Below are 65,654 nucleotides of genomic sequence, written 5' to 3' on the forward strand. Positions count from 1 at the left end.
ACATTTAACAAACAAAACACACATGAAAGCTTGTAAGTACTCAATAAAAAGTTAAAGTTCTTTAATTAAAAATTTATGTAGGTCTTCTACCACCAAGTATAGTGTAAGTATTATCTTATAAAATTACCCTACTATTACAAACAACAAATAAAGAAACAACATTAAAGAAATTTAATTTGTCACTCAGTATAAAAACTGCTTAGTCACAAGATAAAAGCTTATAAGATGAATTCACTGAACTATTCTGACACAATGTAATATTAACAAAACAACTAATTCTCAATAATAAAAACTCAAGAAGAAACTGTTTTTATGATGAAAGTACAAAGATAGATAGAAATTCGTACAAAGATATTATTTTTATATAGTGAGTAGATTATTTAATTGACTTTTCATTTTGATTATTTTCTTTAAAACATTGAGCTTTAATACTCATAATATTTAAACATAATGAGGATATATAAAATGAATGCTGTAAAACCGCATTCTATTTAACAGACTTCTAAAGGGAGTATGCATTTACTAGTAAAATTTACACTCATTTCTTTGAATTGAGATAATAATTTGAGTATCACAGTTGTTTTCTACTTTATTGATATAAACAACACACTTTTATTAGTGTTTCTTGTATACAAAAATTTTGCACGAGTGAGTGTTTGCTTAAGGACAAAATTAGGAAAGGAAATTTATGATTCTATACGGCATTAAAGCTGTTCAAAGGACAACATCAGTTTTTTAAATGCCTCAGTGCTGCATTATTTTTTAGAAAATTAACTAAAAGTGTTTCCTTTTCCAAAGAAGTGCTTTTGGTCGAATAAGAGGGTAGAGAGATCTCTTGTAATGGCACTTTCGTACTAAATTGTGTGACCAGCATACTCCATCGCTTCTTTCACTGATTGATAAATAATTTTAAATGGACGTAGTAACAACTTATTCATTATATTAGATCATAGTAGCCATTTATCTGACACATAAGTATTGCAACTGCTTCTACTATACTTTGGAGTAAAGCCAAAAAAATTTAATTTTCAAGTCACATTCTTAGAATATTACAAGACCAAAAAATGTCACAATAAAAATTTATTTAAAAATAGCATAAATATAGAGGTTTTACACGTGAATTTTAATGCTTATGTGCTTTCAGAATGTGACCTAATTTAATTAAAATATAACAAATCAGCATTGCCAAGAAAATTATTATGCAAAGCAAGCATATATTAGGATCTTGATGAGTTTGCAATTAGGTTTTTAACCATATATTGACTGCACAAAATTGATAACAAATGTAACACACTAATTCTTTAGATTTCTCATTAAACATTACAAAAATGTGACAATTACTTCGTTACAGAAAATAAAATTGCTCCCTCTTAAAAATTTATAAAAATATTAAGTCTTCTTTTTCTTTTCAAGTAAATAAAAAAAAACTTCTAATGTTTCTTGCACATTAAATGTTACTAAGGAAACACTCCTCATCAATGGGCAAATTTTTATGTCCTGAAAATATTTATTTTAAAGTGATTTTATAGTAAGTATGGAGAGTTAACAACACCAATTATCAATAAAAATGTCATTTAAGTTAATAGCATTAGTTACATTAACAGAGTTACAATTTAATAAATTACCCTTTAAAGAAGCTTAAGTAAGCACAAAATAAATTTCATTACATGCGATGATGCAAGAAAATGGTAATGCAGTAAATTACAACCAATGTTAAAAGTAATCACAATTATTGCAATAATAATAATAATACAATTTTAAATTTATCACTCATTTAATAAACTCCCATATACAGCAATATTCAGGCTCTGAACAAAATTTTTTGTAGAGCATTTTAAAAGTAGGCCTCCTCTCTGGCATATATAACCAACACTGTTGTATTATACTTTTAATGCTGACTGGACAACTTTCAGGAATTTCAAGTCTATTATTAGCTTCTATTAGTTGAATAACCTAAAATATGACAGCATAAATTTAAATAAATATGCACTTCAAATACAACTTTCAATAAAATGTCATAAGAAATAAGCAGAGAATCAAAACAATCAACCAATAAGTATTTAGACACTTGTGACAGGAAAAAATATTATTCACATTGCTTAATTGGTAGAGCCTATTCAAAAAGCGGTTACACCTACATTAAGTTCTTGTATGACAGCTAGTTTTTTTCTTTCTCTGCTAAAAGAAGACTTCTAAGTTCCTTCAATGATATTAGATTTCTATTTAACTTCTTAATTACATGATCTAACTCATATCAGAAGATCTCCAGAGGGTTCAAGTCTGGGATCTGGACAGGCTGGTCCAATTGAGTAGCATAGGTGCAATCTGTAAAACTGCAGCAAAGTAGCAAATGCAGTGTTGTTCAAAATAGTGCCCAAGAAATTGCCATTCAGTTTATCATGAATTTGAACTAAGAGAACAAAGATCAAACCAGAAAGAACAGATCATAATTCTATCTCCCTTAAACTTTATAATAAAACAATTCATTGTGACAGACTTTCTCCAAACAGAAGCCAGGCCATGTCATCTCAATGGTAAAAGATCCATTTCCACTGATCTACAATTCACTATTAGCTTGCTTTGTATAAAATTAATCTGCCAATGTGCTTGGACTTTGTGATCAAAGGCTTATGAGTGGTAACATGACCATGAAAACCAAATAGATAAGCATTTTTACAGATGAAGATTATGGTTGAAATTCTTAGAGAGTAATAAGTATGGTGTGATTTTTCAAAACTTTTCTCAGTTTATGCTGACTTGGAGCACATATCAACAATCACCTTCCGCTTTTGAATTATTTATGCCACTGTCAATTTTTTTTCTCATAATTTTGTTTCCTAGATATGCATTTTAAGGTTCAGGATGTCTGTTATAACCATTGAATAAACTTTTCCAGAAATCAGATAACTCTGCCTCTAACATGCAATTAATACCAATGGTGTTTCCTACATAAAATTTAATGGAGCATGTGATATATATAAAGATATATTATACACTTGATTAAACATAAATGTTTCCAGAAATCAGATAGCTCTGCATATTACATGCAATTAATACCAATGGTGTTTCTCCACTAATTATTTAACGGAGGGTGTGACATATATGAGAACTGCAGACATCAACATTTGTATGTGTGTTCAAAGACTTAAGGGTGGATAAAATGTTTCACTCCAAAAACACAGTTTTTCCCTGACACCATGTTGCAACAGAAATATAGAAACTATATATAACTTATTAGTTTAAATTTTTAATTTATGCTGAGCTATTACACTTAATAAAAGTAATATTACTATGAATAATAAATTATTATTTAACTGGAAACAAACAGCAATCACTAATAACAATAGAAGGATTCAGCAGTTGACACCTATGTTTCTCCATTTTTGTAACCACAAAAGAAATTTTTTTTTTAAAGAAAAACAACTTCAATAAGAATTAATGACTAGTTTAAAAACATTTTTTTTTCTGAATTATAATAACAACATTAAATATTGTACAAAAATCTTAAGAGTCCTGGGAAAATTTGTACAACTTCCCAGACAATAACTGTTTTTCCTTGAATAATTTAAGAGAAAAATTGATGGCAATAAAGAGATGTGTTGCTTGATAAATTATTTTTATTTTTGAAAGAAAAGTGTTTCTTAATTAAAATAATAAAAATTGTTGTCTGCATTGAATCAATACAAAAGGGACACTAGGAACCAAACCTTGATTAAGCTAAAAAAATTTTTTGTCTTTTATAAGTAGGAAATATTTTATTTTCATAAAGTAAATGAATGACCAATCTTTTTACAAGTTTTCATCATCTTATTTTTCCAAAAACATAGTATTCCTAGCTTAAAAAAATGAAAACTGCAATAGTAGTTTCACCATGCATATTTTAGTAAATTAAAATCATAGATACTTCAATAACATTACATTTTAGTTTAGTTTTTAATATAATCAACCTTGCAGTTAGATTTACTTTGCTCAGACTTTTTCTTAATATGTCAAACAAATGATTATTATATAATCAAGATTACAACCTCAGTGCCAGTCATATCTCCATAAGGAGGCTCTCCTAAAGTAATTATTTCCCACAATGTGATGCCATAACTCCACATATCACTTGCGTGAGAAAAGGTACCATAGTTTATAGATTCAGGAGCATACCTAAATAAATAAAACTTGTTATTAGAGTATTTAAAACTTTTCTGATATAGTTTTGAATCATTTTAATAACTTCCATTGATCCACAATACAAGCTTACTTCCTTATGATCAGATTTTCATGCATAATTTCAATCATTCAAAGGATAAACTTTATTTACACTGATCATTTAGTGCATAAATTAAAATACAAATTAAAAAAAAGTACACAAACAACAACTTGTAGTTTAGTTTATCAATTCTAGTAAATCAACTTTAAATAGTTGATTTTTAAAGCCAGTGTTTTCACTATATTCAAGTAATAGTGTGATGATATAGACGGTCAATTTATGCAAGTAAGAAAACATTTCTTCGATCTCAAATATTTTTATGATAAATTTTCAACATCTGAAAGAACCAATTAAATACACTTCTAAAACACTAGTAGATAAAGTTTAAAAATACATAACAAAAGAAAACGTCTTAAAATTATTTGATAACATTCAAACAGCAATTATGAACAGTAATGAAAATTAATGGAGATTTTTGAATTTTGCATTCATTTTGACACTTTTAATAATTATTTAATATATTGAATACAAGGAATTTTTAATTTTAATGAACTGTTTAAAAATAAAATTAATTACAGAGAAATGAAATTATTAATAAAAAATTCTATATACAGCAGATTTTACCATTTTACAGGCCATCTTCCACCGGTACTGGCTCTGTAATATTCACTACCAGATCGCAGAGCCCTTGATAATCCAAAATCACTTATTTTAGCCTAATAAAGTGCAAAAAGTATGTAGTACAAATATAAAAATATATCAGTCAAAAAATGCTTGAAACTTAGAAAGAAAATAGCAGTTTGGCATAAAAAAGTTATCTCAATTCTTTATACTATTCAAATTTAGAGTAAGATTTTAGATTAAAATATTGTCTTCTTTTGAATTAAGTTAATTAAGCTAACTTTTTGAATTAAGCTAATTAAGCTTCAATTAAGCTAACTTTTTTATTTTGTATTATTGTGTATAACATTATAAAAAACAAATCTTTTATTCAAAAATCAATAGAAAATGTGTATGAATATAATTTTCTTCAAAATATTTACTGAATTATTTTGATTAGATTAAAACACCAATTAATTGATTCATTAAGAATTGAATGTTTTTTGCTTTGTCTGAAAAAATATGCACACCTCTGTAAAAGAATAACTACTTAAACTGAGAAAGTTTAAAAATTAAAACAAAAGCTCAATTGCTTTTAAAAGTAAAAAAACCTCAATTGCTCTTCTGCTGTAAATCATTTTCCCATACATTATGTTTTTGTTGTTGTGATAATTTATCATAAATAAATATATCATGTATTAAAACATACAAATTTTTTAAATAAAAATAACTCATTTTTTTCTGTAAATTTTGAGGGCTATTTGACAAAAAAAAAAAAACTTCTAACAAATCATTTTTTATTTTATTCATAATGGTAAATTACTTTTTGATATATATAAACAACTAAAAAGTTATTTCTGTATGAAAACATTGACCTTGATAATTTACCTATAAGTGTCACAGCAATTAATGAAAAATGTTATTAAGGCTGACCATTCAATTTTTAAATTCAAGACAAACTAAGTCTTAATTGAATAATTTTTATCCAAGAAAATTTTAAATTTGAGAGGCTATAAATTTAAATACTTATTTGGAAAAAGAAATTTGAAACATTTTAGAAAAAACTATCAAAGCCAACATATTTAAGCACAAAATAGCTGATCAGATCTTTTATGAGCGATTTACAGCTAAATATATCTTTAAATGCTATCTCTTACGTAATATTGAATAAGATCTATGTAGAATTAAAACACAATATAAAATTTAATATTAGATCATTTTTCATTTATATTAAAAGATTCCCCACCCCATTTAACAATCATAAGTACACTGGACAAAAAATTAGCAAACCATAGAGAAATCAATAAAAACATTTAATAATGTGTAACACCACCTGGATTCGGTTAGTAAGTGAGTTCACAAGGTTTTGCAGGTATGCCGAATCCAGTTTTAAGCTAATCGATGAAGATTTGATAGCGCAAATCCACCTAATTGCGAGAATGCTGATTTTTGCGTTTTACCCGTTGCTCCAACATGCACCACAATTTTTCAATGGGGGTCAAGTCAGGTAATTTTTCAGGCTAGTGGAGATTTAATTCAGTGTCTGAGTGTTCATAAAATCAGTCACATATTCTTCCAGCCCAATGAGCTTTGTGGTTGTCATCTTTAAAAATAGGGGTATTGACAGCATTACTCTTCACGAAGATGTTTACTGAAAGGCAACACTTGATCATCCAGAATGCTCAAATAAGCATGTTGGTTCATGTTAGTGGCCACCTCAGTGAGGAAGCGCAATCCATAATAAGAAAAACACCCCCAAAATATGACAGACCCACCTGCGGCTTGAACCTGACCTTACACACAATCAGTATGAAATTCTTCATCTGGTCTTTGGTGCACTTGACGACCTGCATCATTTGAATAAAGGCAAAAACGTGATTCGTTAAACCATATTACATTCCGCCAGTCAGCAACTGTCCATGTTCAGTGACTTCTAGCCCATTGAAGTTGTGCAGCTTTATGTGTCTGTTTGAGCAATGGCCTCTTACGAGGTGTTCGACTCCAAATGCTCATTGTATGCAGCTCCCGTTACAATGGTCTCTCACTAACAGGTTGGGATGGACCTTCATTTACTATCTAAAGCAATTCCAGTTGGGTTTGGAAGCGATTTTGATTGACAAGTCCCTTCGATGCTGGATTTTTTCCCCAACTATAATTTTGACGTCGTCTTTTGTGACCACATGTATTACACCACTGCTTGTAGACACGTTGAACAGTTCGCATTGAAATATCAACAAATCCAGCAACTTCATTCGCCATATGACCATGGGCACGGCCAAACACAATTGCCCCTTTTTGCCACTCTGTCACATCTTTACACTTACCCATATGTACACACAATTTCCGATTAAAATAAATAAAAATATCTCACAGATAGCTACTTGCCTTTGACCACGGTGAGGCAGTGCAAACGCAGTTGAGCACGTCACTTGACTGCATCATCATCTAACGAAACCTAATGATTTTTTGTCCAGTGAGCTTATTTTTATAGTTCAAAAATAAGCTCTACCATATTAAACATAATTTTTAAAAGCAAGTTAGTTTCTTAATTTATAAAGGAATTTAGCTATTTTCTTTCTTTGCAGTACATAAATATGATAAATACGCTTAAAACTAATTACATTTACATAAATGCAAATTGAGCATTAAAAAAGTAGCAACCTGAGTTTTGGAGGACAATAATATATTTCTTGCAGCTAAGTCTCGGTGAACAAAACGTTTACTTTCTAAATAAGTCATCCCCCAAGCAATTTGAGCAGACCATATCAGCATATCCTGTAAGTGGATCTCAGTAGAATGATCTAACACATAATCTAGAAGTGAACCCATTGGAACTAATTCTTGCACCTGTAGTATTAAAAATAAATAATAAAAGCACATACATAATACAAGGATTTTAAGATTAATTATCACATTCTTTTTGGTGCATGCATAATAAATATTTTCTAACACCAGCATTTATAAGCAAAGAATTTTTTTCATCTATTTTCAGTTTTAAAACACATTGCTTAAACAATTTAAAAATCATTTTTTTTTAGAATTGCTTTAATTTATGATAGTTAATATGAAAAATAATGTATTGATTAGCTAATTTGCTTTAATTATTTTGATAGCTATTAATTTGATTTGAACTCTTTAGAATATGAAATTTAAGAAAAAAGTTTTGTAGAAAATAGTGATGTCCAAAAATTTTTTGGTTCAGTTCAGCAATGCAAATTCACACAACTAGTTTCATATGGTTAAAATTCTAGATCTCTTTTTTACAAATACTTGTTTTGACATGCAAATGAAAAAAAAAAATTTGGTTTTCATTTTTATAGTTTTTATAATTAAAGAGAAAAATAAATTTTTTAAATATTTAAAATTAAAATTCTTTTTTATTTAATTTACAAAATCAAAATTGGGTATGCTTTTTACCAATTAACAAAAATCATTGCTAGAAATTTTTTTATAAAACTTATATTGCAGTATTAAGCAAATCATATAGTTCAATTGAGTTATTATACCATTAATTGAAATAAATATTTTATGTTTAATTGTACTTTTAACCAATTGATCAAAACACCTTAAATTTAATTTTAAAATGTAACTAAAAAGTTAACCTAAGAACATAATGATACATACCTTCATAGTGATCAATTTGCCAATGGGACTACATTTAATAAAAATTCCATTGTAACATGGATATATTTGTTCCACTCCCAATTCATAATAGATTTAATCTTAAGAACAATGGTTAAGAACTCAAGGAATGCTTATAACTTTCATTGATTTAAATTTCTTGAAGTACAACAAATAAATATAAAAATATTGTTTTTCTTTATCCACAAGCCAAACATTTTTAAATCACAATTTTTATTATTTCGATAGGAGCAATTATAAACTTTTTCCCCTTATAGTAAGGCCTTCAAAACTTGTGAGATAAAAAAAAGTTTTAAGGAGGGGGTAAAATAAAATTTGTCATTGAAGAACTTGTAGAAGAGTTACCAGACTATGTTTAAATTTAACTATTATGCACACAAATCTTGTTTCAGAAAAGCACAGTTTATACCCTGATATAAGCTAAAAGAGAAACACGTTATGAATAAAGAATATTATAAGTAGAAAGTTAAGTATCAAAGTATATTTTACAATAAATTAAATTTAATTTATATTATAAATTATAAACATATAATTTGAATTTTAACTAATGCTTACCATCATTAAAGGGGGTCCAAGGCAAACACCAAGCAGTTTAACAATGCAACAATGGTTTAACCCAACCATCACTTCAACTTCCCGTATAAATTCTTCCCTACAGCTCTGCATCTGTTCATCTCTTAATGTTTTTATAGCAACAGCAACCTATATTTTAAGAAAAAAAAATATTATTAACAAATCAATTTAAGTTATAAAATGAAATTGAAAATCTCACAAACTAGTCTATCATATCTGCCATTAAGATTCATAACACTTTGTAATTATGTAAAATGCTAAAAAATTATTTATTTTGCACTTTAAGAAATTGAATAAAAGTCTGAAAGTTACCTGTATCTCATTTTCTAAGTTAAACAAGCATAATCATCTTTTATGGGTCTCTTACAAGGTTGAAAGAATATTCTTAATGCGGAAGTAGAGCATTTTTTTTAAATCAAGTGTTAGAATCAAGTTAAATAGCTCTTGAGGAATGAAACCTTAAAAATATGACTGTTTTAAAGTTTCATTACTCAGAAACAATTAGGCTGACTTTGATAAAATTTTGAATTTCATTATTTAAAATAAAAAATTTTAAAATTTAAAAAAATTCAATTATAGTTAACTTTAATAATCAATAATTCTATGCCTTCCTAATGTAATTACCAAAAGAGAAGGTTATGCTTAATATTGATTCAGATTCTTACTTCAGTATTGTTTTGATTTATCCACGTTCCTTGCAAAACAGAACCAAATTCTCCTTCACCAACAGATAGACCTGAAATAAAGAAGTTTTGAGTTAGATTTTTAATCTATAGTATAGAATAGTATAGCATTTAGTATAGTACAGTATATAGTATAGTATAGCATTTAGTATAGTACAGTATATAGTATAGTATTTAGTATAGTATAGTATAATGTAGTATATAATATAGTATAGTATAATATAGTATAGTATATAATATAGTATATAATATAGTATAGTAAAGTATAGTATAGTATTAGTATAGTATAATATAGTACAGTATAGTATTTAGTATAGTACAGTACAGTATAGTATAGTATAATATTGTATAGTATTTAGTATCGTATAGTATTGTATTTAGTATCACCAGCAGACAGACCTGAAATAAAGAAGTTTTGAGTTAGATCAGTCATATTTTTAATCTATTTAAATAGTTTAAAAAAAGCAACTTTTTACTTAAATAAATTATTTAAATAAGAGAAGTTACATTAACAGTTTTACTAGGGAAATCTTACATTATAATTTCAGAAGAGGAGGGATGCCATAAAATATTTTTATTAATATTTTTCAGCTGATTGAACACATTTGTTCTATGCACTGTTTTTTATTAAATAACAATGAGAGAAAAAGGTTTACTTTGTAAAAAATCACAACATTGAAGGTTAAACTGAAGTCACAGTTAATTGGAGAAGAGTTAGAATTGACTAAATAATGTCAAGTGTTAATGTTATTTCTAGGTAACTAATAAAATAGTGCAACAATTTAAGTCTGATGGAAACAAAAGAAAATGAGAACAAAGAAGGAACAATCACAAAGTTATGAAATCTATGTTAATCTAAACCAAGACCCAGAATAAGATGAAAATTAAAAAGGGAAGACAGCTAAAGTGAGAATAAAATAAATAAAATCAATCAACTCATCACAAAGAATGCTAGAATAAATTATTATGTTTGAAATGAAGATTTATAATTCTGATTCAAAAAATAAAGCTGACACATTTTATTTTTGAATAGCAGAAATATAACAAGATCATATTTATATGTTCATAAATTGAGATGTAGTCATTTTTTCAATTAGACATTTTAATAATCAAACTTATCTTAACAAAGTTTGACAGTAACATAAATTTTATAAAGATTTTAGAAAACAAAAGGCCCCTAATAAAAACATAAGCTATGATGATGGATACTGCCATTTTGATAAAGAAGCTATCCTTCTTTTTTGATTTCTAACTAATGTCAGAGTAACTTGACTTAAATAATTCATGAAATATGCTATTATGAAGTCCTGAAATGCATATACTGCAAAGTTTCCACTAAAATCACAGTTTACAAATTCTAAAAAGTACTTAATCTTAGATGGCTCAGTGGTTAAGGCCCTGATTTGCTGATGTGAAGAACTGGGGTCAGATCCCCAGCGGTGCCATAAAGCCCACATAACTTCAGATCAATGGGCATCAGTTTGTCTGTGAGTATAAAAACAGCCTGAGTACAATTCTGACCAATACCAAGCATACCATTGGTCAAGAAACTGTGCAGCCTAGCCTTAAGCTATACATTCCCCTAGTATCTGTTATGGAAAGGCCTTACTTTTTTAATCTCTAGTGGCATCTTGAAATCCATCCAGCTTCAGATTCATGGGCACCAGTTTGACTGAAAAGTAAAAGCAGCCTGTGCATGATGCAAAACCACATTGTTACAATTATGGCGATGATCACGAAATTATGGAGTATTTTTTTCTTTTTCTTTTTACTTAAAAGTCTTATGTGAAACCTCAATTATGAATATTAATGCACGCAATTCATGGTATTATATGTTTAACATATAATACAATGAATGTTAAACATAAAATACTACAACAGTAGAACAATTTCCTGAATGAAAGGGATTTTAAGTAAAATCAAACAACAAAATTAAAAAATGTAATAAACTGCTTCAAAGCAAAAAAAAACATCAATTTGATTATTTTTATAGATACCTCAGAAATTCTTTGATAGACAGTAAGTGCAGAAGATATATATTTTCAGATAAGGAGAGAATAAGGAAAGGCATGAAAATACACAGGAGATAAAGAATGAGAAGCTGGAAAGAGAAAAGACCATTCACATCTTTCTAAAAACATTAAAATAAGTACTTGCTATTTGAAAATAATAACTTATATTACTGATCAATGAATTCTTTTCAGTCTTGCAATTTAACTTTGTTTCAGTCTTGCAATTTCACTATTATTCGATTTTGTGTAATTTGATTTACAAAGTTTTAACAATATTTAATTAGATACTTTAATAGCTTAATGAAAATTAAAAATATTGCAATGTTGAGTTTCAGTTGACCATCATTATCTAAGAATAACTTTAGCTAGTAAAAACAGGAGTACAAAACTTTTGGTGTTAATAAAACCATTTAACATATATGTTAACCAATTAAATTTGTCTGGCAGAATTATTAATACTTGTTTACACCATTTTTTGAAACCATTTGACAAAAAAAGGAAACTCTTTCAGAAAATTGTCTATTATCTGTACTAAAATTTCATGGAATGGGTGAAAAAGCATTCAAAACTAACCTAAACCCTTTTCTAAATTGATCACACAAAAAAAAAAAACTATTAAAGGCTTCAAAGAAGTTTCTTTTAGGTTCACGTATATATATATACACTTTCTTTTCATCAAAGCAAGTATCAATATTACACACACAAAAGTATTTCTTCCAACTGTAATATTCTAAGGCAATACAGATTGTAGCTTGTAATAAAATTGACCAAAACAAGAAAGAAATTTTAATTGCTATTGATAAAAAAATACAAATGCTAACTTTTATTATTATTATTTTTTGTCTAAACAGACTTTAAGAATAACAAATAAGTCTTTAAATATATTAAAGTTTTATTTAAATAAGTGAGCCAATTACTTCTATGTTTATTTTGAGACGCAGAACAGACTTCAAATAAATGTATTGTTTTTCCTATATTATCTGATTTGTGCTTGCCTCTGGCAGCAAAAATAACTGGAGTTTTTCTTGTTTAAAATAATATTAGAATGGCTTTATGAACATGAAAGTAAGACTAACTTTATTTTTGTTCATAAATAAAGTTGCCCCTTCATTCAAAACATACCTTCTTATGGTTTAAATAAGAAAGAATAAAATAAATAAATAATCATCTCCTACTATATGTTATCAATTTAGTGATCAACTGTCGAAGTTGATCACTAAATTGATTCACCATCCACAGTCAATGTACTCAAATTTCACTGCGTGCATTTTAAAATTATGCCATAATAAAGATTTGATGAAACAGACTTTCCATCCATCTTACTAAAGATAGAATTCAGTTGCTTAGCTAATAAACAGTATTGCTTCTTTTTAAATTTAATCTTTTGGAAAACGACATTTGTGATCTTGCATTAACTCTCAGATTCACTAACTTATTTTAAGATTCAAAAAGCACACTTGCTAGATAAAAAAAAAAACATTTTGATTAATACCTTGAAGGCCATATTTTTTTTAAAACTTTAAATTTTAACAAAAAGAACTGAACTAAGAAATAATTACATTTTTTTAAATTAACTATGTAAAGTTTGATCAAATAAGAATAAAAACAAGGTAAAGTGAAAAATATCGAAATAATAAAATCTAACTTATACATGAAATTATCAAATATTAAAGTTTAATGACACATTATTACAGTTATCCGTCTTGTAATCAGAATATTTTACGATTCAATTGTTTGTACTGTCATAGAGAATAGTAAAATATGTAAAATAATTTAAAACAAAATAAAAATTCATATTACATAGATTTTAATTATTATATCATTTAATGAAAGAAAAGTTAATTAAATGGAAAAGTCCTACCTAACTTCAATGATTCTCGACAGATAAGATTTGGTTTTGACACAGGACAAGAGCTTTGGACATCACTTCCATTAACTGCACAACTTTCTGGTGACTTTTCCCCATTTGAAACACAGTTCTTCACAGGAGGAGGCTTAGGAATTGTTTGCTGTGAGAAATACTAGTATTTGAAAATATACATCAAGAATATAAAAATTAAATTTTCAACTTGAGTCCTTTTAAACAAGCAATAATAAAATTTGAAAAATAAATTATTGATTTCTTGATTTTTTAGAGTAAATTCCCAATGTAATGAGAATATGTACTCATAATGAGTCACAATGTCTCAGTCATTGAGCTGTCATTATAAAAAACAGGAGTTAAATCTTCAAAAGTGGCTTGAAGACTACCCAGCTTCAGATCTATGGGTACTAGCTTTGATATGTGTCAGAAGTAAAGGTGGCTCCTGTGCAATGCCGAGCACATTACCACAACCGTGCTATTGGTTATGAAATTGTGCAGTCTTAATCTCCATGAACGCCTGGATTACAATGGATTGCGGAAATGTTTTAATTTTTGCTTTTAGATAATCATAATGGGAGGAAAAGTGGGCCTTATAACTATCTTCTCCAAATAGATAAAAACTAAATTTTAATCACTGTTTGCTAAGCTATTTTCATAAGAAATAATTCTTAGGAAAACATGGTGCCCTAGCAAGTAATTCCAGGAGTGAATAGCATTTTGTAGCAGGCAGGAATGCTTCAAGTACAAAATTCGCTCAGTAAGTTATACTTAAGTTATACAGTCAGACATAGATATAAGGCCACCCTAAGGGACATCGCAAAAGCGACCTTATAAGCGGGGTGACCTTTTAACCGATTCATTAGCAGTTCGTAACTGAGCACGTAAATAGCACACATTATGATTTTTTAAAAATGGTATCACAAACGAAAACGATCGGCCATAAATTAAATATTTAAGCCAACAAATTTTAACAGAATTAGTAAAAAAATAAAGAAAGTTAAATTTTCTTAAAATTTTTTTTATTTAAAATAAAACTGTTTCCTCAGTGTACATACATACAAATTTTCAAAGTGTACATACATACATTACATCTTACCTTATTTAAAATAATCATTTATGCAGGTCTGTCTCGATTTTGGTTTCATTTTTTGAATAATGTTTTCTAGATTTTTTAACTTCACAAAATGTTCCCCAGCTCCCTTATGGTTTGTAAACAAATTTCTTATGACATATATTGCATTGAAGGCTTCTGCTTGAGTTACAGCCTCAGGATCACTGTCATTGGTCCACAACTTGTGAAACAATTTCAGAAATTGTAGCTTCAGAAGTGGTGGCAATTTCCTCATCAATCACACCATATTCAACCTCCTCTTCAATGGCATGGCCACGATTTTTCAGATCTTCCATCAGAACAAATAGAGGAATATCGTCTTCTTCTTCAGTTACGTCATCCACGATATTCAGAGAACTCACAAAACCAGCATGACGAAAACAATTTGCTATGCATGTGGTGGACACCATGTTCCAACTTTTGTACAATGGCATCCAAGACAGTAACGTGAAACTCCTATGTTTGGTTGATGGCAGCGATAAAGTCCTTCAGGAGGAGCTTACGATAGTTCACTTTTATGTTTTGAATAACTCCTTGATCCAATGGTTGGAGAATGCTGGTCACATTGGGAGGCAAGAAAACAAGTTATTGAGGCTAATTGTAGGATGTTGGTATGAACTGTGCAATTGTCTGCTATGAAAACAACTTTTCGCTTCTACTTCACAAACTGCCTGTCTAAACACCGTTTTCTCCCAACCAAATGGTGGCGGTCATCCACACTTTTTTGTTTGCGTCGTAATCCACAGGCAAAGTTTTAACCTTTTTAAAGCAACGTGGCTTTTGGAATTTACCAATAACAAGAGGTCTCAATTTTTCAGTGCCATCCATATTGGCCCCTAAAAATACTGTAAGTCTTTGTTTTTTTTTTGCCACCTACACATTTCTCATTTTTTAACGCTAGAGTTTTTTTCAGGTAAGACTCGGAAAAAAGACCCCAAATAAAATCATGGAAAAATAGGAAAGTATTCTTTCAATTCTTGCCAGAACTTTATAATTTTTTATAAAGTTTCTTTATAAATTTTTCAACTAAGATTTTTTAAACACTTCATAACTAATCAAATACTGAATACTGTATTTCAAAATAAAATATATGAATTTTATGGAAGCAAATGAAATTAGAAAGATAGTTTCTGACTGAGTAAACATATTTTTGCATATGTAATAATATCAATTTTTAACATATAAATTTAATATATACATTAAATGTGGAATATGATCGTGTAAAAACGTTTTGCATGAAGAGGTCTTGATCTAAAAAGTTGTTAAAAAGCAACAAACGTTTTTAAATACATTATAACGTCAGAAGTATTACAATATACAGCTATGTTACTTAAAGTGTTAGCAAATGAAAATCATGCTGCAAAGACATAGAAAAGGTATAAAATTTTACTTAAAATAAAATGTAAGGAAATAAACTTAAAAAACTCACTTCGCAGGTTTGGTGATTATTGTTCAATGCAACTTCTAAAAAATTATAAAATCACATAAGTTCTTTAAATAAAATTAAACAGTACAAAAGTTATGCCTATTTTAAAACACACTGTTCTCCAAAATTTAAGATGCAACCTGTTTCCTTTGTCTAATTTGAAAATGAATGATAGCAGAAATAAGAAATTTGGAGTAGAAGTGTACTGAACAGTTCTTTACAGAACACAATACATAAATGCTTAAACACAAACATAAAAATACAAAAAAAGCATATTTCGTAAACTAGCTTCTTTTTTTTGAAAAACAAAAAAAACAACAACATTGTTTTATGTGTTGTATAAATGTTACAAAAATGTGTTCTAGTTCTCATAAGGAATGTGTCCACCCCTTAGTAAAGGCATTAGCATCATCAATTTTAATGCTGCCAATGAAGTTGTCAAACACTGAAATTAAGAATAAAATATCAGATACAGTCAAGGTCAGCAATAAACTGTTAAAATAGTAGACACATTCCTTATAAGAAGACATTTTTACAATTTTTTCACAACACATTTCCAAACAAAACTATAATGTAGGGTTTTCTCTGATATGGGATTTCTCTGCCAAAAGTGTTTTCCTTGTTGAAAATCATATTTGTATTTAAATAAGGTTGCTTTAGCACACATTTGCAACAATATTCTTGCTTCTAAATAAGGTTGCTTTAGCACACATTTGCAACAATATTCTTGCTTCTATGTTCCTTCATTTTCAAATTAGACACGGAAAAAAAGGTTCATAAACTTTGGAGGCCAGTTAAAAAAAACATACTACGTACCTGGAGGCACTGCACAAACCAAATTAGTTGGAAGACCATCTGGTATACGACGATAATAATCAACAACATGATCTAAAGATTCCAAATATGGTCCATCATCAATAAAGTAGAACTTATCCTAAAATTTTGAATGTTAAATATTAAAGTTTAATTTCACTTTTCATTTTTTACATTTTAATAAGCATTTCAGTGCAATAAAGTGAAAAAATTTAAAAGAACAAAAGCTTTTTAATTCATTTTAAAATTACTATAAGGTAAGAAAATAAGGTACGGTATGTCTAATTCAAAAAATTCTAATTTCACAAGAATCTACTAAAGAACAAAACTAAGTAAAATGATCAACTTTAACATCTACAATAATTCATTTCCTTTAGTCCTAAATAAATAAGCTTAAACTCAAGATGCTATTATTTTTTTAGTGTTCTTCATTGTCAGACTGGGGAGAGATTTAAATAAACAAAGGAGACATCTTACATTTTTACTTCAAAATGTTACATGATTCTATTCACGCATATATAAATGGTATGAAATTTATATTTTTAAAAATTTGATTATGCATGTGAATGAAAATTCAAAGACTAACAAAGAATCAAATATTCATTTTAAATAATAAAAAAATAATAATTCATTAATAAAAATATATGACATTTAATTCTATATCTCTAATGAAGATGCAAAAGCAATTTTCTTAAGGTACAAGAAAAATAAGATTTTTATGGTAAAAAAAAAAAAAAAAAAAAAAAATTCATTAACTGCCAGCAAAACAGGAATAAATCCAGCTTATTTTAGAAAATAATAATTAGGTCTAATTTTTTCTAACTATTGAACAATATCTAAATATTTAACATAATAGAAATTTTAGGTCCCCCCCCCCCATCCATAAAGACTAATAAATATCAAAACTATATTACATTTTCGGTTTTAGTTCTTCAGCATAAAAAAGGTTTTCGTAGATTACAAAAATCTGAAGGCAATCATTATAACGTAATTAAAAAGGGAAAAGAGTTTTCATACAGAAATATAATCTTTACTAAATGCCTAATAACTGGAAAAAAAGAATAAGATATTTACAATATCAGCATAAAACGGTTTCAATTAGACGGTTCATAAGAATTTTTGAAACCTCATGACCATGAGATCATATAAGGGCAAAAATATTTTCAGCTGAACTTAACCCTTTAGTACCAAGTTTTGTTCAGATCAGCAATCACCATACACTAGTACTACAAATTTAAATTGGCTGTAATATTTTTGTTTGAGATAGAGTGTAAACAAACCTGAATATAAATAATAAATCTTATGTTTAGTATATTTTAAATTCTAAATTATGAATAGTAATAAAGATTAAATTGATTCTTGATAGCTCTATCTTATTCTTGAAAAATATAGTAAAACTTTATTATAAGGTAAAAACTGAAACCAAAAATATAATTTTTGAAATTTTTTAAAAAGTCAAAAACGTTTCCTTAAAAATTAGGAAATTTACGAAAATGTTAGCATCATATTTTATTAACCCCTTAACTTACGCGCTCGAGTTGAGTTAATTCGAGCATGCTAAACAGGCCAAACTTGCACACTCGAAATAATTTGAGCGGCGTTGTATTTTATGCTGCTATAATTTTTCACACTCAAATATAATCGAGAATTGAAGATAACAATGTGAAAGCTAAAAAAAAAATCTTTTTATTCATATTTATCATTTATATAGGATTGTAAGTAATACACTTATTTATTCAAGAATAAAATATAGTCTTTTTCCATGGAACAAAAGCACAGTATATCAAAATTGCCCACCAAAAGAAAAGTTGATCCAGGAGCAGAATAAATTTTTTTACATGAAAAAAATTTGATTTTTTTGACCGGTTTTTTTACAAAAAAATCTGTCCGTTATGGGGTTAAAAGCTGAACTATACAAAATGTGCGAAAATCACGATATCCCTGATACATGAGTGCTAATCAAAACTTAGTTTCATACTTGACATTAATTTCCAGAACTAGTGCCACACTTTAATAGAAATAAAAGTTCATCAGAATTGACACTTTCAAAGGAGAAAAAAAAAACTAAATGATAGTAATGCAAAAAATTATTAAAAATAAATTTTAAAAAAATTTAATTGTAAAGTGAGAAAATACTTAACAAAAGAAAAAACTTTTTAATTCTTAATTCTAAAATCAAACCTGCCAACCCTCATTTCTTTAAAATGCAGAAGGTTTACAACAAAATTACTGTACAAATTAATTAAAATGCAGAATATTTTGTGTATTTTCAATTTTTATTCCTTATTAAAAGTATTATATAGTGTTTTACAAGTGAAATATAGTACTCTAAAATTAATCAATACTTTGAATGAATTTATGATCTACAACATCAATTTGACTGAAGCAAACTGATAATAAAGTGTCACTGTCTGAGTATGGCATGAAAGCCTCTCACACGTATATATATATACACACAAGCAAGGATGCAGAACATGTCTAATCGCACGAATGATATTCGAGGGAAATTCAGGTAGCACTGGAAATTTTTATTGTCCAATTAATAAAAAAATGCATAAGGAAAAAGGAAGGTTGTTATTTAGGGATGATATATACAAATTTTTTTAAACTAGACTTTTCTTTTCTTTTTTTAAACAAAAACAAATTAAACTCCTCAGCATCCTCATGATTGATAGATCTTGTTAAATTAAAAATGTAGTATTTGGACAAAAAAGGCACAAGAAACACAGAAATGTAGATGATTGATAAATTTTAAAATATACATTTTTTAAAAGTTTGTTTCAACATAATTTTTAATTCCTCATAAAATATCAATTTATTTTATAAAAAGAATATATATTATTAAATATAACAAGAATGTCAAACTGTTTATTTATCAGTTTGAATTAGTAAAGTTTATGTGTGAGACCTTAATTTTAGTATAATAAATTAATATTATTAATAATTATTATTTAAATATATCTTGATTTCTATTATTTTCAACATATATGTAAGTTTATTCAAGAATTGTGTAAAATCTAATTACTTATCAAATTACTTAGAAAAAATTATTATCTAAAAACTTTAATAACATGCAAACTTTGCGTTCTAAAAATATGTTGATAAAGCTATTGCAACTTAAAAGGGAAACAAAAGTGCTACAATTATGGAGGAAATTACAAAAGAAAAAAACTGTGTTGTGGGGAAATATCAGACTCTGAGATTTTTCTGCACCCCCATATATAAGTAGTTTTATGAAATTACAAAATTTTAATGTATATTTTTGAAATACAGAAGATTTCAAACTTAGTGAAAAAAAGACAGAAAATGATACCTAAATGCAGATGAGTTGGAGCTTTGTTAATAACTATCAGCTTTAATTATTTAACTCCAAAAATTTCAGTTTTCTACTGTATTTACTGGAAATAAGCATTGCTACAACAAAAGTGCTAATAAATTTTTTTTTAATGAATACTTACTAAAATCCACATTTATAAAAATAATAAAGGGAGATAAAACTATCTTTGTAATAGTTATTCATAAAGACGAATGAAAAACTGGCTAACAACTATTAAAATGAAATAGAACTAAAAAAAAAGAGAAACAGAAAAAAATCATTCCTAATTCATAAAATAAAACTTTTTCAGTTTTCCATATTTCATAAATGCCTTGCTGTAGAAAAACCTTTGACAAAAAACAAAAATGTTTGTGGCAGAGGGCATTTATTCCATTAAATACAATTGTGATCAGTATTTTATAGTAGAATTTCTAATTTTTAAATTAATCCTATGCACAAATGATTTCTGTTAGTTTCATTCCAGATATTTGATTTTAACTACATTGTCTATGAGGCTCACTTCATGTTTTTTTAACTTATTTAAATTGCATTCAAAAATTATTTTGACTAAGCTTTTTTCAGAAAAGTTTTTTAATTTTTGTGAATTTTCAAAACTTTAAAAAATCTAGAAGAATTTTTGATTAGAACAGGACACCAATAGAAACTGGTGAAATAAAACAAAGTTGGTAACTTCATAAAGGTTAAAATTAACTTAATTATAAAAATATTAAATTCTTAAGTCTCACATAAATGAATATTATTACAACATTCTTACTTAACTTCCATCTTACCTTATTTTGTATTTCATAGTTAAACGTATTTTTGTTGGAAACAACAGAAAGTACATAAAAATTTCGTTTCCTTGTGCTTCGACGTACCAAGAAAGAACCATCTTTAAAACCATTGTCCCGAAAACATTCTATTGTACCCTAATTAGAAATCAGCATAAAAAAACAATATTAATAAAATAATTTAGATAAAATAAATTATACTTATTAACAACTTGAAATAATATTAAATACTACGTGATTATATTTTACTACAAATAATTTATTTTTAGGGAAACAAAGAAATCATTCTAAAATATATATTTATTTATCACATGTAAATATATATTTTAGAATATTTAGAATTTTAAGTTTATATGCTTCAAAAAGTCATTTTAAGTACACTTAAAAGTTTTTTTTAAAAAAATAAAATATTTGATTACTTCACTACTGAATGTTTTTAATAAACCTTACCCACATTTCAAAGCCATCATTCAGAAACAAACCAAGGGAATAAAAAAAAAATCCTTAATAAATGTAAATATTGCAAAACTTAATGAAGGAAGTATTTAGTTGTTGAAAATATTCCAGAAACTCAGAGGCAGAAATTTTTCTGGCTTCTGGGACAAATTTCCCTAGCCCTCATATCTTTCTGCAAGATATTTTTAATAATAATAAATGCATATGTTACTAATTTATAATAATAGAAGAGTTTTGCATTGATAAAAAAAGCTGCAACAAATAGAATAAAACTGTATATATTTTTTTGAAATTGTAAATGTTATTATTTTTTTCCTCATATCTTCTGCAAGACATTTTTAATAATAATAAATACATAGGTTACTAATTTATAATAATAGAAGTGTTTTGCATTGATATAAAAAAGCCACCACATACAGAATAAAACTGTATATAATTTCTTGAAATTGTAAATGTTATTATTTTTTTCATCAACATATAAATGAATATACATTCTAATATTATGAGCACTATTCTCACATTTTGAAGGGGGGTGGAGTGTTAATTACCTTTCTTAATGCATTTTGTAAGTTGTAATAAAAAAATGAAATCGTGAATTGGGTGGCTGTGATTTCAAAAAAAGAAAGAAAGAGAATGACAAGAAAATCACGCAGGCTTATGAAGAAAGTATGTGAAACGGAAAATCATGCAGGGCAAACATCTTGAAAAACGGGCAACTCAAAAGCATGCTTCGAGATTTGTTGGTTGTACATTAATATGCTATTAAATATATTGGATTCTAAAAACTATGTAAAAATTAATAACAATGACTGACATTGATACGATTGAAAAAAAAAATGATAGAATCATCATTGCGTCTTATTGTGTGAATCGAATTATCATTTTGAATTAAATATATTAGGATCTTTAAAATCATATAAAAATCATTAGTACCACATGGCAGAAAAGCAATCGAAAACCGTATGGATTTATGATACTATCGGGGTAAATTGTGCACTTCAAAAAGTGATTCTTCAAAGTTCCTCAAAATTTGGCTACTGCTATTGAGTAGCCTAACTTTCTTACTACACTACATGTTAAGTAAGCAACAATAAAATTTTTATAAATATATACATTTTTCTCATACATACTTCTCGATCTAAGTTTTCATGGAACCATTCTGATTGAGGATAAAGAGGTTCAGCGGGTATATGATTTTCTAAAAAAAGAAAGGTTATTAATGAAAGTAATACAATATCTATAAAAATTTCTGCCACTATTCCAAACAAACAGCTAAATTTTTTTTTTAAAACTAGGTATAAAAATATCAGAATGCTTTTCCACATTAATAAATTTTAAAACAAATATTAAACAGCAAGTAGAGCTTTTATAAATTTTTCTTATACAGTACTGGTGCACAACTTTTTTGAATAAATGAGCAGGTTGACCAATGATGACAGCAGGTTGACCAATGATGGACTGCATGCTTATTTCGATATGTTAACAGCAAACATAGTAATTTTTATACAAATATTAGTGTTTTTAGTATTAAATTCTTCTCATCAGACTATTTAGTAATATATTTGCAGAAACTTTTATACGTTTGAATTCATCCAAAATTGAGAATTGAAGAAACTTATACCTTTCAAAAACAATATTTCCTTCAAATCAAAAAAGATTTATTAATACAAAAAATAAGTATTGGGGAAAAGTAAAAGAATACCTCAGAATAAAAACTAAATACTATATTGAGCAATAAAAATCTAAATTAAAAATTTATCAGGTTCAAAATGAATTAAATTAAAACAAAATCATTTAAATGTAAAATAATAATCAATATTTAGATTCAAATATACTTCAACTCCAAGACATTTATATTTAACGAATTATTTGAGGTTTTATGAATATTAAATATATTCTTTTTTTTTTGTAAAAAAGAAAGAAAGAAAAAATATTTCTTAAACCGTAAAAAATATAAAAAACAGCAAACAGAAACAAATTTATGTATTTCTCAATATTTAGAATTTTGCAATAATCATATTAAAAAATTAGGATTTTATGATCCACATGGAGAGAAATGGCACTAACTTTCAATAAATAAATAAATAACTCACACGTCATAATAATATCGTTTTAAAAATTTTGAAATTTTAAAAACTTCGTAGAAATGTGTAGCAATAACTATTGAAAAAATTATTTGGATCTCTGAAGGAACCAATATAAATAAAGCAAGCCAAAAAGGGATTATTTAAATGTGTGATTTGAAACTACTGTGGCGTAATAATATTGTAGTAAAAATAAGGAGAATTTCAGATGGCTACTAAAAAATTACTGGCAACTAAAAAATTAAATTTTACACATAAGAAAAAGTGTACCAAAGGTTAAATCAGAAAACTGTTAAAGACATTTCAGACTTTGAAAAATTACTTTAAATTCTAGAACAAATTCCGTTAAAAAAATTAATATCAAAAGAACTAATACTTAATAAGGCATAACACTCATGGTGATTATTTTTCAAAGCTAGATCCATTGGTGTTTCATTATAGTTGGAACGAGGATGGCATGGACAATTCAAAGATAGTAGTAACTACAACAGGAAAAGAAAAAAAAATAAAGGCTTATATCAGTAAGTTTAAAAAGCATAAATACAATACTAAAACTTGATGATAAAAATATAAAGAAATAAAGCAAGGACTAGGGGGTAAAATAAGATTAGATAAAATACAAGTATTATGTAAAGATATGCAAATACACACTTCCATTTCAAATAAGAAAGTTTGTTGATGTATAATAATTACTGGTTTTTATTGTAAAAATAAAAACCAGTAACAAAGAAACTACTAAAACAAGAAAAAGAAAAAATTATGTAAAAACATGATAAAAACTGCTATAGGTGTAACACACTATAAAAATTACTTTAAAACATACTAATTTTGCATTGTAGTAACTCACTTCTAATAGTTTATTTGGAGAGTCGATAAGTAGACATTTAAAACATTGATGATATTTAATAGTTCTGTAACACTTTTTCAACACAGATTACAAAAATTTCATTAATGCATATGTTACGGGGAATGAGCGAAATCAGTGGTTGTTAACTTTCATCGGTGAATGTTGACAATCACATAGTCGCTTTGGTGAATGTCCAAAATATTTATTACATTCGATTTGATATGAATTTATTCATGGATATAATTACATTTATTCGATATTTTAATACTTACTGACGATAGATCAGAAGAAACATCAGTGTTTGGAGTATCGGGGCATACATTTACATTTGACCGGTATACATTTGCTCGGTATACCCTATACTGATGTTTATTTAAGGTTAAGTGCCACTGCCCAGTATACATTTGCCCGGTATACCCTACACTGATGTTTTTTTAAGGTGAAGTGCCACTGCCCGGTATACCCTACACTGATGTTTTTTTTAAGGTTAAGTGCCACTGCTCGGTATACATTTGACCGGTATACCCTACACTGATGTTTTTTTAAGGTCAAGTGCCATTGCCCGGTATATATTTGCCCGATACTCCAAACACTGATGTTTCTTCTAACCTATCGTCAGTAAGTATTAAAATATACAATAAATATACCAAATAAATATAATAATATCAACGAATAAATTAATATAAAATTGGATATAACAAATATTTCGGACATTCACCAAAGCGACTATGTGATTGTTGACATTCACCGGTGAGAGTCGACATTCTCCAGATTTCGGTCACAGTATTAAGATATACACAGTATTAAATGAAATTAAAAATACTTTGAATTGATTAAAAAAAAAATACTCACCAATCATATAGATTCTTTGTTTTTAGTATTTAAATTTAAAATTATATCAAAATTGATGTAAAAAAAAAACAATTTGCAAAAAAATAAATAAGTAATATACTTAAAAAAAAACTTTCAAAACAAAAAAAAACACTTAACAATTTGCTTATATTGTTGTGATTATTTTCCACTTAATACAACAGCAAACAAATTATATTTGAGACTACTTTAAACCATTTATTAAGGTTAAAAAGCAAGAACAGTTTCAACAAAATAGCTACAATTTAGTTTAAATGAGAGAGGAAAAAGTATTGAGAGTGCTACTGAGTGACTAAGAACACTCTGAATTTACAAATAAACTGATGTTAATCCTTTCTTTTTTGTTATGCATTTGATTTAATGATTAGCCATCTTATAATGCCCCCTTAGAATTAAAAAAAATTCGAATGCAAATTTTTTTTTTTTTAAAAATTTTCTATTTTTTTTTATTGATTCACTTTTTCAGTTATTTAAATTATGCATTAAAACTCAACACTGATATTAATACTTACTATAAAATAATGGATATTTCTATAATAAACTAATTTTCAGCAGGATAAAAAACAAACTAGGTACACAAATTCAAGCTTAAGAAATAAACAAAATTATTCACCTTAACTACACCAGAGTATCCTTTATCTGCTGCATAATGCAATGGCACCCAACCAGATCCGGAAGCTCGCACTTGAGGGTTTGCATCATATTTTATTAGAACAGACATAGTAGATGGTAAATTATTCTGTGCAGCATACTAGAAAACAATGATAGATATTAAAATTAATATAAAAATATCATAAAACACTTATAATCATTCTTGTTATATTTATAAATATATGAATATACTGTGTTACCAATCTATTTTAGCTTAATCTTATGAGTTTTAATTAGATTTTTTCCCACAAAATACTGTTCTAAAGTTAGAAAACTTAAATAAATTACAAAACTTTAAATAACTAAAAGTTGTAAAACTTTTAGTTTTTAAAAAAATTATTAGAAAATTATAATTAACTTTAATGTTATTAACTCAGTAAAACCTTAATTGTGTATGTTTAAAAATACTACAAACATGTCTAAACCAGTAATCGGAAAAATTTAAAAGGAAAATTTGGAAACAAAAAGCACAAAATTACTTCACTTAAGTACTTTAAAAAATATCTGATAACAAAAATAAATAAACATTAAAAATCAATAAAAATTGAAAGTTTTTGAATCAGTATAAATTGAAAAGTTCCTAATACTTTTGTGTTAGACATATTAACGTATGTGTTCCAAAATTAACATTAATACATTTGTTCAATATTAAAATTAAATGTCTTGCTAACAGAATAATTTAACAGGTATAATAATTAAGTAAATTAACTTTTATTCATTGAACTACAACCATACATTATACATAATAATCTATAAAACCCAACAAAATGGGAAAATAATAACAATAATAATAAGCTAAATATTGCAGTGTAAACTAAATTTAGATAAAAGTAAAATAAAATTGGCAAAAATAAAACAAACATTATATGATAAAAAAAAAATTCTCATATAACAATTACCATTAGATAAGTACCAAAAAAATGATAAAATGTTTATCGGTATCTTACACTTAGACAGAAAATTTCCATATGAAATTAAAATTACAGATTATTGGAAATTACATGCCTAGAAACTTAATATCAAAGAAATCTTACAAAATGGTAAAATCAAATGCTTTAGGTAAAAATTAGTTAAATACCTAAGTTTTGCTAAATGTTATACACAATCTCTATAAATTTTCTTTTGCAAAATTTATTATAAAACAATATGACCCTTGAACTATTATGAGTTCAACTTATATGCATAAACCAAAATAAAATGTGAATAAAACTAAATAAAAACAAAAAATTTACACACATGTAACGGAGTTAATCCATTGCCATCTAAAATGCTGGGATTTGCTCCTACATTCAAAAGAACCTCTAATATATCATCAAAACCCATGATACTGGCTAAATGAACTGATGTCTGTCCTTCTTGATTTTTTGCATCTAAATTATGATAACCCGACTTCACAAGTTCTCGAACTACAGTCACTTCCCCTTAAAAAGAAAATAACAACATTCTATTAAAAATATTAAAAAAATAATAAATAAAAAAACTATTTCTTTAAATAAGATTTTAAAAAGTTTCATAACATATCAAGAGTTCTTGAATCTATTATTGAATTCATAAAGTGGCATAAGTAATCTGCGATTCTGCATGACTTAACTATAGGTTTTTAGGACTTCAAAATTTTAGGGTCGCTTTTCACTAAAAAGTCGAACTCTTTATTTATCTGTTAATTTGCACATTCATAATTCTGTTAATTTGCACATTCTATCTATTGCTAGATAAAACAATGAATTTCCCTTCAAGGCTTTTTATTAGGACTCATCAAACACCTTCATCAAGACGAAAAAACAAGGATGTAATATGGAACTCAGAATTATTCTAATCTTCTCCTTTAGCTGCTAATAAAGAAAAAAATTGAGACCAATGAAATGATTGTGACAATGTAGTCGACATTGAGCACAGGCAGTCTTTAGTACCCAAGCAAGCTGATACTCGTACGTCTGAAGCTGGGTGCTTTTCTAGCTGTAAATGGGAATCAAACTTCATTTCTTCATAATGACAGTTTAATGCCAAAACCACTGAGTTATTGTGGCTCAAAGCAAATAAGTAGCATCTGTAAATTAATATAGCAAGGTGGCAATACACAAATAATCTGTAATTATCGTTTGCTTTTTGTTTTTTTAGAAAAACTGATCAAATATATTTAACATAATACTAATCAAGTTTATTTCATAGCTCCATATTTGTCGAATTTGGAGATCTCAAAAAAAAAAAAAAAAAAAAAAACTTGTATAGTAAAATAAAGTGAAAGTAAAAAAAGTAGTAAAAATAAAATGGAATACAACTACCTAAACATTTTCCTGTCAATGATCTTTATTTTCACTAAACTGTGAACAGTTATTAAAAAAATAAAAATAAAAAACATGAGGAAAACATATGGTAAAGCATTTATAAGTCCTTCTAATACCTATTACATAGCAAATCTTGCAACATCTTTTTAATAAAACTTTCTAATCCCCTGTCTTTTATTTTAATAAAAATAAAAGACATGGGAATTTTTGTGAAGATAGCAGATAAAACTCTCTTTCATATTGAACTAGATTATAATCAACTATCTCCCTACTTGGCGATAAAAAAAAATCAAAAATGGGTGCATACTGAATACAAATCTGTATCAAAAACTTGTATTGTTACTTTAATTAAACATATGGAAATGAGATTTAATAACACATACCTTCTTTAGTAGCCCTGTGAAGAAGGTTAGTTCGGCCATGCCTTCTCGAATCGGAAGGGGGAGGCTGGCCCTTGCACATTTGTCCCAATTTAGTGGAAAGCCCTACAGCATCTTCTTGATAATAGGAAATTAACATTTCCAGTCCTGTAAAATATAAGTAAAAAAATAAAAACTAATTAATTATTCATGATACAACTAAGTGAAATTATCTTTCAGAAATCAGTAAAACATTAAATCAAATAAAAAATCCTTTGAGAAAACTTTAGATTTGAAATACTGATATACTTAGATGAGAAAAAAAAAAATAAATTAATAATTAAAAAATAATTAAAAATAAAAATAATAAAAAAAAAATTTAGAAGCACTAGTCTTCTTATGTGCATCTAAATTGTTCAACTTTATGTGAATTCACATTCCCCCCCCCCCTCCTATTTTATAAGCAAATTATAACAATTCCAACAGCATCAGCAAATTGTACTGTCCTAATTGCATTTTATACTTTAAATTTTAATATTAAAAAAATTAGCTTACCATGAACAATAGGACCTCCATCAATGCTGAAAAATGCATCCCCTCCATGACGTCTAATTTGATAATGAACAGGCTCTTTATTATATACAAGACTTAAAACATAATCACCGGGAGAAGAGGAACTTTCTCTTACAAGAAACAAGCCATCAATGTTACCATCTAAAATGCGTACATGTGATATAAGAAATATAAAACTGATATTTGAACAAAAATTATTGTTGCATGCAAACCTCTAACCAGGGACAGGACCATAATAGACGACCAGACCTTCCCATAAATCCATTTACAACAGTCTCTTCAAAAGATTCAGTTCAATTTTTTACAATTTATATTTTGTTATTTTAGTACTAATTTTTTATATAATTTTTTTTTAACAAACGATTCTATAAGGCGTCATGTTTTAATTAGTTAAGAATTTTAAATTCGTTTTTATAAGAAATATTAAGATCTATCAAAATACTTTTTGGAATCAGTACAACAGTTTGCAATTGATAACAAAAAAAGGGACTTTACGCTTTTGTGAAACTGTGTCATTTGTTTCTGTAATGTTAACTAACTAACAAATATATGAAAATAAAAGTTTTTTTAAGAATTTAGTTATTTATTTATTTATTTATTTTTGCATATTATTCCACATGTAAAAAATAAAGTGTAGAATACTTCAGCCAAAAAAAGGAAAGAAAAAAACAAAAGTAGCTCTTGAAAAATAGATAAATATTAAAAATATGATACAGTATATAGTGACTGAAAATCAGAAATTGTTGCATTGGGAAGGGATTCTGATCACTGCCTAAAACAATTTTCTGGCATTTAGTTAACGCTAATAATTAAGAAAAATGAGCAATAACTATAATAAGTTTAAATTTTGAGGAGAATTAAAAGAAGGAAAACAAATAAAACAGATTAGATCATTAGCAGATTAAATGTTAAATCAAGTGTATTTTATCATAATGTATTTAAAATTTAATAGACTTGAATTCCATAACATACTTGCTAATAAGATTCTTTCAGCCTCATCTCTCAATATTTTACCATGAAACCAAGAAACTCCTTCATCAATAGAATTGCGAGATGCGGACTTTACTAACGGAGGCAATGGGTGAGTTAAGGTATCTTCAGCATCCATTTTTGTAATAAGAGAATTATATTTATTTTCATATTTATACACTACAGCTGAAAGAAGAAGAGTAAAAATTAGTTTTTATTTTCAAACTAACGAGAAAAAAACTTTTAATAGGACTCAAAACAATTATAAAGAAAATATTTTAGGAAAAAAAATTCAATTAAAAAAAATAATAACTGGATTATAAGTTAATGTACAATAAGGAATCACTCTTTAACCAGGATTAATTAAAATCTTGTTTTTTTTCTCCTTCAAAAGCATTTTCAAAAATTTTATTTGAATTGAATAACATTTTTTTCTTCATATCAGATTTTTTTCTTACTTTTATAAATTTAAGTTGTAGTAAAATTTATTCACGATACTTTATTATTTAAAGAAAGATTTGAGAGTCAGGCAAGGTTAGATACTTTAAATTTTTGATTTTGTATAAATGTTCAAAATATGTTCTTTATCCGAAATTGTTCAATTTTTTTTTTTTTTTTATTTAAGAAAATTTATCTTTCTCAGAGGTTTTGGGACCAAAACTGAAGATCCTTTAGAATTTTAGGACAAACACATCAATTTACATGTAGCAATACTTTTTATGGAGCAAGTGAACCCCAGCACCTCAGGACTAATAAAGGCTTTGTGTTCGACTTCCACACTAACATTTAGACATAAATATTTTATAATTGACCTTAAAGTAGCAAAAATTGAAATTTGCACAGGTATAAGGAATATTAACTGCCTTCATCTAAACCTAAGTGAATAAGAATGAAATTTGCTAGAATAGAAGCCGTAATATAGCAAAAACAATTCACAGATCTATGTTAATTAAAGTTTTATAAATAAGGTCCTAGACGCTATAGTTTGCTCTTGAGGAGCAATTGTTCTCAGTATTACTAGGGAACTGTTGCAGGGTGCGTAGCCAAATCTTTCAAGAGAAAATAAGCACCTTTTAAGCAATCAAAAAAATTTTTTAAGCATTATATACATTAACAAAAGGCAAAATAATTTTCAGACCTTAGATGATCATGATAAAATAAGTAGCTTTTGACAAATAACTTTTGTCTTGGTTATATTAGCCGTTATAAAATGATTGAGAGATTTTTCGGTTCGATAGCAGAGGGTGGAAAATGAGGTCTGAAATTGAGAATATCTTGCAAAATGCAACAGAGTTGCATATGAGAAGGCTATAATCTCACCAAACCTAGCTCAGTAGACACACATACGGACTTGCAAGTATTTCATCAAACATGTAAAATGATTGGCGCTTTTATACGCTATAGATCGACGGTACACCGAAATGAATTGTGAAAACGTTGACTAGAACAATGTGAAAAGCACGCTTTTGAATGAAACGTGGCGAAAATCGACATGGTAAAAAAAACTAGTTTTTGAAAAGGGAAATTAAGCACTTTTTAAAAACACCCAATGATAAAAGCACCTTTAAGGGCTTTTAAATAACGAAAATTGAAAATAAGCACGTTTAAGCACTTTTTAAAAATGCTACGCACCCTGTGTTGCTTTACAAAATCATTATTGGTCCAAAAAGAATACTTGAAGCTCACATTCTACCCCAAGGTGAGTTTTAGTGCCCAGCTAGATCTTATGGAGATAGGGTGCAAAACTTAAACTTTGCTATTTATAAAAGAGATAAAATGTTATGGTTTTACTTTTTAAGCTGAATCAAATAAATTTGGCTTCAAATAAAGCATGAAATCTTTTGAAGATGCTTTATTTCCCTATTTAGACTTGACTGATACTTTTCCAAAACATTATATCTCTATTTTCTTTTACTTTATTAAGGAGAGAAGAAATAAGAAATCCTGCTTTATTGTTTTCAAGATATTGCTCAATGTGCCCAAACATAACTTCAAATTGGAAATATTATACCAGAATTTGAAATATTATACCATTACATTAAAAAAAAATAATAATAATAATAAAAATTTATCATAGATTTTACTTAAGTTTTTTTTAAAATTTTTAACATAATATATGAATTAATTTGAAAGGAAATAATAAAAATATTATTTTTATTTCAATAATTAGTTTTAAATCATTGTTGTCATCCTGATTGATAAGAATTTGGGGAGATTTCCATATCATGATTAGTGGTAGAATAATCTCCAAGTATTGGCAACTTCTGGGTAGCGGCCCGTGAGAAACTAAAAAAACATTACAGAAAGGGACCTGCTTAAAAGTTATCCTAACTCATACATACCCCAGACAAACATCTACATATATTTTTAAAAAAAAAATTGAAAATCTATTCGGCACCTTGGCAACTGTTGTTGGAGAGACAAATCATGATACTTAATTATGCCCCAGAAGTTGAGCGATAATATTCCATAACCCTGCTCAGCAGTTTTATTTAAAAATATTTTTATTTTTTACAGAATGCTGTGCATAATAGCATTAGTATCATATATCATAACAAATGTTTTTTACACAAATCAATCACATTCCTCATTGGTCTTAAATACTTGTGAAATAATAAAATAGGGATAGCTAAAACCAACACTGGTAAAAAAAAAAAATTAAACACTAATTTGATTAAAGAAAATAAAAACTTACAAGAGATTAACAAGCAATTTGCTTTTCTTCCAGAGAAAATAAGAATTCATCTTTTCAAATTAGCGATCCGACAACATTTGTGTTAAAAAAACTTCAACCTTTTTCTTTAAGTTTATCTTTTAAACTAGGAAATATTAAATGTTGCTTCTTTGAAACGATTTAAATTATTACATAATTTCAATATGTAGCAAACTTATAATTATATAGTAAAATCATTACATATGTGGTTGGCATATAATATAAAAATATGTGATTCATAGAAATGAATTAAGAATTTGCCATGATTTTAAGTTAGTTAATAAAACGGTATTCCAAACACCGACAAACATGCAGCTAAAACTTATTTTAAGAAGATCATTTGATGAAGATTTCATAAAATGCAAAAATGATAAAAAGAAAACAATTGATTGATATAACTGAGAATTAAAAAATGGTATTTAATACATAAACTATTTTATAAAATATTCGACAAATTAGTTTCGCAGGGAATGAAAACAAATCATACAAATAACACACAAGCATCACACAAGAAAGATTGCAAAATATTTTGATCGGAACTTAAAAGTGATGCCAAACAATTATGAAAAAGTTCTACTTACAGCTGTTTTATTTATCAATGACATCATTGCTTATGAACTGAAGAACTGTTCTCACTAAATGTAACATGAAATGTAGATGCGATTTAGTACGTGAGTAGTGAGATATATTTAAGAGTTATTCCATCTGAATTCGATTCACACATCTATAAAAGCAGTCGAAGAAATATAGTAACCTAATATATGAATCGTATTTTCCAACGAAAAACTTACCAATCCCGTTCTTTTACTGTCTCAACGACAATCAAAGGTGCAGCAATCACATACAGTTTAAATGGTTTTTTAAGCCTTTTTTTAGGGCCAATATTGCTGAATCCGTTTCATGCACTATAAATCGCCGTTGAGGGTCGATGAGAATCTTATGGGCCCTCTAAACTCTCGAATACGCCATTTAAGGAGAAGACCAGTTCCATGCCTTTGGCCCTTCAATCTGCTATAAATATTTTTTTTCAATTTCCATGACGCTTCCTTTTAGAAATATAAATATGTTTAATGTACCCTTATGAAAATTTTAGGTATATTTACGGTTGATTTGAGGTATTTTTGAGGTATTAAGGTTGTTTTGAGGTATATTTGAGGTATATTTAAGGTTGCAGAGAAAACAGCAATAAAAATTATACTTCGTAAAGGTTGTAATTAAGGTGTACGAGGTTGATTTATATATACTTCAGCTTGTTTTGAGGATTTTTAAAATTCACTTCAAATCAACCAGACTGATAAGGAGATTTTAAAGGTATACCAGGTTTATTTTCTTACACTTGTAACAAAAGAGGTATTTTTGAGGTATAAAAATTTTTACCTTATTTCAACTAACGATAAAAAGGTATTTATTGAGGTATATGAAGTCATTTTATTTATACCTAAGCTTATTTTGAGGTTGTTTTAAATTCACTTCAAATCATCCAGACTGATAAGATGATTTTTAAGGTATACGAGGTTGTTTCTCTTACACTTGTAACAAAAGAGGTATTTATGAGGTATAAAAAAATATACCTTTTTTCTACTAACGATATTGAGGTATTTATGAGGTATAAAAAAATATACCTTATTTCAACTAAAGAGAGTGAGGTATTTATTGAGGTGTTGAAGTCATTTTATTTATACCTAAGCTTTTTTTAAGGTTGCTAAAAGTACACTTCATATTAACTAACTCACTTCCCAGAGTTCCATGCGAGCCGGCAAATGGCGTGTGTGTTGACAATCGAAAGTCTATTCGAAATTCGGTAAGTGTGCTTGACATTTATTAATTTAGTTTTATCACTTTTAATCAAATATGCTTCAATTTTGAAACTTAAATTTTATTATTTTTGTTTTAACGGCGCATCCTGATCTTAAATAATTTAAGTTGGAGGATATTCTTAGAGGCTATCGTTGTAGGCTTAGCAATAAGAGAGAATAACCGAAATATTTCTCGTCACTGTTTTAGGTAACATTACTGGTGAATCGTTACAGCAGGTTATGCACAGTATATTTTATTGTTTGTAGTTCAGTCAAATAGAACTATTCTTTTTATTTTGCTTAAATGTATATGTTTTAACGTAGCAGTATGCACGCTGATTAATTGAGAAAAATGTTCACAATTTCTCTTATAAATAAATCATTGAAAATTGAAAGATTTTTAAAATAGCAATTTTGCTTTATATATATATATATATATATATATATATATATATATATATATATATATATATATATATATATATATATATATATATATATATATATATATATATATATATGTCCACAGTTCCCTGATATTATTGAGATGGCCTAGGCTGTAAATAGCACATGCGCGGCGGCGCGGAAGAAGAGACAAGCAAGCTACTGCTCAGCCTTCCCCTAGGATATAGTTCTGAATTTATACCTAAAAGAAAAAGTAATCTCTCCTAATAAACTACAGAATTTATGTAATTGTTGATAACAATAGTTTGCTGGATATTTGATAATTGAAAACTAGTAACTGTACTAGCTCACTTCTTTATGTTTGATCACAAAACTGCTATTTTCACTACATGTTATTTTCTCGCATTTTACTCACGTTAATTATTTACTAAGCAGATTGTTATTACTTATTAGAATATTGGGCAGAATGAAATTAAATCCGATTTCAAGTTTATATGACAATTTGTTTCAAGGTTATGAGCTTTTTCATGCAGCTGTTTATGGTTCACTACTTCAAAAATGTGCGAATTTCGGAAATCTTAGACATTTTAGAAATAAGTCAGTATAGTATGCAATTTTAATCGTGAATTGAATAAAATCAATTGCAAATAAAAACATTTATTGTTGAAAGTAATATGCATTATTTTGAGTTTCATCCTATGGGGTGTGTATTTATATTTAAACAAGTGTTTGTAACAACCAACTATTAGTTTTATTCTGCTCGGTATTATAAGTTATATAGGAGATATTATACTCAACTTATTTTAAAAGTATTATTTCAAATCATTCTCTCTTAGACATTTTCCTCACATAAAATTACTCACAACTTTAAAATAAATGCTCCTTATCAGCTTGTAATTTGTTCTATTCGATTGAGTGTAAAAAAAGAATAAAAATTGGTACATAACTTTAAAATTTTAATTTATTAAACGATTGTAGATTCTTGATTACATTGATTAAAAATTATTAAAATGACTATTTTTTAAGAAACTCTGATGTGATTGACAATAACATAAGTCCTTTTCAGAATCAGCGTCAAAAATTTTAAAAAAAGTTGCTAGTTTCATGAAGTCTGACAAAAAGTTGAAAAATATAGACTAGGTTTATTGAGTTTAAAGATTTTTAAAAAAGAAAGGGAAGGAAATCTAATTATTAAACTTACAAGTACCATAATGTTACAGATGTATAGAAAAATAAAAAGTGTTAAAATTGCATAATAAGATTGGAATTATACAGGGTGTTTATAAAGTTCCGGACCCATTTTGATGTTTAATAACTCATAAAATAATAAAGATAGATTAAAATTAATAACATTAATGGTTAGATAGACTCAAAAAGTTTCATGACCCTTGTCAATGAACTTCCACGTGTGACCCCTTCGTCGCACGGAGAATATCAAGTCGGTAGTCAATTTCACGAGAGGTAGCTTTCTTTTTTACAGAAAAGACAATCTCATCAGTCGTATACTTAGACATGTTGGAAAACTTCGTATTTCCACAACTAGAAGAGCTTCAGCCGGTGGCAACATTTGCTTTGTTTTGTTTACTTTGTTTTGTTTCTGTTACACGGCGAATCGACCCATGATTGCCGCTAAAAATGTCACATGCCAAATCTATCTGAGGTGACTCAACATATAGCGCTTTTAAAAACGGAAACTGAAATAACCAGAGAGCATCAGCTGCGGCAATCTCATACTATTAAGCTAGGCAGAAGTGAGTAGCCTTTGTCGATAGATCTCTATTTTAGTATTTTGTCGAAAGCGCTTTTTTTCGCGAATTTATATATGACGAATTTTGATTTATATCACGAATTATACTATAGCACATTTCTAATAGGTTTATCGAATTACATGTCATTTATTTGAATTCAAATTTATTTTAATGACTTAGTATTTACTAAAAAGATGTAATTTTTTTACATGGATTTGAATGATTGTTTTGAATTCTTAGAATTTTGTGCATTTGCAATGTACCTAAGTTAGCAGCGAGGGAAGCGATCTTGGTACGCGAACCAAACCATATAAGATTGCGTAGCAATTTTCGGGGGATGGCGAGCGTTAGCGAGCAGGGGGCTCAGCCCACTAGTAAATGATAAAAAAAAAATACTTTCTAATATTTTAAGACCGGCCACTATTATTGTAAATATGTCTTTCTTACTAATTTATTATTTTTTTTCCTTTTAGGTTCCAATAATTGCAAGTTTCAACATGTAGACGGAAACAGTATTTAAAATAATTTTGTTGGTTTGTAAAAAAAGTGAAATTTTAGTTTTAAATAAAAGTACTTTGAATTTCAGCTGACTAATTATTTAAATTTGTAGTTTTATAGCTTTAAAAATTCAAGCACCTTAGACAACTATCTTCTAAAAATACGATTATTAGTTCCCATAAATAATTTTTACTAACTGTAGAATTTGGATAAGTGTTATTTTAAGATGATTTAAATCAATCTATTAAAATTACAGAAGAATTATGCATTTGAAACTTTCTTTTATAGCTTAACAAAAGAAGCAATTACTGCCGAAGGTTTAATATTAAAAATTTCAGGTTGATAAATGATCTCTACTAGTGAAAAAAATGTAATGTACATTATTCTTCATATAATATATATAATATCTTTATATATATATTATATTTCTTATATAGTGAGTCTAAAAATTTATAAACTAGGTGGTCCGTATAACACCTCACCTTCGTAAGTGCTAAAAAAAAACATCTTTGGTTGATAAATTAATACTTTTAAAAATACAAAAATATATACTTGAGGTTACGAAATAATAACTTAAGGTAGAACATGGAACACATGGCGCTAATTAAAAATAACCTTTCCAATTGTTGAAAATACACTTCAGGTTGATTCATAACAACCAGAAGTGTAAAATGGCCCACCTTAGGTTGAAAAATATATACCTCTACAAGGATTAAATTATATACCTGAGGTTGAAGAATAATTACCTGAGGTAGAACAAAATACATTTGAGGTTGATTTATAACAACCAGAAGTGTAAAACGACACACCACAGGTTGATAAATATATACCTCTACAAGCATAAAATTATATACCTGAGGTTGAAAAACAATTACCTGATGTCGAACAAAATACACCTGAGGTAGATTTATAATAAGCTGAAGTGTAAAATGACACACCATAGGTTGAAAAATATTTACCTCTACAAGTATAAAATTAGATACCTGAGGTTGAAAAATAATTACCTGAAGTCGAACAAAATACACCTGAGGTTGATTTATAATAACCTGAAGTGTAAAATAACACACCTTAGGTTGTTGAATAAATACTTCCACAAGTGTAAAAAAATATACCTCAGGCTGAAACATATATACCTCTGGAGGTATATTTAAGGTATATTTGAGGTTGATTTTGAGGTATTCATTTGCACCCTTTTCAACCTTTACGACGTATTTAAACAACAACCTCCTTTATACCTTTAAAATATACCTCGTTTATACCTAATTTATACCTCAATTTTTTTATAAGGGTATTTTTAAGCTCCGTATAAAATCCTAGCTTATAAGATTTCAATCTATTTAAAAATCAAGATGGAAACTAACGTACTTCCTTCTTCTATGACTCTCCACACGCTAAAGATGAAAGCATGCAAAGTGGTGCCAGAGGTAGAGAGTTCTGCTCTACACCACCTGTAGCCCATTTCGAACGCCAATTGGTAAAAGCACGTCTAGGACTATCAGAGGCGTATCTAGAGAAAAAGGCGTCTATGGCAATCCTCCTTTCGGCGATCTTCTTAAAACATTTTTCTTCTCTATTATTTTACGTATATCTGTACACATCAGCATATAAATGTATACAGATTTTAGATTTGTTTCACATTTTTTCTCCTTTTTTAGGACAAAATTTTGCTTTAAATCTTATTGCAGAGTTGGAGTTATTCAAAAGAATCAAATATTTAATAAAAAGTTTGTGTATTTCAATTAAAACTACTTCGCTTTAACTCCAGCTTGTTCATTTTAAGCACATAAGTCCGAAATTGGCTAAAACCCATCAAGTAAATTAGAAAAAGAATTACCTTTGCTTATCCTAATTATCAGTACTATCAGATAATCATGTACAGTTACAATTTCAACGGTTTGAATATCTTTTAAATTAAATTACAAAATATTTCGAAGAAATTCTAAGTTACTTTATTTTTATTTAAAACTATAGAAATATGCTAAAAAATTAGTGCATGCAATAGTATGAGCTATAAAATCGAATATAGAAACGTACTACCCCTTAATAAACATGTCATTCACTTTTCACCGAATTTAGGTTTTTGACCTTCAGAATATTCCTCAGAAGTTTGTTAAAGATAAGAAAACAAGTTGAAATTTTGGGCATCTTCATGATGCTCCTCCCCCTATTATATTTCCTTATCTTATATTTCCTTATCTTATATTGCCCCTAATATATTTAATATGAGTAACATGGAATATTATTTTTATGTAAAGAAACAAAAATGTAACAATAGTTCAATAATAGCTAGAAAACTCATTTAGAAAAATCTGCACAAATATGAAAATGTTAAAAACTTTATTTGTTTATTGCTTTATTGAAATTACATACATTTGCAGGCGTGAGCTGAATTTAGGCTTATAAGCCTTTGTCAAGTAGAAAGACAGATAGAACAATTCAGCGAAGGACATCACGAAGAATACATCCAGGGCTATGGCGGGATTCGAACCTGCTACCTCCACGCTTTGCACAGCGTTTGGCGGGTGATACCACTCGGCCATAAAGGCTCCAATGCCAAAAACACACATTAATCTCTTCTGTTCATATTCGTCTCACAATTTTCACGTCCCGCAGTGGACTGATCGTTAAGACACGGTTCCCAGCAGATCGCAGAAGTCAAGCATCACTGGCTGCGGTCAGTGTGCGGGTGGGTGACCACTCGGATCAGCCTGCGTAGGGACCGAGGGTGTGCGGTATTGGTCCTCGTTAAACTGTTTTACCGTAAAGCAGGTCGCGCGCAGGTCGTCGGGCTACCGAAGCGGGGGAGCCATCCCCTCCGCAGAGGATCAAAATTGTGATGGAATGTCTTCGGATCATCCTCAGGGATGTTTCCCAGACCGTCGCCAATAGCCCATTGTGCAGCTCTAGTGCGACGTACATGAACAACAACAACACAATTTTCACACATTTCATAAAATAAATAAATAAATAAATAAATAAATAAATAAATAAATAAATAAAAAACTTTATTTCTAAGAAGATTCTAATTTAAATGTTGATGTTGTTGTTGTTGTTATTTTACGTCGCACTAGAGCTGCACAATGGGCTATTGGCGACGGTCTGGGAAACATCCCGGAGGATGATCCGAAGACATGCCATCCCAATTTTGATCCTCTGCGGAGGGGATGGCACCCCCGCTTCGGTAGCCCGACGACCTGCGCGCGAAGTCGAGCACTTTACGGTAGCGCAGTTTAACGAGGACCAATACCGCACACCCTCGGTCCCTACGCAGACTGATCCAAGTGGTCACCCACCCGCACACTGACCGCAGCCAGTGATGCTTGACTTCGGTGATCTGCTGGGAACCGTGTCTTAACGATCAGTCCACTGCGGGACTTTAAATGTTGAATTCAAAATAGAAGTCAGAACAAATTTAATTCAAAATAAAAGGAAAACGTGTATTCTCTAACTAAACAGATTCTAAATTGAATATTGAATTCAAATTATGAGAAAAAACTAATGCAGTTTCAAATCGAGACAGGGTAGCCTTACCCACCATCATTTGATCCATTTTTATACTCCATTCTCTTTTGTTTAAAACTTAAATCCACTATCTTTACATCGGTACTCGAAACCACTCTCCTTTAATCGGTGTTTAAATCCACTATCATTTGATCAATTTTTATAATCAACTCTAATTTGTTTAAAACTTGAACCTACTATCTTTATATCGGTACTAGAACCCCACCATTTCTGCCATTTATATTATGTCTTCAATACTTTCCTGCTCTCTTTTCTTTTAAACCATAATAATATCCCATTGAAGCCCCCCTCCCCTTATTGTTCTATAATTATTTCCTTTGGTACGATTGTATAGTATATCCTTATGTAATACCCGGCTGAGGTAGAAAATTATAGGTTAATATTAAGGAGAGATATAAGGTCATTTATATGCATAGCAGCAGCAATTCCTCAATTTTTATCATTTTATTCGCTCTTATAAAAAAAAATAATTTCAGGAAAAAAATATTTATGTTACAATATTTTAAATAGATATTAAAAAAGCACTTATTTTTATGATTTATTATTTTTTAAAATACTGACCATTATCCGGGATCGAACCCCTGACCCTTCGGTTAACCAGTTCATTGCTTCCTAATACATAAGACTCATGTCCACGCAGTACACGACTTCGCCACTTATATTATGCCTTATAGGAGCTAATAATAGTTCAAATATGGATACCTTTCGGCTCCTACGTTATGCATATAAATGACCTCCGATCTCCCATTAATATTAACCTTTAATTTTCAAACTGGACCAGAAATTATAGTTTAATATACTAAATAATCGTACCAAGGGAATTTTTAATAGGCAAATTAATTTAATAGGCAAATTAGCAAATTAAGCTGCGTGCTAAGAAGCAAAGAAAGTCGTAGATGAAGGGGTCCGTAATTCGATCCTGGGCAAGGGTTAAATCTTTTAAAAAAAAGTTTCTTTCTTTTAATTTATTCTTCATTAGTTTAACGTAAATAAAGTATTCTTTTTCCAAAAATTATTATTTTTCTTTTTATAAGAGCGAATTATAGTTAAAAATGGATAAATTTCGGCTCCTACGTTATGCATATAAATGATCCCATATCTCACCTTAATAGTTTCCAATATTTTAGCGTAAATAAAGTATTACTCTTCCTTAAATTATTAATTTTCCTTTTTACAAATGCGAATATTAACTTAAAAATGGAGAAATTGTATCTCATATACTATGCAAATAAATGAACCCATATTTCCCCTTAATATTAACCTATAATTTTAAAACTCGACCGGATATTATATTATAGTATACTATACAATCGTATCAAAGGAAATAATTATCGCCAAATTGGGGGGCAAACGAGAGATCAAAATATGGTTTCATTGGAAAAGCAAGGGGAAGGTACTTAAAAGTGGCATGGCCATTACTGCTACATGATATGAAGCAACAAATCAGCAGACCCAAGGGTTCGGGGGTTGAACACGGTTAAAGGTCAATAGTTTAAAAATTATATTTCATCTTTTTTTAAAATAATTTTAAAAATTATAACGTAAATAAAATATTCCTTTTCCTCAAATTATTATTTTTCTTCCATATGAGAGCGAAAAATAGCTTAAAAATGGAGAATTTGTAGCTCATATACATGACCCTATGCATATAAATGACCCTATATCTCCCCTTAGGAAAAACCAATAATTTTCAAACTCTTCTAAACATTATACTATAACATAATGTACCAAAGAAAATAATTCGAGAAAAATTAGGGGGCCCACGAGGGGTCAAAATATGGTTTCATTGGAAAAGCGCGGGAGAGTACTTAAAGGTTAATATCAGTGGCAAAGCCGTGTGTGGCGTGGCCATTAGTGTTACGTGTGGCGTGGCCATTAGCAACGTGTGGCGTGGCCATTAGCAACGAGTTAGTAGATTTAAGGGTTCGGGGATCGAACCCGTCTAAGGTTCAATATTTTTAAAATTATATTTAATAAAAATAAAAAAAAATTTTTATATTTATTTATTTTACAATATTTCAACGTAAATAAATGTTCCTTTTCCTTAAATTATTATTTTTCTTTTTTATAAGAGCGAATAAAAGCTTAAAATTGGAGACATATTGCTGCTCATATACTATGCAGATAAACGACCCCATATCTCCTCTTAAGTAATTTCCCGCCCTTTTTCAATTGAACCATATTGTGCCCCATAGTAGGCCCCTTAATTTGTCTATAATTATTTCCTTCGGTTCGAATTATGCAGTATATTACAATAAGATATCTGGTCGAGTTTGAAAATTAAAGGTTAATATTACGGGGCGATATGGGCTCATCTATATGAGCAACAATTTCTCCATTTTTAAGTTATTATTTGCTCTTATGAAAAAGAAAAATATGGATAGAAGAATATATATGGGTCATTCTCACAAAAACAGTCATTTTCATGTCCCCAGTATATTTTATGTTTGTTTTACAGCTTACGAAAAAAGAAATTCAGGGAAAGTGTCCTTCAGAATGCAAGCTAACAAAAGAATAAAAATAAAATTATCAATTTTTATTTTTTATTTATTTTAGGTAATTAAAATATACCAATATGTCATTCCCTCACTTGTCCCCACTGCTGATTTAAAAAAAGAAAAAAATTGTTTCTGAAATAAATTTTTTTTTTTTTACAAATTCGTGTTTTTTATTTCAGAATACTGAAATATAGAATTCAGAAAATCAATTTTAAATTTAATTTCTGATAAAAATATTAACACAGCACTATTTTAAACTTTGTCCCCAGTGTTTCGCGTCATTCCCTCACAACAATGTTCTTATCACCTGTAATCTTCTTAGAATAAAAATATTTTAATAAAAACTTCAGAAGTTAACAACTGGCATCATAGAACAAAATTGCAGTATGTTTTCATCTTCAACTTAAAGAAGCTTTGCTGTGGAATAAATTTGAATGAATCAAACCAGGTAAAATTTTTTACAGTTGTCATTCCCTCATGTCATTTTTTAGAGTAAAATAAAGTACAACTTCATCGAGAAAGTGGATAATTATATGTTGCTTTCTTGTATGAATATAATTGTATGTGATTGACTTCAGAAATTAATTAGGCCTAACTGTTATTTTTAAATTTTATTGAATTCGTCATTCCCTCACTAGTGTATAAAGTGAGGGAATGACGCTGAAGTGAGGGAATGATTCAAGATGAGTATATTATTAAATTTTTTTTTGTTCAATCGTGCCAGCCAATTTTATTTTCCAAACCTGTAAAAACTATTAAATATATAAGACTAAATTATAATAAATATTAGATATACTTAGTATGTTATCATTTTCAAACTTTAGGTAGATGTAACTTAGATAAAGACATGTATTAAAATAAAATATCATTCCCTCACTATTAGTGTCATTCCCTCACTTTTTAAATAGTGAAAATAATTAATTTACTTATTAATTAATTTGAAAAATAAATTAAGAAATTAATAAATTAATTTATTAAATTAATTAATTTATTTATTAAATTAATTAATTAATTATTAATTATTATAAATTAATTAATTATAGATTAATTATTCAAAAAATTAATTAATTTAAATATTAAGTATAATTTATAGGATATATACTTTCTTTATAATGCCATTACATATTTCTATTAATATAAAAAGTTTCAGAGCTTTTTATTCACTTTACTTTTTTAGGATTTTATGAACTGAAAAATGACAGTTTTCGTGAGAACGACCCATATATATACATATAAAATTAATTTCTTTGCCTCATGCTTTTTGCTATTACTTTATAAATATTCAATAAAATTAAACACAATTTTTGGAGTAATTTAAAATTAATTATAAAATTGTTGATTTAAAATTTTACGTTTTTTAAAAAATTTAAACTGCACAGGATGTAAGTATTTAAAGTTAGTTCTTTTATATTGCTCATGTGAAGAAAAAAATTAAAAACGTTTTTTCATAATTTCGTAGTGAATCGTATTTGGCAACTAATGAAAAAAGTTTGATTTGTATATTTCAAGAATTTAAAAAGTTTCAAGGAATTTTCTCAGTAGTTTTTGTACTATTTTAAAGAAAGCTGAAAACGATGAGGGATTTTCCACAAATTTCATTTGGTACTATTAAATAATATTTATTAAAAATGAGACCGTCATTGTGATTGATCATCCCCTATAAAAGTATGTTTAATTTTGCATGTTTTCTTTTATTACACCATCACATTTCGGGTTTCAAACTATTATTGTAAGGTACTATCATTTTTTTATTAAATTTTGTCTTATGATACATAATATACTTTCTGGAAAACCCCTGATCGTTTTCAGTTTTCTTTTAAAAAGTGCAAAACTATTTAGGAAAGTGCTTGAAACTTTTTAAATTTTTAAGATATTCAAATCAAACTTTTGTTATTAGTTGCCAAATGCGATTCACTACAAAATGATTGAAAAACTGTTTTCAATTTTTTCTGCTTATGCGCAGTGTAAAAGAACTACTTTAAATACTTATATCTTACGCAGTTTGTTTACATTTTTTATGATTATACCATTATTGAGAAATATTTATAAATATTATGGTAATTCCGCATTATCTTAACTTCCTCTGTGTAAATCTCACTCTCGTTTTTTCTTATTTGGCCATATGTAACGTGCTTATGAAACAGACTTCAAAATAAATTGGATATGAATTTCTTAATTATATTCAGATAGCTTCCTTTTGATGACAAATATTCCATTGAACGGAAATTTTGATATACACTTTTCACATTCGAACTTTTTATTTCACCATACTGTCTTTTTATGCAACACGATTAAAATCATGTATTTTAAAACTGAAAATTATATTTTTAAAAAATATCGTTGAATCAATAATTTTTATAAAAAAGAGCTATAAAAACATCAATTTATTGTAAAATTGTTAGATTAGTATTGTAAAATAGTTCTTAAGATAAACTTTATAACAACAAAAGAACGTGTATTAAGCATTTATGTAGATTAATTCGATTTTAAACTAAAATTTAAGGAATGACCTAATAAAGTTTAATAATTTGGTTAAAACTCAGTTACCCAGTCTACCAATCTATAAATAATTAAGTTGAAAATGAATTAAAATTCCGATTTTTCTTCTATATTAAAACATCATTAACTTCTGTTAGTGACCCGAAATTTAGTTTGTGGTCACGTGAACGGCATGCAGCATTTCTTCTACTTGTTTTATTTTTAACATTTATTCTAATTAAATATTAAAATAATTTGAATTTTTAAAATAATTTGAATTTTTAAAATAATTTAAATTTTTAAAATGATTTGAATTTTTAAAATAATTTGAATTTTTGAAATAATTCGAATTTTTAAAATAATTTGAATTTTTAAAATAACTTGAGCGTTTTTCTCAAATTTCATCTCGTAATGAGTATACACTTTTAGATGTCAAGAGTTATTTTTAAAGGTTCAGGAACATGTTTAGAGAATATCAGTAATTTTATAAGAAAACCATAATGTTTTTTTTTCTTTATTTTAAATTTTTTTATAGCAGTGTTTGATAAAATTTCCAGTGGTGCCGGAAATGTTCTGAATTAGGTTTAGTAAGCATAATTCTGCATCGAAAAATAAAAGTTAATAATGGTGGAGGGTATCCTTTTATGCTATTTTCCATATAAATGTAAAAATGAAAATATTAGGTCATCAGGTATAAAATTTATAGAAAAAAATACAAAGTTGGTTGATGGCTTACAGATATAAGAAACTATTTCATTCATCAAAGTATGGACATATATTTTCTCTACACTTTCATCATGTAAACTGCATGCTATTTAGGCAAGTGAGATTAAACAACGGCGGATGATTCTCAATAAATTCCTGAAAAGCAGTTTTGCAGCATTTTCGGAACTAAATTGTTTTTCTATTAAAAGTTGTTCAAATTTAGAAAGAAGTAGTAGTCAGTAGGAGCTAGATTTATTGAGAATAGAGGGTGATGAAATTTCATTTTTAATTTTTGTAGTTTTGCTATAGTCATTTATTGCAGTGTGTGGTTTGGCAACGCGATGCAGTATGATAGGACACGGAATGTTGATCACTCTAAGGCTTCTTTAAGGTTTTGCATAATTCTGAATAGTTACTTGTTCTATATGTTCTATAGTTGCTCTAATATTTCAATTGTGATCGATGAGTCAGGTTTCATAAAATCAAAAAGAATTCTACCTAAGCTAGAACAAGCAACATTCATCTTAAGCTTTTTTTGCGGGGGAAAATATTACGCTTTTGAATGTATTATGGTGATTCATGCTTGTTCAATCAACATTAAAGCCAACTGACACTAGAGCCTAATACAATATTAATGTTGGTCTGCGATGCCGTAGTAAAATCTCATGCTTCATAATGGTTCAAATTTCTGGTCGTTCATTTTCAAAAATTTAATTTTAAAAAAAATGTTCTTTAATGTTTTTTGAGGATAAGCTTAATTTTTTTTGCAGGTCAGATATGTAACCTTTCAATAAAAAAAACGGTAAAATGCTTAGCCAATATTAAATATGTAAGCTGATAAAGTTGATAGATCCAGCAACCTGAAAATTTTTAGTCTTGATGACCGATTTCATCATCCTGCGCCGAATCAAAGCTTCAATCCAGGTAACAAAATACTCAGGCCTAAACAAATACTAAAATTGCTTGTAACTAAGAAATGCTTATAAAAATGTTTAAAAATAGTGACTTCTCCTAACATCGTTAAATATTGTAAAAAGCCAAACTATTATAAAAAACAAAATTATTTTTGAAATTTGGTCAGTATTGCACATTTACTTTACTGCACGGAGCAGAATAAAGTCGATGTGGAAGCATATAAGAGCTTTTAGTGTAAAAAAAGGCTAGTGAGGTAAAAGGATTTAATAAGCTCTTATCCTATATTATTCTAGCCATCTAATAGATTGAGATTTGAGTTTTTAAATGCAAAAATTAATAAATTGTGTAAAAATTATGATTTTAAAAGAGAAAAATTTACAAGCACGTTTTGTAAATAAACTTTGAAACTTAGAAAGCTTAAAAATAATATTATTAAAAAAAATACATATTTAAAATGAAACAGATTTTAAAAAAATATTTCTATTTGTTACAGCTTGTTGCTCACAGGAAAATAAATTTCGGAAAAGACATTTAATATAAATTAAAGACATAATCTATTGTTAAATTAGCGTAAAGGCCTGATTATTTTAAAAATTCATTAATAGAAAATTTCTAAGAAATGCATCACAATGACTAACGTTTCAATACGCCAATTTCCAAAAGTTCTTATAATTCTGTAATGGCATTGGAAAATTTTTTAAGACAAGTTGTGACCAGACTTAATTAAGTACAATGCTATAAGGAAATAAAATGTATAAGCTGAGTAAAAAGAATTAGCTGATGATTATAATAAATACCTGACTTAAGACAAAAAATACTCTGTGCTTTAATATTTTAGATGAAAAATTTATGTATATTATACTCCGTTTAAATTCTAATAAATAATAAGATATATTTAGATTTTTTTTTTTTGCTACGCATCAATATACTGTGATATAGTTAATTGTCGATTGGAACTGCGAACCAGAAGTTATTGCATATGATATAAGCTAGATTTACATGCAACTTATCCGTTTCTGCAGAACGCTTCACTATGAGAGGAGTGCAACAACTTTAAAAAATTAATACTATTAGTGATAATTTTTATTATTAATACACTAAGAAAAAAAAATTGTCATAACTACCAGAAAATGGCGAAATTAAACGTGATTCTGACTCTATGGAAATACCAAAAAGTTTAATAATTTTTACCGAAGCGCTTTGGTAATAATTTTAGTAAAATTAGAAATAAAATATGGTTTTATAATAAAGCGTGAAATTTGGTAATAATGGTAAAATTTAGTAATTTTATTATGATGCTTTAGAGCAAGGTATAAAATTCATTTATTCGGTTAAATTTACTTTTCAGTTTTACATTTTTTACTAAATATTGGTAATAAGTTCCATAGTTTTTGAAAATCAGTGAACCATTTCCTGTGAACCATTACCATATGAACTTAAAAATTACATATGAATAGTTTAAGCACAGAATAGTCTGGTATATGTTTTTTTTACCAGAACTGTCATCTCTTTCTAGTACAGTAATTTTACCAGAATTTTTTCCTCCCTATACTATCATTACCATTATCATTATTTTCATTATTAACAATAATATCAATATCATTATTAATAGTATTATTATTATTATTATGAACATTATAATTAGAAGAATTATTATGAGAAAATATTAAATCATTGCCATTGCCCAAAATAACTACTCAAATTTCTGCAAAATGTATATCGGACTAAATTGAATGAGATATCTAAGAACTTTTCAAATATGCTAGTATGTCTTTGTTACCTAGTCTACACTTTTAAGCTTGACATTTTTGCTACCACTTATCATAAAGTTTTTATAGATAAAGGTGTAGAAATATATTTCCTTTTTCTTCATTAAAAATTAATAAATCATTAATTAATGATAATAGTAATAAATAATAATAATAAATAATAATACACTTTTGAACCAAAACAAATCTACAAATTAAGAACTTCCTCGAAAACACAGAAATTATCAATATGTTTTTTTTTTTCTTCATGTTTTATTGTGAAACTTTTATTATTCATCCATAATTTGCTAATTAATTATTTTGTGAGTAACTGGAATATCAAATAGTAGCTACGCCACCTAGTATCCCCTTGTTGAAGGAAATGATTAAATCACGTGAGTCTAAGTGATGTTGCCTCCAGAAATTTATCAAAAAGTTTATAGCGAAGAAAGATTTCAGACTGATATCAGAAAGCGAAGCGAGAAGCGCATCAACGAACAGGATTTTAAATAGCGTCCTTTTACAATGTTTATTTCATTTGCTGGGAGATGATTATCATTTAAAGAACGATGCGATATAGCATAAGCGTTACTATAATTTGTGTATTCTGTTTAGTGATTATTTCGCAACCATTTCCAGTTACGGAAGAAATAAGAGCGGCGGTGAGTGAATTATCATATTTAGTAATAAATATGTTATAAGTTAATTGAAAAACAAATCAATTATATTTAACTCGTGATTATTAATTTAACCATAAATATAGAAAGGATTTTTTTTAAGGAATGGGTTGATATTTATTTATTGATGAGTAATTTTTTTTTTACAATTTTCTAACATAATTCTAGTTGAAAAGGAAGGAATATATATATCATGATGGATTTTTTTTCTATCTGATTTTTTTTCTATCTAAAACTATCGAGCATTTTGGCGTTCCCATAGCATCAGTAACACGGTAAATTTCACCATATTCTGGTAGTTTTGACCATACCTTTTTTCTTAGTGTAGTATATTTTAAAACAATATTAAGAACTTAGTGAAAATGAGGAATAGTAAATGAACAAAAATATGTATGCAAACGCGTGACATTTTGCTTTTAGTAGTAAAGTTTTATATTAACATAAATATTATCGAAAGAGTTTTCAATAAAATTTTATATCGCTGTTTTGTAACAAAAATTAAGGGTTTCTTTTCTATTGCTAAAAGTAAATTCGAACGAATTTTTATGCTCCTTTTATTTTTATTTTCCTAGCATACTTTCACTTATATAACTTTAAAAAAAATTTCCTTAATTGTATAGACTTGAACGATTTTCTGTCTTAGACAAGTACATAATAAATTCCGTCTATAAACAATTTGACTATTTGTTTTTTAACTGAAATGCAAACCAAAGTTTTTCTTAGTTTCTGCAGATGTGAAACGTAATAATGATTTAGACTACTAAAGTACATATATTTTACAAAACAGTTTTGTAACGGGGGATACTAAAAATAGAAACAAAAGAGCGAATGTTTGAAATTTTTTTTTTCATTTTCGGTGATGGTGAGAAAAAAAATACTTTTTAAAAAGTATTATCAAATACTGAGATTTTGAAACCAATAGACAGTTTTCAAACAATGATAAATGATCCTGACGAATTGGATAAATCATGTTCTAGAAATATTATCGGAAAATGAAAATACGCTGTTTTGGTTCAATTGCATCTTATAGCTTGCATAAAAATGATGTAGGTTTATGCGGAGCATGCTTGAAAAAATTAAGAATAAGGAATGAAGTTCTAAATATGGAGGTATAAGGAATAAATAAAGAACTAAGAATTTTTAAAACGTAAAGAATGATAGTTTTACTTTTATTATTATATTTTTGATGTTATCAGAACAATAATAGATTAATAAATTTTCTGAATCAGGATATAATTAATAGCTGAGTGCATAATTTTCAAAAATGTAATCTATAAATTTCAGAAAGAGAGAAAATACGCGCAAAACTTAGCGATAAAGATTTCTTTTAAACTATTAAAAATGATTGAGGTCATAATTTGTGTTTACAAAAATAAGAAAAGTTAAAAATAGTAATAAAAAAATTGTAGATTCAAAATTTTAAAAACACGCACTTTTATCTGGTTTGCTGTTAACATTATTGACCCCATCTTAAGGTCAATCAAGATGAACACGTCTTTGGTTTTTCCCCAAAAGGTTATCTTGATTGATATTTTTGGGAAAACCCTGAACATTTTTTCCATGTCTTATATTTCATATAGCTAATCAGCATCGTGTAAGGTGCTTTCAGATAGACTTAATATCATAACTTAAATGTTTTTATTGTGCTTTTCAATTTTATTTTGCGGATCTACAATGCGTCGTAAAAAATAAAAAAAAAGGAGCACCCTGAATAACTTTTGATCTAATGATCCCCACGTTCTAGGACTCATTCTTAACGGTTCAAGGGAGTGACTTCAAATATGTTAATTAACTAGTGCAGACGATATTTTAAGATTTGAAATCAGATAAAAAACGTATTTTCTCTGAGTTAACATACCTTTTTCTCAACGGATTTGGATTCCTGCCACCCAAAATATAGGGGGTAGCCGTATTTTGGGAAATATGGTCACACTAGTTTGCTCAGGTGAGAGATCCAAAGTTTGGACTCCTTAATGTTAATTTTACTTTTTGCGTATTTCGCCATATCTCGATAACTTCTTAAGCGAATTGAAAAAATTTTGCACACAGTTTTAAAATTTGTTTATCCAAAGATAATTTCATGCAAAAAATAACTTTTAGTAAATATTTAGTATTTTTTATTATTTTATTTAATAATAGTCGAAAAAAGTTTGAATTGTAAGGTATGCAACTTTTTGCCTCACTTTAAAGAATGCAATTTAAATAGCAAAACACAAAATTTGAGCGATATCGGTCGAATAGTTTTTGGGAAAATTTCTTAAATTCGATTTCTCAGAAACTGTTTGACCGATTTTGCTCAAATTTGGGATTCGCCACGTAATATTAAAAAAATTAAATACTTTGAAGTTATGTAAAAATTGTATACTTAAGAGTGAAAATTTTTCTCGACTATTTTAAATAAAATAATAAATAAATACCAAAATTTATTTTTTACATGGAATCATCTTTAAATAATCAAATTTTATAATTGTGGGCAAAACATTTTTATTTCACTTAAAAATTTCTCGCGACATTGCGAAATATGCAAAAAGGGTCCAAACTTTGGATACTCTCCTGAGTGGGACCATATTTCCTACATTTCCGCTACCCCCCATATTTTGGCTGTCAGAAATCTAAATCCGTTGAATAAAAGATATGTTTATTCAGAGAAAGTGCGTTTTTGTGTCTGATTTCGTAATTAAAGAAATCGTCGTTAATTGGCATATTTGAGGTTACCCCCTCGTACCATTAAGATTGAGTCCTAGAACGTAAAGATCCGATCATTAGTTAAAAATTTATTCAGGGTAGTCCGCTTTTTTTATTTTGTTTCTTTGTTGGCGACTGTAAAAAAGTTTTGTGTACCTGAACACCGAAAATGGGGGGAACTACTTTACCCCAAAGTGATGTTCTACAACTACATTATGAACTAAGAATAGTTCTTCGTATAGTGAACCACGAAAAATGTTCTTTTACACTACTTGGTGTGAAGAAACTGCCATCGTTTTTGATATTCAGTAAAAATAAAATGCATTATTACAATAAGATAAATACACATACTATTCAGTAAAGTTATTTTTACGATATAATATAAAGTTAGAATTATTAATTTAGAATGCATATTTACACTAATTCTTAAAATAAAATGAGTTGGTAAACCATCCATACGCGTACCAGAGAGAATATTAAGAAGAATTTGAACTAGGCTTAATAGAGCAGGAGCGAATAGAAATTATACATTATAAAATTATTTCATACAGTTTGCTTGGATTTGAAAATTTAACATACATAGCTAAAAACATATATACATACTCTGAACTGCAAACTTTAGCATCTGCAGATGATAAGCAACTTTAAAGACAGCTGCAAACCCTCCCCACTCGTTATCGATTGTAAGCAATTTCAGAGAAAATCAAAACTCGCCAACATTGGAGTTTTCGGATGTGAAAAAATTTAACATGTAGTTCAAAGGCGAGTGATCTTGGGGTTCGGTGTTTAGAGCTTTCATGTACTCTTTAAGGCTGGGATAGCTTGGTTGGTAGGGCACTGAGCCCATGTCAAAGCGGTCTTGGGTTCGATCCCAGCCGGCCGAAGACTTCCCGTGTAGTAAATGGTGACAGATGCACGTTAAATCTATCGAGTCGCAAAGTCTTCCATGTTCCCATAACAAATCAATACCTCTGGGGGTACTGATCCAGGAGTTCCCTTGTCTTCTGGATTGGTTCAAAATTACAAGGCTACGGAGTTGAACATTAGTAGTCGTAAATCCAAAATTGGACTGTTCAACGACGGATTAAATAAAATAAAATAAAGTAAAATTTACCCTTTAAATTGTAAATGAAAACGCGATTTGGTGTTAACCTTAAAAAAAGTATTCCTTCCCACAACTTTTATGATTGCTTCACATCAAATTCGGAGAGATATTACGCCACAGTTATTGCAGTGTATATTTTGAAAACACTTTTTGTAAAATAAATGAAAATACAAACGTCATGAAATATGAACTTGCCACAAAATCCCGCTTTATATTATTTTATACTTACAATTTTCTTCTAGAATTCATAATAACCTAACAGTGTTTATTGGCGGAGGAAAACAAAAAGAAAGAAATACGTCTTCCTCAGAAGTTCTGGCTTGCTTATCAGAAAATAAAATAATAAGCGCTTCCGTGTTCGGAAACAAATTCATGCATCTTTACAGTTTCTTTTTTCCTCTTTTAAATCAACTAAATCATTTTCTTTTATCATGGGAGGTTCAAATTTATTTTATTCAATAAAATGATCTTTTTTTTCAGCGGTACACCGATTAAAGAACTCCTAATCTTTCCCTAAAAAACAGCATTTAATGCTAGCGTATTAAAAAATTAGTTATAAAATAGTTAATATCTAATAACTCAGCCGTGGTGACTCAGGGGATTAAGCGTTAACCTCCCAATGAGGAGAACTGGGTTCGAATCCCAGCCACGGGTGGTCGATACGAATTCTGCACTCTGCTCGCCCCGACCAGAGTGCTAACGTAAAAATATCCTCAGTCTCAGTGGTAGACGGATCATTGGTTAGAATCCCCTTGTTGTCAGTCCGACCGTGAGAGGTTTTCATGGATTTCCTCTTCATTAGCAAATGCAGGCTAGTTCCCTCAAAAAAAGTCCTCCACGAAGACAATTTTCTCCCAATACTTGATCCAGGAGTTCCCTTGTCTTCTGGATTGGGTTCAAAATTACTCGAATATGGAGTTGAACATTGGTAGTCGTAAACCCATAATTGGGTTGGCTGTTCGATGACGGTTATAAAATAAAAAAATAGCCAATAACTGTTGAATTTCGAAGTTGTTCTTTTTATAAGTTCCTTTGTATTGATACTTTTTACCCAAATAACGTGGTTATGTCAGCTGCATGAAAAGAATTGTTTTTTAAATAAATCTCTTTCTTTATTATATGAGATTTGAATGCTTTTTTTTTACAGCAAAATAATCTCTTTCCAGTGATACACCAACTTTGGTGGTTTTGATTTCTTTGAAAAAGTTTCATTATATGACTTTATTGATATAATTTTTTTCACTTTCCATAACTTAGGAATCTGAATTTTTTACAGGAGTTTTTGCTAATTAATTATTCGAGCAAATTATAATTGCCATGCTACGTTAGACCACAATTTGCTTATTTATTCTTTGAGAAAATCCGACAATGCGTTTAAAATGCGTTTAAAATATACCTTTTTAAGAAAAATGTTCTTTCACCAAAAAATGTTATTCGTATCAACTATAACATATATGAAGATACAGCATGCAGTAAGTGAAAATCTTTTAGATAATTAAATTTTTCAACTTATCTAGGAAAATATATTTTAAATAACTATCATCCACAACATGGCTTATAAATATATTTTTCAAGAATAATCATCATACATGCAGCCTCTGCTTAATTTTATTGAGTTTTGGAACAATGTGTATGTAAATATTTTGTAATTTTAAAGTGACATGATTTTTTGAGACATAATCAAGACTCTAAACAAAATTTTTTTATTTCAGCTTTTCTTACAAAAATTTGGATATTTGGAAAACAGAATAGATGGCAGAACCGGCTCTCTCACTGCAGGAGATTCAATTTCAAATGCCTTAAAAGATTTCCAGCGGTTTTCTGGTCTAAACCAAACTGGTAACATCTTAAAACTCATAATATTATTAAACATTATAAGTTCCTTTCAAGCAAATATGTTTTTTTTTCCTGATTGAGCGTCAAAAATGTATTTTTGGCTTGCACATAATACAATAATGGTTATGAAAATCGTAACCATCAAATTGAAAAAATAGAGTCGTAAAAATTATCGAAATATTGTAGCAGTGAAGATGAATAACGACGAAGTTCAAAATTCCTATTTTCGTAATTCGCAGAGTTTTTAATAGTTGTGAGCAGAGTGTGGTACAGATTCGTCGCTTAAATCAGCAATTGCTGACAGGAATCTGATTGTAATCTGATTTAAGTCAAAAATTGTAATGTTGATTCAAATCAATTGATTCAATGATTCAAATTATAAGTATTTATTTGAACAGATTTAAATTTCAATTAGTTATAGTCGCTTTAATTTAGTTCAAAAACTGCAGAATTCTATATTCCTTTTTCTCAAAGGCTATCGAGACTAAATTTATTAAATTATCATGGAGAAAATATCACAAAAACAACTTTTGACCTTTATTTTATTTCATTTATTCGATTGAATTTAAGGAATGTGATTTAATCCCATATAAGTATAAAGTAAAACAGCAATTTCTTTGTATTTTTTAAAAATATCTGTCACAAATAAAAGGTGTTAAATGCTCTAGCTTTAAAATAATTATACATACAATATAGTGCCTCATATTAGTCCAAACGATACGCATCTCTGATTTAAATCAGCTAAATAATGAAAGAAAAAAAATCACTTTTGTTTGATTCGAATTAATTTGTCGATAATACTGACGTACTGGCATTGTATATTTTTTGTCAATAAGTTAATTTACATTTTATATGCATCGAAACTCCAACTATATTTGTACTAAAAATCTCAAAATTGTGAATGTGAGACTGAGTTTAGTTAAATATTTTAATGGAATGTGAATGATTTTTTTAAAATTTAACACAAATTTTCACAATCATTCGAGAGTTGGTTACATTCTCTTTGATATTCAACGTATGCTTTAGCTGAATAAATGTTATTAAAATTTAGTATTTTTTTAAATTTGTTTCTTAATTTAAATTATAGAAACTGGAAAAAAGTGTAATTAAAATTTGTAAAAAAAATTTTAATGTTTGGTAAACAAAGGGAAGGAGAGAATGAGAGAATAGACTAGAAGATTTACAACTAGAAAAGTAAAACAAATATTTTAGAGTTTTCAAAATAGATATTATAAATTGTATTAAATTTATATTGTAAAAATTTATTAAATATGTATCATTGTGATTAAGTTAATAAATTACCTTTATGGTAATTAGTTATGAAATTTTCTGAATAAATTTTTGAATTTAATTTTCATTGGTATAATCACAAAAAATTATAGAGAACTACATGCTTCCGCCGTCATCATAAAATATCAATTAAACGTAAACTAAAGCAATAATCAAAACAAACAACATTTTAATGAGTGTTGCTGGTAATTGCTTGCATTGCTGACCTGTAGGAAAAAAATAAAGAGACTCCAAACTTAGAGCAGCAAACAGGTTTGTCAATTTCAAGGCTCGTAAGGTGAAAGCTTTTCTATGCAATGTGAATTACATCACTTATTGAATATGGATTTTTTTTAATGCAGTTCATCTCCGTTTTGTAATGAAAGCTGTATATTATTTACAATTAAGTTATATATCGTTTTTGGATAAAAACTAGTTGAATCGAATATTATTTGCGGATCCAAAAAAAAAAAAAAATGAATTTGTTATAAGTGGAAAATAATACCTCAATAAATTAATGAAACTGCTGCTTTTGATTGTAGTATTTTTCTTCAAATTTCAATCATCTGAAAGAAACTTCAAACAATTTATGACTAATGTTACATTTAGCATCAAATATTGAAGAATAATAAGCAAAAAAATTAAATACAGGTTTTCAAATACATTTGGAATTTTTATCCAAATTGCACACCCGAATAATTAGTGTTTTTACGAACCGTAACCCTCTTAAAATTCTTCGCAGAATAAAAACAGAATAGAAATTTTTTTGAATCTAGAATAGAAATGATTGTACGAAAAATATAATCTACCAAAGATTTACCACTGCAAAATTATTTAAGATTCAATGAAAAATCGTTCTGAAAAAGACTTTTGAAAAAAGTCCATATAATTTATTTTTGAAAATGCTAATTCTAATATTCAAAAGTATAAAACGAGAAAGAAGAAAAAGGAAAAATTTTATGATTGAAATTAATTTTGAGACATTTTTTTTCTGAATAAACATGAAAAGTTTTGTTTAAACAGAGGTCTTAGTACCTAATTTAAATATTGGTTAACTTTAAACTAGACTTCTCGTTGCATTTTACGCAATTTATATACATTTTAAATATACATTTTAGAAACATACTAAATTTTTTAAGTCGGTAGTTGGAAGCATACCACTTATTCTTTTTTTAGAGTCAATTTCTTAAATATCGTTCAAAAAATATTCTTTATTTCAAAAAATTCTACTTTCTTAATAACGTCTTAAAGACTTTATGGCATGTTTTTATTTCATATACGCATTTTTTAAGATAGGCGTTTTATAATCTGAAATATTTTAATTACATTTCTAACTTTCAATTTAAAAAGAACTTGGGTTAAGAATCATATTACTTACATTTTATTTAGTTTTCAGAAATTTTTGTATGCACTTAAAAATATGTTTAAAATAAGAAAAAATCCTTTTATCTAATTGTGAAATTGTTGTTTGCATTGTTGTGTTTTAAAAACTTCATTCATATGTCAAATTCAGCATAATCAAAATATAAGAATCTTAATTCCTTTAAAAAAAGTGTTGCGATTTGAGTAGTGACTTGTAAATTTAACGAAAAATAAGGATTTTTATATAATACATTCTGAGACGTTTTCAAGTTTTAACATACACTGTGAAAAATTCCGGATCAAATTATTGTATAAAGTACCTGTACATTGAGTGCATCATCCGTAAAATTCATTTTTATTGTGAAATATTATACTTCAACTTTTTTTCTGTCACATTTATTTAATGAGATCGAGTGATTCAGAGATTTTACGGTAATTATTACTGTAAAAATTGTGTTATATCTGATTTTTTGTTTCGTAACATGCTCCGGTAAAAGTAGACTTTATGGTAAAAAGTATTGGTAAATTTATACCGGAGTTTGATCCGGAAATTTTTACTGTGAAAAATTTAAGTAATATTAACGCAGAATAAAAGTGCTTGCAAAAATTTTTCCTAAAATGAAACCTTTTAGATCAAAGCAGTTTTTGTCTGCCTAAAACTTAGTTTTAAAGAAGTAATATTTAAAAAAAAATATTCCATCTAGAGAAATTTAAAATTACAATAATAGTGACAAATAATACTTTATTAATTATTAAAATAATTGACATCTTGAATGTTATATTTTCTCGACGAAAGCCATAGTTCATAGCTACATTAACAAGAAGTTATATTCTGTGATTCTTTTCTTGATTGTTTACAATGTGATTTCATCAGTTTGATAATGTTTCAAAATCTTCCCCTCTTTAGCTCATCTATGTTGCGTATTCATCGTCGGCAGTTAAAATTAAACTAATTAAAAACGAACTTTGAATAAATTTCAAATTTTTTAAAAATAATTGTACATTTTTTTTGCTACAGGTGTTTTGGATAGACAAACTATCGCAATGATGAGCAAACCACGATGTGGAGTTAAGGATAGAATTGGTCATTCTGATACAACAAGAAAGAAACGATATGCTTTACAAGGTATTATATATTTCTATGATCTTAATCATGAATTCTATGTAATTCTTGTGAAAAGAATAATTTTGCATAATCTTCTTATTTTCTAAAGATGAAACGAAAGACCTGTACTTCCACCGACTACAAAAACGAGTTTTTTTTTTCCTAACATAGAACTTCCTATGCTAGCAGTTTAATTATATTATAATCCTTGCAGTATTCGTAACAATGCGAACTTGTTCATAATAATATAATGCGAACCTTAATATATAATAATAATAATGCAAACCTTAATCATTTTTTTTACATTTAAGAGGATCTTTAAAGGCAATTATAAAAATTTTATTAAGATTTGTTTTAGTAAAAGAAATACTTTTAAAATTTCAGTTATTAAGACTGAAATCATTTAATCGATTAAAATAGCTTAACAGTTTTAAAAATTACCTAGAAGTTTAGTAGCAAAAAGAATTGCTGCTCCAATGCGTCCACTTGATAAAATTCTCATGCCCTTTTTCATATGTCGACCCGATAAAGGGTCTTTTTTTTTAAGCTTCCTTCATTCCTTAGTGGCGTAACTGCCCAGGATGGGCCTTAGCCTTCTTTGGAATTTGATACCATGCAACTGTATCCTTCGCATTATTTATCCATCCAGTTGTTTTTAATGTTTTTAAATCACTATTAAGGCAATCGGTTTTGACTACCTTCTCTTTTAAGTGCTAGTTGGTATGACTATAAATACATTCTGGGGGTCCTAATGCAGTTAGTTCTAAGTAAATATACAACCCATCTTAATCTGGGTTTTTCTAAATTTTGCATTATTATATATTTTTATTGCCAGATAATCTAAAAAATCTGCTTCCAAAAAATCATCTTAGATTGATAAAATCGGAAAATCGACAAATTTCTTTCCAAATGTATACTTACGGCAGAATTTAAATGTTGGAGGGGGGGGGTCAAAATTTCATGTATTGCCTATCAAACCACATGGTCTTTTTACGGTACACAGTTTAGCAAGAGTAACATTTTTACAAATAAAATTTATCCAAAATTATTTGTAATAAACAACTAGTTTTAAAAACTAAATTGGAAGTTACGTGCAAAATTTGTCTCATTAGCTATCAATTACTCATTCATTTCATTTTGTCTTAATCAATTCCTCATTCATTTCAAATGTTATCATTTCATAAATTTTTATTTTGAAAATTAGGAAGCAAATGGAGAATGACACATCTTACTTATCGAATTTCCAAATACCCGTCTAGGGTAAGAAATAGAGACCAGGTGGATAAAGAATTCGAAAAAGCTTTCAAGGTAAACTAAATTAACTCTACCCTTCATTAGATACAATTTTTATAAAAATAAAATATATAAATTCAATTATGCACAACGCGAAAATAAAAAAAGGTGCACTTTGAGTAACTGTTGATCTAATGATTGAATTTTTACGCATTACGACTCAATGTTAGTGGTATGATTACATTCGATATTTTAAGTTACGAAATCAGACACAAAACGTACTTTCTTTAAATAAACATAGTTTTTTTTTCTTTTTTGACGGTTTTAGATTCTTAACGCTTGAAATAGGGAGGGGGGGTGTAGCTGCAATCTGAAAAATATGGACCAAATATTGCTTGGTCAAGAGTGTGGACAAAAATTTGGATCATTTAGTATTTTTTTTTTCTTTTTGCTACAGTGTAGTAATGTAAGCAAATATTAGGATTTCAGATTTCTATTTTTTCACCTGTGTTTTCACACAACAACCTACCTAAAAATTAATCTTCCTCAATATTTAAAAGATGCAACAATATATTTAAAAGGAAAAGTTGTAGCATTGTGAACTCAGTTTTTGCTTGTTTTATATAGTCTGCGACATTTCAATAATTTTGCGGAGTGCTGCTTAAAGCACGTGGGTTAGACGCTGCAGAACAAGCAAATAAAAGCAGCATGTAAAAATTAAGATTTTTTCGACAAAAATCAGATTCTTTTTTAAAGTGATTAATAATATGTCCAATTCATCATGATAAATCTCAATATTTCTACATGCTCCGCAGTACATGTCAATCTTCAAAATACATGCTCCAATAAGAACATCTTTTTCGAATGCATGTTCATGAAAATTTATGAATGTACCTATTACACTGAGAAATAATTTTTTTTCGTTTGGATGAGATTTTTTAAAAGATCTATTTCGCACCACTGATTTCAACTCTGCAATTGATTTCTTTCTCCAAGCTGCAGATTTTTTTTTTTTAAATGGCATTTTTAGTCTATTTTTTGTCGAAATTTACAAGTTTAAAAACGTTATAGAATACAAAACGTAATGCTAGAATCACGTAAATGCTAGAATAAACCTCTAAGGGAGTCAGAGCATATCATCAGGATTAAAATGGCATGGGAACCCTTGTCCGAAAAAGTCATCATGCACCACTAGGGGTTCTTCCCTAATATGAACTGCTTCTTTGTGTACTTTTGAACAAGTCATAATAGGGGAAGCGCACCTAGTCAAGCCCAATGACATTTTCTTGCATGGATTTCTATGCAATTTACTCTTGATCCTGATGCCCTAAGAGTATTTACAAATATTAACAAGTAAGCCTTAACAAGTGTTTGTATAATGCAGCAAATATTTATTCCCCAGTGTATATTAATCTGTAAGGAAAGAAACATTAACGTCGTAATATCTACATCAAAACTTCCATATTAAGTATAAATCAAGTGAAAGAAGTATTAGTAATCAAAAAATATTAGACACGAACAAGCAGTGATCGAATTAATGAAGAAAAATTTTATTAAGAAAGGAGTATTATTATCAGAAAAAGTAAGAATTTTCATCGAATGCATGCCCTTCTACTTGTTTTTTTATAATTAAATTTAGTAACTACTAAGCCTAATCAAATATAATTCATTTTCTTTTTTTTTCTCGCCTTTTTGATGCATTCCATCTGGCAATTTGATAATTTTTGCTACCTTTGAGTGGCGACTCATCAGTTTCTGATAAATAAATAAATAATTATACCCCGATAGGCATGTATGGATAAAAAGTTGCATTTAATTAGTGTCAAAGCTATTAAATTGTATTTCCCGTGGGGCATGTATTTTTTAAAAAATTGCATGCTGCATTTCATTTGGATTTATCATATTATTAACTTTTACTAAAGTATTATTATTAATGTATCATTAACTTTTACTAATAAATATTAGCATGTTTTATTAATAAACTATATTGAAATCACCAAGATAAATATTAAATGAGATTGTTTTAAATGTTTTAGGTGTGGAGTGATGTTGCACCGCTTTCCTTCAGAGAACGAAAGAGAGGTCGAGTTGATATTGATATTCGATTTGAAAGAAGAGAGCATGGAGATAAGGATGCTTTCGATGGTCCGGGTAATACATTAGCTCATGCATTTTTTCCACAATATGGAGGAAATGCTCATTTCGATGATGAAGAAGAATGGACTATCGATGAAAGTTCAGGTATCGATTGATTTTTAACTTTTTAGTTTGCATTGGGCACTTGGACATATTCTTAGTTTCTAAGGGAATGATAGGAATAAGTGTTCATCTTATTAATTTCACGCAACTTTTGTTATGTTTTCGGTTGAAAATTCGCATCACAATTTATGCTAACTTTTTTAAAACATTTTTTAAATAATTAAAAATTTTTGAAAAACGTTTTCAAGCAATATTTTTGAAGTTATATTTAACCACTCTCTGTGAAACTTTATTTTCGAAGGGAAAAATGGCAGTGAAAGATTTTGAGAAGTAAAATCCAAATAATTTCTCAATTATTGAGTGTGCCAAAAAAAAAAAAAAAAAAAAAGAGAACAGACTCTTTTTAGAAATTTGCATCCTTCAGTTAGACTCAAAATTATAAAGACATTCATGCATTTTAATTGTCTTAGGATAGTTAATTTTTATTTCGAAATGCCTCTGCCGTAAAGGAATGCATCTAGAGAAGAAAATTTAGATTTATTCTATCAAGTTCTTATTATATGTATATATATATATATATATATATAATACCCATAATACAGAAATAGTTATTTCTTTACTCTCTTTAAATACGTGTATTATGTTGTTAAACAGGTACCGATATATTCCAAGTAGCAGCACACGAATTTGGTCATTCTCTGGGTCTTGCACATACGGATGAACTAAATGCAATTATGACTCCTCATTACAAAGGGTATGATCCTTCATTTGAAATTGATATCGATGATATAAAGGCAATTCAAGCTCTATATGGTAAGATAATTTTTTATTTGTTAAACAGCAATAAAACTCTAACTCTAAACATTTTGTTTGAAATTATTAAGACAGGGTAAGGTTGATGTTTGAAAAAATTAATTCATTCTTTAAAAACTCTTTACATAAACTTAAACTAAAACTCTTAACTCTTAAAAAAACTTAAATACATAAATAATCACAAGTTTTAAATAGTGGATCACAAAAGAATGAAAATGACTGCATTTTTGTAGGTTCAAGAGGAGGTCCTGCACTACCTGCACCTGAAGAGGAACATTCTGACCCATCACCTGATACCAATGATGCTCCAGATGTATGTCAAGATGGTACAATAGATGCTGCTACACGAACACAGAACGGAAATAGTTACCTTTTTAAGGGTAATTTTTGTGCACAAATGTGGATTAGCATGAAAAAACATAAAAACATATGACTACATAACAGGAAAAATTTTAATATTTTAAAATAAATCCGAAAATACATAACACATGCTTTTAAATTATTTTAAAGTGATAAAAAATGAATAAAAGAAAAATGGATTAATTTTATAAATATGTAATGTGAGATTATTGCGTTATGTTTTTTCATGTGTATGAAACAATTTTCAGAGCGCAAAAAAAGAAAAGAAAAACGAGCAACCCTAAATAACTTTTGATCTAATGATCAGATCTTCACGTTCTCAGATTCATTCTCAGTGGTTTGGAGGGGTGACCTCAAATATGCTAATTAATTAGTGCAGACTATATTTTAAGTTACAAAATCAGACACAAAAACGTACTTTCTCTGAATAAATATTTATTTTTCGACCGATTTGGATTTCTGAACCCTAAAATATAGGGGGTAGCGGATATCAGGGAACTATGGTTCCCATAGTTTGGTCAGGAGAGTGGTCTAAAGTTTGGACCCCTTAATGTTAAGTTTACTTTTAGCGTATTTCTCCATGTCTGGAGAATTTTTTAAACGAATTTAAGAAACTTTTGCACACACCTATAAAATTCGTTTAATCCAAAGATAATTCTATGCAAAAAATAGATTTTAGTATGTATTTATTATTTTTTATTATGTTATTCAATAACTGTCGGAAAAAAATTTGAATTGCAAAGTTTACAATTTTTTACATCTTTTTAACACTAGAAAGACTGAAAACCTAAATTGTCCAAAAGCAGTCAAAATGTCTGCATTGTGAAAGAATAACTAATGTATAAAGAAATTTGTTTAAAATGAATTTTTAACATTTTTGATATTATTTTCAGTTATAAAACAAGTTATTAGTAAATATTAACAATAAAAAAATTATGTGTTGTACAAAAAGTCACAAAATTCTAAGAAATTGTGTCATCATTGTTTTTCTAATTGAAATTAAAAAGCAGTCAAAATGATTTCCTCGGGCAATTTAGTGTTAAAGTATGCAATTTTACATGGCAAAATATTAAATTTGAGCAAAAACGGTTGAAAAGTTCTTGAGAAATTGAATTTTAAAGAAACGACTTCTTAAAAATTTTATTTCTCAGGAATAAGTCTTTAATATCTTAAATATATATCTTAAATATATATTTTAAATTTAGTTTCTTAAGATCTTAAATATTATCTTAAATATAGTTTTTAATATCTTAAATATAATATTATCTTAATAATAGTGGTCTTATGATAGAGTATTAAAAAAATTATAAGACGGACGCAATTTTTGTGGTTTTAATTACAAGTACTTTAAATTTTCCAAAATTAAATTAAGATAATGAAAATGAATGAAGAACAAAATACATGCATGTAATTTTTAAAAGATATATTTAGATATGAATATTTTGTCACCAATTTCGAAACTTTTCCCCCTGAAGTGACTGTTATAATATTATAAGACCACCAGTTAAAATAAACTTTACTACAAAACTAAAAGGATGCTTTTTCATCATTTTTCTGACTAACTTCGAAAATGCGAATTTTAATCGACTGAATCAAGTTTTCAAGTTAAGTTTTAGGAATTTTGTGCCATTCACCCATGATAGTTTCTTTCAGGTCGTATATAGAATCATATAGGTGATTATATGCATAGTGGTGATTATATTCATTCGCAAGAGCTCCCCAGACCATATACCGAGTCACAACCCATTTGTCTATAGTAGAAATCACGAGATTCCATTCGCAAATCATCCCAGTATTAATTATTATCATCTGGGCCATCTAAATTGGACTTCTTTTCAGCGAAAAAAAAACTTTTCTCCAC

The 65,654-nt window shown here is 28.0% G+C and overlaps 2 protein-coding genes across 3 annotated transcripts in view; one reads left to right on the top strand and one right to left on the bottom strand.

The window, feature by feature from the left end:
• Positions 1 to 418: 418 nt before the first annotated feature.
• Positions 419 to 33,384, bottom strand: LOC107450098 (tyrosine-protein kinase HTK16). 2 transcript variants are annotated; one of them, XM_016065823.5, is made up of 18 exons: positions 32,819 to 33,384; positions 30,127 to 30,309; positions 29,137 to 29,295; positions 28,606 to 28,749; positions 27,174 to 27,358; positions 25,900 to 26,037; positions 23,946 to 24,051; positions 22,616 to 22,683; positions 21,030 to 21,167; positions 16,926 to 17,043; positions 16,113 to 16,147; positions 13,570 to 13,717; positions 9,679 to 9,749; positions 8,996 to 9,142; positions 7,460 to 7,645; positions 4,823 to 4,914; positions 4,026 to 4,152; positions 419 to 1,953 (listed from the first exon to the last, which is right to left on the bottom strand). In XM_016065823.5, the coding sequence occupies exons 2-18, from the start codon at positions 30,260 to 30,262 to the stop codon at positions 1,771 to 1,773; spliced, it is 2,181 nt and encodes a 726-aa protein (XP_015921309.2). In that variant the 5' UTR covers positions 30,263 to 30,309; positions 32,819 to 33,384; the 3' UTR covers positions 419 to 1,770. The 2 variants fall into 2 exon arrangements, with proteins under 2 accessions (XP_015921309.2, XP_042898067.2); XM_043042133.3 differs by having other exon boundaries at positions 13,570 to 13,729.
• Positions 33,385 to 49,546: 16,162 nt separating this feature from the next.
• Positions 49,547 to 65,654, top strand: part of LOC107450087 (matrix metalloproteinase-14) — a 23,522-nt gene continuing 7,414 nt past the window's right edge. The window contains exons 1-7 of the mRNA XM_043042132.3: positions 49,547 to 49,811; positions 55,329 to 55,455; positions 59,102 to 59,209; positions 60,393 to 60,496; positions 62,458 to 62,662; positions 63,275 to 63,433; positions 63,667 to 63,813. Coding sequence (XP_042898066.1) covers positions 49,719 to 49,811; positions 55,329 to 55,455; positions 59,102 to 59,209; positions 60,393 to 60,496; positions 62,458 to 62,662; positions 63,275 to 63,433; positions 63,667 to 63,813 — 943 coding nt within the window. The 5' untranslated portion in view covers positions 49,547 to 49,718. The remainder of the gene's footprint in view (positions 49,812 to 55,328; positions 55,456 to 59,101; positions 59,210 to 60,392; positions 60,497 to 62,457; positions 62,663 to 63,274; positions 63,434 to 63,666; positions 63,814 to 65,654) is intronic.

Source organism: Parasteatoda tepidariorum, chromosome 11 (assembly GCF_982258835.1).
Source record: "Parasteatoda tepidariorum strain Cologne lab strain chromosome 11, Ptep-v5.0, whole genome shotgun sequence".
NCBI classification, from domain to species: domain Eukaryota; kingdom Metazoa; phylum Arthropoda; class Arachnida; order Araneae; family Theridiidae; genus Parasteatoda; species Parasteatoda tepidariorum.

Excerpts from the sequence above, each read along its gene's own strand:
- LOC107450098 (XM_043042133.3), bottom strand. The coding sequence starts at position 30,262 with ATGGATGCTGAAGATACCTTAACTCACCCATTGCCTCCGTTAGTAAAG. Across the intron at positions 22,684-23,945 it reads TGAGTGTTATGCCTTATTAA|AAAATCATATACCCGCTGAA; the intron begins GTATTAGTTCTT and ends TTCTTTTTTTAG. Across the intron at positions 1,954-4,025 it reads GAGATATGACTGGCACTGAG|GTTATTCAACTAATAGAAGC; the intron begins GTTGTAATCTTG and ends GTCATATTTTAG.